Here is a 72,089-nt window from a genome sequence, read left to right on the forward strand (position 1 = left end):
GAGCTGGCCCCTTTTACCTTTAAATCTTACATCATATGTACCTAGATATAATAATAATTCCATACTGCTAGCGTCCCCTAAAAAATAATGATATCAAAATGGTTGCCTGTGTGAAAGCTACTTGAAATATAATTGTTTTCAATTATCGTTAAATATTATTTGTCAATACTACAAGTTAATAAAAAAAAGAAAGCTTACTAATTATTAATAAAAATAACTCAATACATCAGCAGGAGCAGCATAGGCTGTCCCGTTTACGACATCATAAAAAGTGAAACAGCGATAGTTTATCGCGCGATAAAAACTGCGTCGCGCGTCATGGTTGGCTGATGATAAAGCAAGTTGAGGTTAAGGTGGTACGCAAGCTCTAATGCTTCTTTTCACTTTTGCCTTGAGAGTGGAGTTAAGAATCGGATTTCACAAAACAAAAATAAAAATATAATAACAATTTTTGCATGAATTAAATTTTATATGTAGGTTAGGTACTACTCAATATCCGTAAATCCCAAGGATGCTTATTAGGCGTAACAATATTTTTTTCTTTATTAACTTAATTTATTTAGTATTTATTCTGTAATCTATTTATTTTATGACATTGCGCTCAATCTAGTCCATGTAACGTTTCAGGCTTATTTAACACGACTGGTTGCGAATGAGTACTGATGGCTTCGGACAAGTTCGTACTTATACTTTTGCATTTATTACATACATGTATTTCCGTTTATATTCCTTGCGGAGTAAACAGAGCCGACAGTCCTGAAAAGACTGATTTGTCACTGTCAGCTGTTTGGCTTGATGGATGAATTGAGAATCAAATAGTGACAGGTTGCTAGCCCATCGCCTAAAAAAAGATTTTCAGAAATCCAGAATTTCTAAGCCCATCCCTTAGTCGCCTTTTACGATATCCATTGGAAAGAGATGAAGTGGTCCTATTATTTTTGTACTGGTGCCGTGAACTACACGGCACTATCTTTCTATCTTTCTCTAAGCCATTTATACATACTTTTATGATATTTTATTCAGCTGAATAAACCGGGTTTTGAACTTGGCAGTAAGTATGAAACGTTCTGAACGAAAACAAAGTACTTTAGAGTCATATTGAAACTTGGATTCGATTTCATGGAATATTCTGGTTTATTTTCAATCCATTACATGACTGTTATCTGAATAAAATAGGGATTCAGGCTAGCCTTTATATTGCCGTGAGGTTTTCGGCACTTAAGAATAAAGTACAGTAGTAGTAAGAATATGTACTGAGACCAAGGAGGAATTAAATACGCTACAAATTACACAGATTGAGCTAACCTCAATGTAAGTTCCAGACTTGTTTTACGGGATACTAACTAACGATACTGGAAAAGGACATAGGATACGTTTAATCCCGGTAAAAACTATTTATCCCGTGTGGTTTTGCGATAAACCTGTATTTTTTTGTAGATGGCGTGTGGTTACATACATATAATCACGTCTATATCCCTTGCGGGGTAGACAGAGCCAACAGTCTTGCAAAGACTGATAGGCCATGTTTAGCTATTTGGCCTTAAGATAAAATTGAGATTCAAATAGTGACAGGTTGCTAGCCCATCGCCTTAAAAAGAATCGCAAGTTTGTAAGCCTATCCCTTAGTCGCCTTTTACGACGTCCATGGGAAAGAAATGGAGTGGTCCTATTCTTTTTTGTATTGGTGCCGGGAAGCACACGGCACTGCCAGGAACCACACGGCACGGCGTGTGGTTCCCAGCACAAATAGAAAAAGAATAGGACCACTCCATCTCTTTCCCATGGACGTCGTACAAGGCCACTAAGGGATAGGCTTACAACTTGGGATTCTTTTTCAGGCGATGGGCCAGCATCCTGTCACTATTAGAATCTCAGTTCTATCATTAAGCCAAATAGCTGAACGTGGCCATTCAGTCTTATTAAAGACTGTTGGCTCGGTCTACCCCGCAAGGGATATAGACGTGACCATATGTATGTATGTATCTATCGCCTATAAAATGCGACATTTAACTTAAGCTTACTAATAAGTACATAGTAGTAACTACTTAATATATATTAAAAAAACATATATGTTATTTGTTTCAGTAACAGCTGCCTGCACAATGACACAAATTGACAGACAAGATGAAGACTACAAAATCAAATATTATAACAGGTGAGTCTTCTTGTTATATCTAACTTTTTCCTATTCAAATCTCAAATCCATCAGGAAGCTATACAGCTTGTAATAGCCTGTTTAAAATACTGTTGGTTCTGTCTACCCCATCAGGGATAAACGTTATTATATTTTATGTATGCATGTACCAGGTCAGGTCAAGAGTACTTACTCAAAACCGACAACCTTGCATGGAGAGAATTATGAATGTGGATGAAGTGAAAGAAGTAAGCAAAGAAAGACGTAGTCTCTGCCTACTGATAAAGAGGCGTGATTTACTCGTAATGTATGCCTATATGTATGTAACAGGATAAGGAACAGCGTGATAAGGGAATGTTGTGATGTGAAAGAAGATGTAGTTACAGGAATAGAAAAGGGTATGTTGAGATGGTTCGGTCATGTGGAGAAGATGAATGAAAACAGGTTGACTAAGCAGATATACATGGAGGGTGTGGAGGGAAAGGTCGGAGTGGGAAGACCTAGACGAACGTATCTTGATCAAATTAAGGACGTCCTGGTAAAGGGTCAGGTCAAAAGTACCCGAAACCGCCGAGCTTGCATGAAGAGAGTTATGAATGTGGATGAAGCGAAGGAAATATGCAGAGATCGTGGCAAGTGGAAAGAGATATTCTCTGCCTACCCCTCCGGGAAAGAGGCGTGATTTTATGTATGTATGTATGTAACATTGTGGGGATGTCGGTATGACAAGTTCAATTATTTTATGCCTTTGATTGTATGTGAATTATATCGTGTTACATCAATTAAATATTGCATTCAACCAGTGGAAATCCAATACCGCACGGCTCATGGTTTTTCAATTATAAAATTGGAATATAATTATTATATTTACGCGTGGAAATTAATTTCGGTACTGTCTGCATTAATTTCCCGGTGATGTAAATGTTGACAAAAGGAGAGAAGGAAGACGCACTTTCAGAAATAATAGTGGCCCTATTCAAAATACAGGGAACCACACCTTTTAAAATGCATACATACATATAGTCACGTCTATATCCCTTGCGGGGTAGACAGAGCCAACAGTCTTAAAAAGAATGAAAGGCCACGTTCAGCTATATGCGTTAACAATGGATTTGAGTGTATAGTGACAAACAATTTGATGAAACAATGTTAGTTTTTTTACAATTAAACAACAAAATTCTTTAAGTTAAAATGTAGTCAAGTAAGAATGAAAATGTACAGTCAAATAAAAAAGCGCTTATCAACAGTTTCGGAGATGCTACCGTTTATTGCCTTTAAGGTTTTACGTCGCGAAATGTAACGTTAGGCTTGGGACACACTGAGGATTGTATAAATTCCCAATTTGTATTATAAATGCGAAAGTATGGTTATTCGTTTGTTTGTTTTTTTACCACTTCTCGGGTTTTCTACTGAACTAATCTTCTTGAAATTTTGCGTATATGTAATTAAAGAGTCTAAAGAAGGACATATAGGTATTCTTTCGTTTAATTCCCGTGTGTTTTGCAAAAAACCTGTACCAATTCATTTGTAGGTAACATCGTTACTTTTATACTTCGTTTGCTTCATCCATATTTGTCAAATTTTACGTCTTGACTTGACTTTTCACTAAATCGTATTTAAATTGGTCCAGATACGTTTATCTTCTAACGGTCCCATTCATAATCACGTGGCATGTTCGTTTCATTAATTAACAAGAACTGAATTTGAAAACAAAGTATCGATAATTATAATTTTTGTAAAAAAAATATATACATATATTCAATCCAGTGTGTCACAGCCTTATCAGTATTTTACGATTCCAGCCGACAAAGTAAACAGCAAGTGTCAAAACGTTATAGAGCTGTGTTAAAGCCGGACGTTTTGTTTACTGTCGAGTGTCGGAAATTACGTGTAACATTTATTTTATGGACTTAAATTTCTCCGATTTTCGGAAAGGGCAAATTGAAAAAGAAAATTCTCTCGGTATTCTAATGGATTGTTATGAAAATTTTTATGTACTACATCTTCTATATAGGTTTATAATAGCTTTCTGTCACTGAGTGACTGAGAGACAACTTTGATATTTTATGTATGTATATGTATTTTATGTATCTTGTATGCATTATGCATTTTTTTTGTAATGTATGTTTTTTTGAGTATGTATGTGCACTTTACTGCACCATCAACTATAAGTTTTTCTGTTAAGTCAGCTGGTTGACTGGTAGAGAATGCCAAACGGCATTAAGTCCGCCTTTTGTACATTTTTTTTTGTGCAATAAAGTTTTAAATAAATAAACGTATAGCCCATGCCGCTGGCTCTAGAAATTTTAAATTTAACATATTTGTTACTTAGTTTTCCGAATACTATCTCCAAATTAGATACTCTAGTACCAAATTATATAAATTAAAGAAAAAAAAATAATTTGTCCCGACATCACAGCGTCACATGCCATCAGCCAATCACAGCGAAGGTATACAACGCGCTCAGTCAATAGCAGCGAACTGTTTAAATCGCGCAAGCAAAAATTTCACGGATTGGAGCATAAATACAACCTTCGGCTCGACATCGTGTGTGGCGCCCTTCCCCAGGCATCACACCAGCTTGGCAGAAGATTTTCCCTTTGTAGCGGGTTCGAATCAAAGCTTCCCATATATACCTCTTTAACTATGTTTATCTTTAGCTTGATGTGACACTCGAATTTTCAGCCAATCGTTCAGCATTTTTTTTTTGTAAAGAAAGATATTTGGACCATATTTCAATATAATAATAAAATATTTACGGTGGACTTTTTTAGCAGTATTTAGGTACCTACGCTAGTAAATTTCCCAATAAGTTTTCAAAGATTTGTTGACGTAAAAAAAAACAACTCAAAAAAAAAATATGTTTTCAAAAAATTATTCTCAAACAGTACTTTCAAATAATAATATTCAAATTATCCTTAGAGGCATTCAATTTTTTTTTATTTAATACCGTTTGTTCCAGAGATAAGGAGCTTGCTACGTCATCCCGGTCCCGGGGGATTTACGCTGGGGATAAAACGGATTACGGTAAGTACCGCAATATATGTAGATCGAGATATGGGTTGTGTCATCATTTTGTAGGGGAATTTAGGGGGAAGACTAATTTGATATGTTTATTGTTTTTTTTTTTCATTCATTCATTTTATCACGTCTATATGCCTCGCGGGGTAGATATAGCCAGCAGCCTCAAAATACTCTCATATAATAAGGCCACGTTCAGCTTTGTAGCTGGAATTCAAATTCAAATAGTGACTGATTGCTAGCCTCCGTCTACCCCGCATGGGATATAGACGTGATTATTTTTATGTTAATGTATCTATATTATTTCTTACATTCCTAATATTTGATTTAAGTAAAGAGAATAAAGCTCCAACATATTCTTCTTAAAAAAAAACTCTGAAACCAATTGCGAAGTATTCTGCCATCAAAGTTTCTATAAAATTAAAAAAAAAAAGTTTACATATAAAACAAGACTCAGTCTTTGAAACTTTTAGCTTAGTTGCCAGTTGAGGTTTTGTGGTACAAGCATTGGTACACTTAATGACAAAGTAAGTGTACATCTTCTGGAGAAATTATAGAACCAGAGATAAAGAATAACTATCTTTTACCCGCTGCTTCGCCCGCGTGTATACAGCGCCATCTAAAAACTAGGATATTAGCACCACACACTAAGAACAACGAATTAAACGCTACCTACAAAACGCGTTATGAGAGAGAGAGTTATGAATGTGGATGAAGCAAAGGAATTGTGCAGAGATCGTGGCAAGTGGAAAGAGGTAGTCTCTGCCTACCCTCCGGAAATGAGGCGTGATTTTATGTATGTACAAAAAGCGATTTTAGCGACATCTTCTAAAAAGTGATTTTGAAGAAACAAACAAATTTGTACGCCGGCTGAATAATGGATTTGTATATATTTCTGCAAATTCACAAAAAGTAGTTTTTTATATATAAGGTTTGTGTGCTTTTCTAAAATACATTAAAATCCCGATTCCAAAGTCCCTGGAACCACACGGGCACCTTGAAGACGATACAATTTTTTTATTTGTTTAAAGTCTTGTTTAGCCGCATAGTCTTATAATTAAAGTGAAATGTATATATTATATTACTAATATAATAATTGGGACATAAAGACAGACTGCCATTATTACTGGCACATTATAAAAAGTTTTTCGCAAATTCTGAATTCAAATTAAAACTGGAATTGTTCTATCAGAAGTTGTATTTAACTTTGTCTAGCAGTGTACAGTAGTTCATTCCAAACTGGAATTTAAAATTGTCGGGTGATCCGGAAATTTGTTGCGGAAACGCTTGGGATTTCTCGATTTTTCGGGAACATTTTCCCACTAATTGATGCATTGGTCCGATAATTCAGTTAATTATAATATAATTCAAAGTTGCTTAACTTTGTAATTAATTATACCCTTAGGTGCCATGAAAAGGGGATAGATAGTCCCATTAGTATTTACTTTGACACTATTTTGGAATTTTAAAGTTTGTTGCTTTGTTTGCGATTCTATTTAAAGTTTTATCGTTCAAGAGTAATTTATTAATCATTCGGAACTTATACATACATACATACATATAATCACGTCTATATCTCTTGCGGGGTAGATAGAGCCAACAGTCTTGAAAAGACTGATAGGCCATGTTCAGCTGTTTGGCTTTATGCTGGAATTGAGATTCAAATAGTGACAGGTTGCTAGCCCATCGCCTAAAAGAAGAATCCCATGTTTATAAGCCTATCCCTTAGTTGCCTTTTACGACATCCATGGGAGCGAGATGGAGGGGTCCTATTCTTTTTTTTTATTGATGCCGGGAACCACACGGCACTTATGAATGTTGTTATATAACTTGCTATTTTTCTTGAACTACTTTTCGAGTTTTCGAGAATGTTAGCACTTTCAGCTGTTAGGCTTAATGATAGAATTGAGATTTAAATAGTGACAGCTTGCCAGCCCATCGCCTAAAAAAAGAATTCCAAGTTAACAAGCATATCCCTTAGTCGCCTTTAACGAAAGAAATGAAGCGGTCCTATTCTTTTTTGTATTAGTGCTGGGAACCACACGGCACAAATCAATCCAAAATAAAGACATGTTCAAAGTTTGCTTCAACTATTTCGTACATTCTGATAATTCCTGTCTGTAGCTGTCAGGCGCCAGGGTATTGTCAGCATTGGCGGTGGAAGTTGGCGGGAGTTAGCAACTGATAGAAAAGTTGAGCCAACTCCCAACTCGATTGCGGACCGGACCGACTGTTTTACTTCTAGTTCAGCTGTATGAGTGCTTGAGCTGTTTGTTTTGAGATTTTCGTCAATACAAACATACATACATACATAAACTCACGCCTCTTTCCCGGAGGGGTAGGCAGAGACTACCTCTTTCCACTTGCCACGATCCCTGCATACTTCCTTTGCTTCATCCACATTCATAACTCTCTTCATGCAAGCTCGGCGGTTTCGGGCACTTTTGACCTGACCCTTCACCAGGACAAGATATGTTCGTCTAGGTCTTCCCACCCCGACCTTTCCCTCCACACTCTCCTTGTATATCTGCTTAGTCAACCTGTTTTCATTCATCCTCTCCACATGACCGAACCATCTCAACATACCCTTTTCTATTCCTGTAACTACATCTTCTTTCACATCACAACATTCCCTTCTTCTTTAATACATACATATAATCATGTCTATGCCGTGTGGTACCCGGCACCAATACAAAAAAGAATAGGACCACTCCATCTCTTTCTCATGGATGTCTTAAAAGGCGACTAAGGGATAGGCTTACAAACTTGGGATTGTTTTTTAGGCGTTGGGTTAGCAACTTGTCATTATTTGAATCTCAATTCTATCATTAAGCCAAATAGCTGAACGTGGCTATTCAGTCTTTTCAAGACTGTTGGCTCTGTCTACCCCGCAAGGGATATAGACGTGACCATATGTATGTATGCAAACAGGATTAGTGACCGGTTGCTGGCCCATAGCCTAAAATACTCGTATATTATAGATTTATAGGGAAGAGTGTGTAGACATTTTGTTACTTTTAGCAACAGGGAGATTGATGTCAAATGTATTCAAATTTTCAATTAAAATAAAACAAAGTACCAATACTTATATAGGACTTTTCTTTCAAATTCAAAAATTTTATTCATTATTATGGGACACTTTATATCATTTAATAATTTTGGTTTCACAACATTGGTTGACGTCAAATAAATTACTTAAAACTAAGTTTACTGCCGCTTTCAAGGCGTCAGTGCAGAAGAAGCGGTAACAAACTACACTGCAGCATTTTCTTCAGCAACATCAACAAAGAAATGTCGACGAGAGAATACATTGTTCACATTAAATTGATTTATACGTGATTTTATTAATAAAAAACATACGTTTTTTTTTATGAATTGGTTTCTTACAGAATAGAAGTCGCAAACTGAATCTGCAAATAAAGACAAATCTCTCACTTCCAAATCACCGCGTTTTCAATCTCAGAATTGATTAAAACTAAATGTTCCGATGTTATTTACAGTCCAATACAATAACTGTTTGGTACGTGATCTAATTAAATTCCCTGGTGCAATAAAAATCGGGAGTTTCGGGAACACTTGAGAATTCCCGATTTGTTACTTCGACAAGCGTCTTGTGAATTTTAATTTACATTTTGTTCGAGTTTGGATTCGGTATGCCGTGTGGTTTCCGGCATTCTAGAATAGAATCACTATTCTAGAATGCCGGAAACCATACGGCATATATTTCCATTGATGTCATAAAAGGCGACTAAGGGATAGGTTATATGATAGGCTTGTAAACTTGGGATTCCTTCTTGTAGGTAGTAACCTGTCACTATTTGAATCTTAATTCCGAAAATTCTTTCCGCGACTGTTGGTCTGTCTGCCCCGCAAGGCATAAAGACGTTACTATATGTATGTTCAATTCAGTCGTATAAGATGTATTAAAAATGTTTATTGAAATTACATTTTTTAATACGCATGATCACAGGCGCACCCTGGTCTCCTCTCCAGAGATGTGAGGATCCAACCGGAACTAACCCCAGGAATATGAATGAATAATTCACTTAAAAAAGCCAAAAGTTCCTTTTTGTAATATTATTTTGTTTATTTTACTGTACTTATATGGATAAACATCCCAGGCCAAATCAGAGAAAGTTCGTTTCTCATCATGCCCTGGTCGGGATTCGAACCCGGGACCTCCGGTGTCACAGACAAGCGCACTGCTGGCGCTGCGCCACTAAGACCGATAACTATAACTAAATATATATATATAGTACCGTGTGGTTCCCGGCACCAATACAAAAAAGAATAGTACCACTCAGATGGACTTTCCCATGGATGTCGTAAAAGGCGAATAAGGATAGGCTTACAAACTTGGAATTCTTTTTTAGGGGATGGGCTAGCAACCTTTTACTATTTGAACCTCAATTCTATCATTAAGCCAAATAGCTGAACGTGGCCATTCAGTATTTTTAAGACTGTTGGCTTTGTCTACCCCGCAAGGGATATAGACGTGACCATATGCATGCATGTATATATATATATACATATATATATACATGTACACGTGCCAATCTACTTTACATGTTCTCGTTAAACTAAGTACCAAGTATTTAGTTTCTGAAACAGGATCGCTACTATCGTGTTACTTGTCCCGGGCTTAACTTATTTCTATTTTAACCACCGTGGTGGATAAAGGGGGTATTATTGATTTGTTTTTTTTAGTTTCTTACGGAATTAATTTATTTTATTAGGCACAATAGTTCATTTTAAATGAGTTCTTATATAAAATCACGCCTTTCTCCCGAAAGGGTAGGCAGATTAGGAGTGCACAAACCGCAGAGTTTGAATAAAGAGAGTTATGATATGTGGATGAAGCGAAAGAAGTATGCAGAGATCGGGGCATGTGATAAAATGTAGTCTCTGCCTACCCCTCCGGAAAAAGGCATGATTTTATGTACGTATGGGTAGGCAGAAACTACATCTTTACACATGTCACCATTCATATATACTTCTCTCGCTTCATTCATAATTCATGATTTAAATAATTCAATTATTTGCAAAACAGAATTTCTATTTTAAAGACACAGTATTCATTGGCAAAATACTTATTAAAAATCATGATCACTACATAGTATAAAGTCCCCTTATTTTTCTCTGTCTGTGTGTATGAGCTAAACTCGGAAAGTTGTGGATGGATTTTATTCCTGTTTTGTAACGTTGAAAAGAGGGTTTTTCTGGATATGGTTTGTAAGTATATCAATAAATGCTGCCCGCGCTAAGCCGAAGGGGGTCGCTAGTAAAAAATAAAATAAACATTGAACCGACATCAAAAACTACCTTATTACATTTACAGTCTTCATATTGTTTTCAATTTATCTCAACGTTAAAAGCTTTAAAGTCGACTTTTACTTAAAAACTCCCGTCCACTAACGCACATATTTTAACGATACTATTTTACAAAAAAATCGACTTCAGTTTTTAAACCTCAAACAGCTTGTGTTGGATTTTGTTTTGATCAAAGGTTTTTGAGGTCCTTTCACTCACTCTGAATCAAGGAGCGAGCTTAAAAGTTGTCAGTCATGAAAAGCTCCTTTGAAAAAGGATTTCAAAATGTGCCCGGAGGGGGGCAAAAAGAAAAACAGATGATCCCGAAATAATTATACATGTACCGTAACTCTAAAACGTCTAGAAGGATATACACAGTTAAAAAGATAAACTTTTAATAGCACCATAAGAAAATGAATATAATAATGGTTTAAATTTACATACATAAATGCATGTTATCACGTCTATATCCCTTGCGGGGAGGACAGAGCCAATAGTCTTGAAAAGACCGAAAGGCCCCGTTCAGCTGTATGGCTTTAAAATGTAATTGAGATTCAAATAGTAAAAGGTTTCAAGCCCATCACTTACAAGAAGAATCCAAAGTTTATTAGTCTACCCCTGAGTCCTTATCTATCTATTAGAAACGTCATCTATTAGAAAGAGAGTGAGTGGTACTATTGTTTAGTGCCGGGAATCACACGTTTAAAATATACTACATATGTATATCTTCAAAATACATAAAAAGTAACTGACAGACATATTAACGCACAGCCAGAATCACTCTAGTAAATGGTTTTTAAGTTTTCCGAGGTGCATTTAAAGATGCTTTTAGTATTGTACTACTCATTAAGTTACCGATGTGATTTATTATATCAAAAATAATCTTTATTATTACAGAATAAAAATATAAACACCTACTCTTAAAAAATTCAATCTATCTAAAAGGACATAAAAACACTTCACGCTATCATTAGACAAACCAAACTTTATTATAGGGGCGTAAAGTTGAAATTGCAGCGGTCCACGAGTACAGATTAGTCAGGGAGGCAACTTCTCAAAACCGCTATAGAAGTTTGTACTGTCGAGTTTCAGAGTTCTGGAACTAAACCGGTTGGAAATTGAACGTAGTACGTTAATAGTTTTTCAAGTGCTTTTTAAATATTTCCGAAGGAAAAGTTTTAATTCGCCCCGCTTTCACTGCGTTTGATTAAAATTGTTCTCCCCTAGGGTGATCCTTCAAATTTTATAGCGTACTAGCTGTCCCGGTAAACGTTGTTTTGCCATATAAATAATTTTTAAGTAATTTCTAGTTAAAAACAATATGTTAAGGATGGACAACCCCAGGTATTTTACACGGGTGTACTCATACATACATATAATCACGTCTATATCCCTTGCGGGGAAGACAGAGCCAACAGTTTTGAAAATACCGATAGGCCACGTGTAGCTGTTAAGCATAATGATAGAATTGAGATTTAAATAGTGACAGGTGGCTATTCCTATCTCCTAAAAGAAGAACCCCAAAATTTATAAGCCTATCCCTTAGTCGCCTTTTACGAGATCCATGGGAAAAAGAGTCGAATTCTTTTTTCTATCGGTCTTCTCTAGTTGTTTCAATTAATTTATGAAGTTTTTAAGGAATTAACAAAAAAAACTCTTTCTTTATAGGTATTTATGACGGAGATGAAACAAGAAGACACGCATCAAAGTAAGTAAATAACTTTTGAAATAGTTTTTTTTCTCTCATCATCATTCACCTGGCTTATTATAACATACATACATACACATAGTCACGTCTATATCCCTTACGAGGTAGACAGAGCCAATAGTTCCGAAAAAACTAAATGGCCACATTCAGCTGCTCGGCTTAATGATGGAATTGAGATCCAAATAGTGACAGGTTGCTAGCCCATCGCCTAAAAAAAGAATCACAAGTATGTAAGCCTATCCCTTAGTCGCGTTTTACGACATCCATGGGAAAGAAATGGAGTGGTCCTATTCTTTTGTATTGGTGCCGGGAACCACACGGCACGGCTTATTATAAAGTGCTGAGAATCACAAGTCTACTGATAGGAATTATCCTAATCACTTAGGTACCAATTTGAATTCAGGACTTCTAAACAGCGCGTCGTAAGTACTCTCAAGTTAACCCTGCGGCTTCTCTCAGCGTGCAAATTATGCACCAGCACGGAGATTTACCGTGTAGGAGATAGTCAAACAGGGTTAAAGTTGGACGAAGTCATACTAAACGAACGGTTTTGGAGTGATTTAATTCTATCTCTTTCAAACATCGCATTGCATGTAATCTCTGCTTTTGCATTACCTACTAAGTAATTGATAGATAGACAACTTTCTAATTTTGGAGAGACTTAAGTTTCACCTTCATATCATATTTGGTTTGATGTAAATTCGGCTCTGCGCCTTAGATACCACTTCTGACCCAAATACATACATATAGTCACGTCTATATCCCTTGCGGGGTAGACAGAGCCAACAGTCTTGAAAAGACTGATAGGCCACGTTCAGTTTTTAGAATTGATGATAGAATTGAGATTCAAATAGTGACAGGTTGCTAGCCCATCGCCTAAAAGAAGAATCCCAAGTTTATAAGCCTATCTCTTAGTCGCTTTTTAACGACATCCATGGGAAAGAGTGGTCCTATTCTCCCTACTCTTCAGCTTTATAATATTAGTATAGATATAAATTATAATAATAGATGTAAATTCTTTTACACATAATACTGTCCCATAAAGACTTAACTTATTGCCGTGTGGTTCCCGGCACCAATACAAAAAAGAATAGGACCACTCCATTTCTTTCCCATGGATGTCGTAAAAGGCGACTAAGGGATAGGCTTACAAATTTGGGATTCTTTCTAGGCGGTAGGCTAGCGACCTGTCACTATTTGAATCTCAATTCTATCATTAAGCCAAATAGCTGAACGTGGCCATTCAGTCTTTTCAAGACTGTTGGCTATGTCTACCCCGCAAGGGATATAGACGTGACCATATGTATGTATGTATGTAAAGACTTAAATACAGACACCCGAAATATTATAAATTCACAGACATTAAGCAAATTAACACACACACACGCACACATACACACACACACACACACACACACGCACACACACAGTCCATATTACTTCATTCAAATACCACCATTGCTTTACGTGCCACGTCGACCACGCGCATGCCATAAACATATCAGACTATAAATTGAGGCGAACATTATGCGAAGGCAGGTCTGGTAATTTCATTAATACCAGTTTAATTTATGTGGAGTTAACCATCGCTTAACTAAACTATGTCGGAGTTTTGTAGTAGATGGTGCGATGTAGTACCTACTTTCAGTCAGGGTTGAATCGGAATATTATATAAATTATTTATGTAAAACATTACATAACATAAATCAATACAAAAAAGAATAGGACCACTCCATCTCTTTCCCATGGGTGTCGTAAAAGGCGACAAAGGGATAGACTTACAAACTTGAGATTCTTTTTTACGGCGATAGGCGAGGAACCTATCACTATTTAAACTCAATTCTATCATTAAGTTAAATAGCTGTTGGCTCTGTCTATCCCGCAAGGGATATAGATGTGACCATATGTATGTATGTATGTACATAAATCACGTCTATATCATCCTTGCAGGTAAAATGGAGCCAATAGTCTTGAAAAGACTGATAGGCCACGTTCAGCTGTATGACTTTATGATGGAATTGAGATTCAAAAAGTGACAGGTTGCTAGCCCATCGCCTAAAAGAGGAATCCCAAGTACACTCGTATAAGCCTATACGGTAGTCGCCTTTTACGACATCCATGGGAAAGAGAATGAGTGACCCTATTCTTTTTTCTATTGGTGCCGGGAACCGCACGGCATATTTTATATTTATGAACGATGATAGAACGATGATGATAGGCAAATCTAACCCGTTTATATATTATTTATATATATGATCTCATATAAATAAATAAATCTGAACAATGTATTCTCTCGTCCACATTTTTATTCTTAGTTTGGATAGTTGTGAAGTTGACGTTGTTGAAGAAAATGCTGCAGTACAGTTTGTTACCGCTTCTTCTACAGTGACGCCTTGGAAGCGGCAGTAAACTCAGGTTTAAGTAATTTATTTGACGTCAACCAATGTTGTGAAATATTTGACTATTATTATTAAGCGATATGAAGTATCCTATAAAGAGGAAAGAAAACTCTTTACCTCCAACTTTCTAATCCCGTACATTAGTGATGGCACCAACGCGCGCGCAACGTGCTGCCTGCCGGACGAGATTTTTAGACAACTTCTTACATTGTGTATATGAATCATTTAATATTATACTTTTTCTGCATTTATGTCTCTCCTGCCACGCCTTTTTCACTGCCGTACATTAGTGCTGGTACCAACGCGCCTTTATGCGCCACCGACACATTAACTTTTTACTTTAAATGAATTATCTAGTTTTATACCTTCCAAACACATGTTGTTAGTCATAAATTCACTGAAAATTATGCCAAGGCATGCGTTGTGCGGTAATTACATTAATCTCCGTTAAATTTATGCGTAGTTAACCGTTGTTTGACTAAGCCATGTTTGTTTTGGTATGGTATTATTAGTGGGCGAATATTGACCCGTGATTTTACACGACTGCCTATTATCTATACTAGTGTTTGAAAATCCAGTTTTAACTCCATTTCTTTCCCCATGGATTACGTAAAAGGCGGCTAAGGGATAAGTTTATAAAATTGGCATTTTTGTTTTAGAACAAGCTAGCTAGCAACCTGTTACTATTTAAGTCTATCATTAAGCCTAACAGCTGAACGTGGCCTGTCAGTCAAGGTTGCTGACTGTATCTACCCCTCAAGGGATATAGACGTGATTATATGAATTAATGAAAGTTTTAAAGCTTCCATGCCGGTTTGATAGCAAAGAAAAAGATGTATGATGCGCATTTTTTCGTCAGATGGAAAATGCCAATCAAAATAAAGGTTATTATAACTAAGATAATTTTTTTGACAACGGACTAGTCACTATTTAAACCTCAATTCTATCACCAAGCAAAACAGCTAAACGTGCCCTTTCAGTCATTTTGCGACTGTTATTCCTGTATACCCCGTAAGAGATAAAAACGAAATATTTTTATTTAGATATACTTACCCAAAAAAGATTTGAAATGTTAAGAAGTGTCATACTACTCTGTCAAGAAAGTAGCGGGAAAAGATCAATAATACACAAACTGTTTGTTATTCATCCAAATTTATTTTATCACCTTCAAAATATGCTCCTTTAGAAACGATACACTTACGCCAACGAATAATCCAATCATCAAAACATTTTTTAAACGCTGTTTCCGGAATTGAGGTCAGTTCTCGCCGCGAATTCTCTTTTATGTCTTCTACCGATTGAAAACGGGTGCCACGAAGTGGTAATTTGAGTTTAGGAAAAAGAAAAAAGTCGGCTGGAGCCATATCTGGTTAATATGGTGGTTGCTCGATGGTATTTGTTGAGTGTTTGGTTAAAAATTCGTTCACAATGATGGCCTTGTGCGAAGGTGCATTATCATGGTGCAAAATCCAAGAATTTTCTTTCCACAAATCTGGCCTTTTTCGTCGGATTTGCTCTCTTAAACGCCGCATAACACTCAAATAATATTCCTTATTTACAGTTTGACCTTCCGGCAAGAATTCCGAGTGCACAACACCGCGATAGTCAAAGAAAACAGTCAACATGACTTTGACTTTTGAACGACTTTGGCGTGGTTTTTTCGGTTTCGGTTCAGTTGGAAGGCGCCACTCCGAAGCTTGTTGACTAGTTTGCATGTCAAACTCGTAAACCCACGTCTCGTCACCAGTAACAATGCGTTTCATGAATGTTGGGTCGGAATTGACTCGTTCTAGCATGTCCTCAGCGACTCTCATGCGATTGAGTTTTTGAAAAAAATTCAGGTCTTTTGGGACTAGCCGAGCGGCAACATGTTTCATACCCAAATTATTAGTTAAAATGGTACGGATCGACTCGTGAGATACAGAAAGTTCGGTGGCTATCTCTCTCAAAGTTGAATGAGGATTTTCAGTCACTATTTCCTTCACTTTTGCGATGTTAACTTCAGTTGCAGACGTTGATGGCCTACCAGAGCGAGGCAAATCTTCCATCACATCTCGACTGCTTTTGAACGCTTTGTACCACTCATAAGCACGAGTTTTTGATAAAGTCGATTCACCGTAAGCCTTCTGTAACATTTTCAGTGACTCCGAACACGATATTCCATTGGCAATGCAAAATTTAAGACAAACTCTTTGTTCGATGTTTTTATCCATTATGAAATTAGCAATACACACTAGATATGATATAACTAAAAATAGCACTGTATTTAATGTAAACAACAGATGCAACTCAAACTCCGCGCCAAAATGGAAAACAGTTGTGCCAATCTAACAACAACAAAAAAAACAAAAATTTGAATTTGGAACCATAAATAAATAATCCATTCCCGATACTTTTCTGACTGAATGTATGATAGATATTGAACAATTTCAATCTCTTACATTTCACAAAATTTCCAAGTTTTAAACTAGCAGAACATGACTTCAACGTATTTCAGGCACAACTTTTACTGTATTTGAGTAGCTCCCAGCTACATCTACGGCATGCAAGTGATGGTAAACTATCGATAATTATAAATATCGATAATTTTTATGTCGATAGTTATCTGCTTCAAAACCATGATCAATGGAAGCAAATAATAGCAGTTAAACATGAATATATAATACTGCTGTTACAACTATGACAAAAAATGAGAAAATCGAAAGAAGTCTTCGAAAATTATCATTAATTGTGTGTTATTTTTTTATATAATACTGAAGAATTTAGAAATCTTATATCTAATCGGAGGGGGCAGAGACTACCTCTTTTCGCTTGCCACGATATCTGCATACTTCCTACGCTTCATCCACATTCATAGCTCTCTTCATGCAAGCCTCTAGACCTGACCCTTTACCAGGACGTCCATATCTTATCTTTACATATAGAAATCTTATCTTTAGAAATAACTTTCCAACTATATTTTACTAAAAGCTGACTTACATTTTCGTTGTTTGATTTTATAAAAAAAAGATAAATTGGTTCATTGACCCAGCGAACGAAGGGAGTGAGGTCTACATAATCAACTTGCGGTAAAAACATTTTTTTTTTTTATTTTACATAAAAAATACGAAACCGACGAACTGTCATATAAAATGCACTCTCCTTACCGTTGGGTTTTTAATTTGATATTAAATTGAGGTCCAAAGGACAGCATTTTCCAAAATTCCCACGGAAAAGAATTTCTGGTATGTTTAAAATTTACGCGTATGAAATCGAAAACCCTATACTAATTTAACTACATGAGAATATCGATATCGTATTATCGAGCATCACTACGTGCTAGTGCATAATTTGTGAGTTGGAGAATTTGAAGCCGCCGAGGTTTAAAGTTGGGTGCACTCAGGACATGCTCGATTTCGGAAGTTTTGCCTTGAAATCGATTCGTAATAAAATTAGTAATAAAATTGCCTTAAAACAGCTAATTTTAGTCCTAATGGATGAATAAATGAAAGATTTATTTACGTTCATAAGCTCCTCAAACACATAACATAAAAATAAATAAAATAAAACTTAAGACTAAGCAGGTGTGAACTGCAGCAATTCAAAAAGGTCATAAGCTCACAGGATTTCTTTGCTCGAGATGATCAAAGCGCTGGTTTTCAGCTATAACCCGGTTGACCGACTCGGTATTTCCACGGAACTACTAAGTACTACTACTCAGTTACATGTAAATAATCATATTTGTCCATATTTAACGTAATATAAATGAACAGTAAAATCACATTTATTATAGAGATATATACTTTATATATCATACATACTAATAATAAACTTACTAATGGGTAGACTGTCACAGAATGCTAACCCATCGCCTAAAATAAGTCCCAAGTTTAGAAGCTTTTCCTTAATTGACTTGACTACGCGAGAAAAGAACTTGCATTCTTCTTTAGCACCAGTCACATAAATAACTCTTATCTATGCAATCTTATTTATGCAAGTCGTGCCGTGTGGTTCCCGGCACCGATACAGTGCCGTGTGGTTCCCGGCACCAATACAAAAAAGAATAGGACCACTTAATTTCTTTCCCTTGGATGTCGTAAAAGGCGACTAGGATAGGCTTACAAATATGGGATTCTTTTTAGGCGATAGTCCAGCAACCTGTCACTATTTGAATCTCAATTCTATCTTAAAGCCAAATAGCTAAACGTGGCCTATCAGTCTTTACAAAAACTGTTGGCTCTGTCTACCCCGTAGTATATATAGACGTGATTATATGTATGTATTATGCAAGTTACTCCGAGTCGGTCAACTTTAGTAGATCCCATGATGCCTTTATAATGGGAGGAAGGCAGCGCCGGAGGGGTTTTGGTTCGGTAGGCTGGCATATTAGGTGCTACGAGTCCCATACTTCCCCCGGTTGAAGACTTAGGAGTCATCCGTAAAAACGATCTCGCCTCCGTTACAAAAAAAAAACAGTTACTCAAATTGCTAATTCAGGGTTCTCTCCCTTCTAGAATAAGCAAACTCATTCTTCTTTCTCCAAAGTCCGGTTCCTCTTAATAACTTTTCCATGACTTAATTTTTTTTTCCAGATTCAACTTGCATAGAAAAACACGCCGGAGAAACGAAGCGAAGCGCCATGTTGGTAAGTAATTTGGATTTTAAAACGTTTCTCTTGTTTCTTTGTGGTCGAATTTATAGCGACAATCAAGCAAAGTGACGGTAGAAGATTAGGGGGTGAATCAAAGAAAAGTCAAACTTTTCGTCTTAATGGTAAAGTACAGAAGTATTTCTTAAATGAGTTGATTTTGGGCAGGCAGCAGACGTTAAGTCTTTGCCTGTTTGGATATTTGTGAAGTTGACGTTGTTAAAGAAAATGCTGCAGTGCAGTTTGTTACCGCTTCTTCTGCACTGACGCCTTGGAAGCGGCAGTAAACTTAGTTTTTAAGTAATTTATTTGACGTCAACCAATTTTGTGAAACTAAAAGTTTTGACAATTATGAAGCGATATGAAGTAGGTACCTATCCTATAATAAAATTAATAAAAAATTTGAATTTTTTTTTCAGTTCTTATCATTTGTAAGCTGTCAATGCAGACTTGACCAAATTTGAAGGTGAATTAGTCATTATAGGTCTTTTATTTTGACATTTGTTATAGACATGAACATACAAAGGAAGAAGAGGGATTTGGATCCCAGCAACATAATGATAACTTATCATTTCACTGAAGAAATAGTATCGCCGGGTAAAGATGTAAGTATGTAGTATTTGTTTAGAAATAAAAATTAATTTTAGGTATACTTTTAACTATTTTTACGTAGGTATATTAATTAACTATTTATACAGAGAACAATAAACTTAGGATTATTCTTGTAGGTGATCTGCAAGAAACCTGTCATTTTTTGAATCACAATTCCAATACAAAGTTTAACAGCTAAACGTGGCCTTCGGTTTTTTCAAGACTGTTGGCTCTCTCTACCCCGTAAAAGTTCAAGACGCGATTAAATGTATGTATGTTAACTCACACATACAATATGGGCACTTTGTGGCACACCGCAATGTACAGTCGGAGTGATGAATGAGAATGTAAAATCCATCGATCAACTAGGATTACCAAACAACGCCGAATTAATAGCATTTTGAGCGAAAAAATACTTTTTTTTACCGATTTATTTATTTATAGTATAGGTACAGTTGCCGCCGCATTAAATGAAAAATCTGGTTAGTTTTTGGTTCCGTGAATTAACAGGAATCATATATTAATGCTGTTATACATTTTAATAATTATAAATGATTTACTTTAAGTGATATGGTCGCCTTTTGCTGCTATGCTTTTATACTACACATGATTTATAATATTTATTGTGGCGTAATAAATAAATTATTGTATTTTATTGTTTCATGATTTCAACTTTTTATACCCAACAATTGCCTAAAACAATTTTTAATTTATTAGCCTATCCCTTGATTGACTTTTACTAGACTACACGGGAAGAGAAGCAGCTAGCACACACTCATACACGTACATGGCCGAGGCAGGATTTGAACTTGGGCCTCCTTTTATTAGACCACCTTAACATTTTCTCCACTGACGCTGCTAATCCCAGTTGATCGACGGCTTTTACGTTCCCATTTATCACACTGACCGAACAATACAGTGTGCGGAATGCTCTAGTCATATTGTATATGTATATGCTATCATTCATTCATTCATGTTTTTAATGTAGGCAATGTTCATTTGTCCACGATTTAGATTTAGGAGATCTATATTTGTAAATTGACGTCCGGTGAAAATACTGCAGTGTAGTTTGTTCCGCCGCTTCTTCTATACATACGCTTTGAAATCAATTTTGAAAATAAATCTATTCTATCACATATTTTTAAAAGATAAATATAAATGGTACCGTGCCGTGTGGTTCCCGGCACCAATAAAAAAAAGAATAGGACCACTCCATCTCGTTCCCGTGGATGTCGTAAAAGGCGACTAAGGGATAGGCTTATAAACGTGGGATTTTTCTTTTAGGCGATGGGCTAGCAACCCGTGGTCTATCAGTCTTTTCAAGACTGTTGGTTCTGTCTACCCCGTAAGGGATAAAGACGTGATCAGATGTATGTAAGTATGTATAAATGATACATTACATAATCACACATTTTGAGCAAAGATTGATGAATGTTAGAAATAAAAGTAGTTGGTCCCATAGAAAAAGTTGTTCAGTTTGACGTACCTATTCACGTGTTAAAATTAAAGCAATAAATTTAATATCATACATACATACATAGAATCACGTCTATATCCCTTGCAGGGTAGACAGAGCCAACAGTCTAGAAAAGACTGATAGGTCAGGTTCAGCTATTTGGCTTTAAGATAGAATTGAGATTCAAATAGTGACAGGTTGCTAGCCCATCGCCTAAAAGGAGAATCCCAAGTTTATAAGCCTATTCCTTAATCGCAATTTACGACATCCATAGGAAAGTGATGGAGTAGTCCCTATTCTTTTTTCTATTGGTGCCGGGAACCACACGGCAAAATTTAAAATCAACTTGTATAGAAAAAATATTTGTATTCACAGATAAGTTTGCAGTGCACAGCGACCGCCGCCCGACCACCAAGATTCGTGTGGGAAAGAGATGGAATCGTTATCTCTCTCAATTCCGATGCAAGGTAAAATTATTCTATAATTTTTTTATGAATGCCAAAACAGTACTGTATTCGGTAACTGTAACGGTACTGCTGCAGTGTAGTTTGTTCCACTGCTTCTTCTACACATGCACTTTGGAAGCGTTAGTAGTTATAATTAGATTTAAGTGATGTGACGTCAATAAGTGATACTTTGTATCCAATTTTGAAAATAAATCTATTCTATTCTATTCCCGAATAGTCCTCATAGAAAAAGCAAAGCTCGTTATTTCCCTTTCTTCTTCTTTGTCATTACCTTTTCCCTCTTTCTACACGGGGTCGGCACAGAATGTTAGTTTTTTTCCAATTACTTCTGTCAATTGCCATCTCACTGGTTACTCCCTTTCTCCTCATACTATCCTTTACGCCGTCCATTCATCTTTTTTTCGGTCTTCCCCTTATTCTCGTTATAACCTTTTGTTAATTAAATAAATAAAATAATAATAAATATATGTATACGGGACAAATTACACAGATTGAGTTAGCCTTGAAGTAAATTTATTAAGTAAATTTAGATACTATATTTTATAATAAATACTTATATAGATAAACATCCAAGACCCAGGTCAATCAGAAAAAGTTCATTTCTCATCATGCCCTGGCCGGTATTCGAACCCGGGACCTCCGGTGTCACAGACAAGCGTACTACCGCTGCGCCTCAAAGGCCGTTTATTTTTAATTTAGAACATCCTGAAATTCAACGAGCTTTCTCAATTAACGCGAATGGAGTCACGAGCGTCAGCCAATTTTTGTCCAAATTCCTGTCGTGTGGTTCCCGGCACCAATACAAAAAAGAATAGGACCACTCCATCTCTTTCCCATGAAAGTCGTAAAAGGCGACTAAGGGATAGGCCTATAAACTTGGGATTCTTTTTTAGGTGATGGGCTAGCAACCTGTCACTATCAGAATCTCAATTCTATCATTAAGCCAAACAGCTGAACGTGGCCATTCAGTCTATTCGAGACTGTTGGCTCTGTCTACCCCGCAAGGGATATAGACGTGACCATATGTATGTATGTAAATTCCTGTCACAGATACACAGTTGGGCAGGTAATGTCGCCTTCTGGATCAGGCGTGGTGTCCCATTTAAACATAACCAGGATAAGAGTGGATGATGGGGGGCTGTATTCCTGTGTGGCCGTGGAGGGAGAGTCACGGGTTGGCCATTCAGCCAGGATTGATGTCTATGGTAAGAATAATCTCATCACGCATAATATTATAAAGAAAGTAAGTTTATTTGTGTTTTTGTTATCTTTTCATGCATATATGTAGGATATATCTTATACTAATGTTATAAATGCGGAAGTATGTCAGGATGTAAGTAAGGATGTTTGTTACTCTTTCACGCAAAAACTACTGAACCGATTACGAAGAAATTTGGTATGTAGGTAGCTGAAGACCCAGACTAATATATAGGCTACTTTTTATCCCGGAGTTCCCGCGGGATTGATATGGTCGGCCTCTAGTAATATATAATTTAATTAAGAGTCTGGAGAAGGACATAAGGTCCTTATTATTTAGTGCCGGGAATCACACGGCAATAGTTAAATCTTCTTTTTAAATGTTTCAGGTCCACCATACATAAGAAATTTACCACCGACAAAAGTGCAGAGTGGTGAATCTCTTAAACTGAGATGTCCGTATTATGGGTATCCAATCAGGTAAATAATGTTTTATTGGTATCTTCAATAGATGTTATAAAATGTTTTCTTATTTAATAAGAACGTCACACAAGTTCATCATCTTTACCCGACTACAAAATGGGTTTTGTTTTTATTGTATTTTTTTTAACTAGAAATTACTTCAAAATTATTTATATGGCAAAACAATGTTTGCCGGGACAGCTAGTAATTTTGTAAGAATATAGTTGATTTCTAGAGATCAGAGGGAAAATAGAGTAAACCACAATAAAGTAATCAACAAATAGATTATCTATAATAATAATAACGATGATAGATGTACAAAAGGAAAAAAGAAAATTATTAATACGATTTCATTTGTTCTAAAAATAGGCATTAATGTTATTAAGTAACAATCTTCATCTCCCTTAATCATCTTTGTAGTCTGTCGCTATTCATGACAAGAAAAGAGCAAAATCAGAAGTTGATTTAATTCCCGTTTCTATTAGATCAGAGAGTACCTAGAACTTACCAAAGCAATCTCAGTAATGAATGGCCACGTAGGAATTGATTGAATACAGTCGTTAGCTGAAATTGTCTGTTATTACCGTTGACATCAAATAGACATGCTAGACTAAATTATGTCATTAAATATAAATAAATAAATATATACCGGACAAATAACACAGATTGAGTTAGCCTCGAAATAAGTTCGAGACTTGGAGATATTAACTCAACGATACTATCCTACTACTATTATCCTACTACTATTATAAAGGCGAAAGTTTGTATGGATGTTTGTTACTCTTTCACGCACAAACTACTGAACCGATTATCATGAAATTTGGTATGTAGGTAGCTGAAGACCCAAAATAACACATAGGCTACTTTTTATCCCAGAGTTCCCGCGGGATTGATAGGGTTTCCATGCGGACGAAGTCGCGGGCGGCCTCTAGTATTTTATAATAAATACTTATATAGATAACATCCAAGACCCAGGCCAATCATAAAAAGTTCTTTTCTCATCATGCCCTGACCGGGATTCGAAGCCGGGACCTCCGGTGTTACAGACATACGTACTACCGCTGCGCCACAGAGGCCGACAAAACATAAGATTATTTATTTATTCAAAACTTTATTGAGTGCAATTAATACGTGTTTGATGTAAATTGGTTTTGTTCCTTCCAATTAAATTAACTACCTTAACACAAAAATTTCTTAAAAGCCAGATAACATAATATGTAACTCTCCTCTTAGTTATTCAAAGGTTGACTGGAACTGGAACCGGAAGGTTAACTGGACTTTGTATTTGTCTTACCTATTAACAGTATTTTTTGGTGTTAATTCGTATGTACAATTAAAATATTACAAACAAAGAAATATTAAACGTATAATTCTTTCTTCTTCAGCAAACTAGAATGGGAGCACAAAGGCAAGAAGATAATAAGTTCTTCTCTCCAACACGGCAGATACAAAAGAACTTACTTCAGTTTAAGGAAACGCAAGAAAAGACAACTATATGATAGCGAAGATGGTGTTCTCAACATACCCAGCGTTGTGAAAGAGGAAACCGGCGATTTATACACTTGTATTGTATACAGCCCTTCGGGTGAAATGGCTAGGAGGTGAGTCGGTAGAACCTTAGATAGTGCGTAGTACCCCATTTCTATTCTAAGTTTAGATAACTGTGAAGTTGACGTTATTGACGATAATGCTCCAGTACAGTTTGATACCGCTTCTTCTGCACTGATGCTTTAGAAGCGGCAGTTGACTTCAATATCAATATTGTGTAACCAAAAGAAATAACAATTATTAAGTGATGTTTAAAATTACTCATAATAAAGAATAAAAATATTGAATTTGAATAATAAGAAGGTGGAAGGTGTAGCCTACCTTGGATTCGCACGTGTCAAATCCAAATGCCCAAACTATCATGGAATTCGAGAAAAGATGTTTAGGTATTTCTTTGTGACTCTGATTCATCTTATGAACTATTAACGCGAATTGGGATCCAAAAGAATTTTTGTTCTACTGTCGTGTTTTTTGTACTGTCTTCTGTATCTTTTTTCTGTTATATGTTGAAGATTTGAGAACCTTTTAACAGCTTATGTATATGACATATAAAAGTCCAATATTTTTGTTTTTGTCTTAAAATATTTACTTTACATATTTCCAGATCATTTGAAATCCAAGTAGTAGAAGCGCCTGAGCTTGATGAGCTACGAGTGGGTTCCGGACTCAAAGAGGGTCAAATAGTCCAAATTACCTGCAACATTATTAGTGGGGACCCGCCTATATACTTCTCATGGCTCAAAGACGGAAAGAAGATACCTGCTAGTTTAAAGGTAAGATATTAAATCTGTCTTAACTGTACATATTTACAGTTGCATCTTATTTTATCATGCGTCAGGCCCAAACTCCCGAAATAACTAATCAAGTTGTTGTTGTTTTGTTCAATCTTTTCTGTTGTTTATTGTCAATATAAAAAGCAATAAACAAAACTCTCTTCATATAAATAAGTAAGTTTAAAAAAAATCGATGGACCAAATACTAACCCCTGTGGTGCTCCAACAGATAACAGAGCGAAGTGCCGAACTATTCAGCGTTTTGATCATAAAACGCGTGTCATTAGAGCATTGTGGCAAATACACATGCATAGCCACAAACCACGTTGGCAAAGTGAACCAAACCGCAAATCTATACATTAACGGTAAGTATCGATGACCTAATTAAAATTGTTTATATAGTTATTACTGATAGAGATTTTACAAGTAGCAATTTTTGGTTGAAATTACTTCTTCCTCCTGGCTTTGGGCCTGTTTGCATTTTCACCACTCTGGAGTGGAGCCCGGGGTTCGCCTGTTACCATGGATCCTGGAGTGAGTCAGGTTTTTACACGATACGACTCCCGTCTGACCACCGCAACCTTTACAGGAGAACCTAACTAGTATTGGATCGATCTGGTTACACATACAGTTGCTTAAATATGTAGGCTTCCTCACGATGTTTTCCCTCACCATAAGCGCATCGGTAAATATTCAAACATGTGTACTTAAATTTGAAAATAGTCATTGGCACATGCCCGTGTTGGGACTCGTACCTATGCTTTTGTGCGTATCGCGTATTTTAACTATTACCGATTCGACCACCGACGTTATATGGTTTTGCGTGGTTTGATTGGAATTACTAAAATCAGGTAAAACAGAATTAAAGAAAAATATTTAAATAAATGTGTAAAAATACTTACCAGTACCCGATACCAGTAATCAATCACAATGTTTTCCCGGTTTTCAATGTTTGATCAATAAAGATATTTAAGACTTTCACATTTATTCCAAAATTTATGCCCAAGGTACAATAATCCATTTTTTTGTTTCACAATATCATTCTCACTTCAAAATGTCTAAGACAATTTTAAAAGGTGAGAATTTCTATTAAGGGTAACATAATTTGTTACAGTCGTGTTTGTTCATTGTTCTTTACTGATGTTTTCTTTAATGCCTATATTTTTTCTTTTCTCTTCTTTCCCCAGTGGCTCCCAAATGGATAGAAGAACCCACAAACATCTCCCTACTTTTAGGGCAGCGTGGAGTAGTATACTGCAATGCAAATGGTTACCCAACTCCACAAATACATTGGATGAAAAGAGATGGTACGTGTTCGACTCAGTCTGATATTTTATTTCAAACCCCCTTCGGAAAACATAAATTATGTATGTTATGAAATTGACCATCTTCGGTTTTGCTATTACTATGCTGAATTATTATAGTTACCAGATCTTCATAAATATAAACATTTGACTTTAAAACTGACTTCGATATACTTATGCCCGTTTTACCAACGATTCCCTAACTAAGTATAACCTAAGCTAGCTCCTAAAATCAGATAATTACCTAACTTTATTTTAACCACGCTACGTGTTTACTGTTGGGGACTCCCTAGTTTAGTGACGTTTTGTAAAGAGCTTTATCTTTCAAAATGCCAGTAATGTTCAAAACAGAGTTTAAGGACAAATATAAGGATTCACCTTTGTTGGTAGGTGATACTTAAGCAGTGGCGATAACGAATTTTACTAGTACAAAACTAAGGAACAACCTAAATGCTGCTTAGGTGACATTTACAACATGGTAATCGTTGGAGAATACGGGCATTATTCTCTGTATTATATAACAAATAATCTGGGTTAGATTAACAAAAATTAGTAAAGTGATATTAACTCAAATAAATGGAAACAGAGTCCAACAAAGAATACGATATTCAAAGCATATTTTAACCTACTATCCTGACTATAACATTAACAATACTCTTTCAGCAGCTTTAGGAATCTGGAGGCCAGTACTCGACTTAGCAGGTGGTGGGGTGATGAGCTATCCAAATGGAACTCTCATCATTGAAGTGGTATCTCTATCTGATGAAGGAATGTACGCGTGCAACGTCGAGAATGGAGTGGGGGATCCTCTCAATAAGAATTTATGGATCAATATCAATAGTAAGTGTAACAGAATTCAATCAGATTATGATGGTACAGATCATTTCGTTTAATTCAGAAAGAAAAACTCTACCTTTTTTTTCTAAGTGACGTCTTAGATAATAAGCTCTTCATCCTATGGCAATTTCCATTCTTTCATACGCATTCATTACGCATTCCCCATTGGAATAGGCAGAGACTATGAATTGCCACTTGCTACAATCCTTACAGGCCTCTTCCGCCTCTTCCGCACTCGTTACTCTTTTCATGCATATCCGAAGATCACGGGTACTCCTCGCATCTCCCTTTTTAAGACATTTGAAATTTATATCCCACTTTTACAGTCAACTCTGCCTTATAAATTCATTTCGTTAGTTTGTCGTCATCCATTCTCTCGACATGACTAAACCATTTCAAAATACCCTTAGTTCTTTCATATTATAAATATTAACTTCTTTTTTGATTTTTGTCATGGACGGACCCCGGTTTTTTTTTCGACTGGAAGAAGGTACTAAGGCAGAAGCTAAAAGGATGATGATTGACTTCAAAAATCATGAGATTAAAGAATAGGACCACTCCGTCTCTCTCCCATAGATGTTGTAAAAGGCGAATAAGGGATATGCTTATATACTTGTGAATCCTCTTTTAGGCGTTGGGCTAGCAACCTGTCACTATATGCATCTCTATTCTACCATTAAGCCAAACAGCTGAATGTGGCCTTTCAGTCTTTAGATGACTGTTGGCTCTGTCTACCTCAGAAGGGACATAGACGTATATGTTATGTTATTGGTTGTGGAATTTCCTAACTTTAGAATTATCTCTAGAGCCGGTGCACTTCGAGTCGGTGGGTTCGAACCTGACTACCAAGACGGGATTGCCGATCACACTAACATGTAAGCCATTGGGGGACAGTCCTATCAGAGTCAAATGGACTTTGGCTGGTAAACCTGTCGATTTTAGTTCTTCAAGGTATGTTTTTTTATCAGAATATATTTTTTTAAAGTAAGAAAGAGTGTAAAAACTAAAGGTTAAGCTTAGGATTCTTCTTTTAGGCGATGGACTGGCAACCTGATACTATTTGAATCTCAATTCTATCATTAAGCCAAACAGCTGAACATCGCCTGTCAGTCTTCTCAAGACTGTTGGCTATGTCTATTTCGAGGGATATGGACGAAATTATATGTCTATGTATCTATAAAAAAGAAAATTCTGATCTGTGTTTGACTATATAAAAATTAAGGATTGTTTAAGCACCTACCCTACATATTTTTTCCATTGCGAGTAATAGAACTTGTAAGGCTGTTGAATGTCAGCTAACGCCATCTATCTTTTGTTTCTACAAATACTTAATACTACTCTCGTTAAATACTTACCGTACTTTCAAAGAAGGAACCCTGTTTTATGGAATCACATTTCCGAAATGTTCATCTTTGCTAGCTACGGTTCCGAATGCTTTTAATAGATGGCTTTCAATTGATAGTTAATACTTTTAAATATTTATAACTTATTTATAGTTATAACTTTATAAAACTTTTCTGTCAAAAATTGTAGCACAATCGAAACAGAAAATGTAAAATACATGTGTATGTTGTGACAGTTTAAATTTAAATTTTATTTAAATATTTTTGAAAAAATAGTTTATTCAAGTTTCATTGCTAAGGAAATCTCCTTATGCTTCTTAATTAACCAATTAATAAATATGCAATAATGTTTTAATTTCGTTTAAATTCGGCGAGGAAAAACATCGTGAGGAAACCTGCACATTCAGACAACTGGATGTGTAACGATCGATCCAATACGGGTTAGGTTTCCCTGCAGAGGTCGGACGGGAGTCGCTTCGTGTAAAAACCTGACTCACCAAATCCAGGGTCCATGGTCACAGGCATACCCCGGGCTCCTCTCAAGAGGCGTGAGAATGCAACCGGGACTAAAGCCAGGAGGAAGAATGACAAAGTGACTTAAGTACATATATGTTTTAATTTCAGGATAACCGTATCAGAAAGCACGACACACGGTGGCATTAAATCCGTGATAAGTATTAGCTACGTTGAGCCAAGAGATGGCGGTAGCTACGAATGTAGGGCGAGCAATCCTTACGGAGTGGCTACCTATAATCTACACTTGGATATACTTGGTGAGTTCTAGTAAAGTAAAAAGTATTTCTTTCTTCATTAATATTTTGTCGTTAAGAACCATTTAAATGTAACATTTGTGTAAAAATCACTCAAAACAAAGAATATAAGAATGAAAAAACAGCTCTGGTGATAAGAGTATCTTCTACCTTTTAAAAAAAAAGATAGAAGATATCACCAGATAACACCAATTCGAGAGAGTGAAGAAAGTATTCTATTTGCCGAATTATGCAATTTTTTTTATCGGAAGCACGATTTTTCTAACTTTTTTGCCCTCTCTATCTGTGTAATCCTTGATTTTCAAGCCTTGATGATGTTTTGGTATATTTTTATTGAAACTTTTCAATTTCTTATAGTACTTTTAGAGTTCCTATTCTGACTTCTGTATTTCAATACATTTTAGAGCCACCAACACCACCTTTAGACCTCCAAGTAGACTCCGTGTCAAGTAACACAGTGAAACTATCGTGGAGAGACACTATTAGTACCCACGTGCAGTACTATACCATGCAGTATACTACTACGGATTTCATGATGTGGGATAGCGCTAAGAGTATTAACATTACCAGGTAAATATAAATATATACGGGACAAATATGGGCAGTGCCGTGTGGTTCCCGACACCAATACAAAATAGAATAGGACCACTCCATCTCTTTCCCATGGATGTCGTTAAAGATAGATAGATAAAACTCTTTATTGCACCATAAGAGTAAAACATACAAAACTAATAACTAATAAACTAAAGAGTAAAACATAAAAAAGGCGACTAAGGGATAGGCTTACAAACTTTGGATTCTTTTTTAGGCGATGGGCTAGCAACCTGTCACTATTTGAATCTCAATTCTATCATTACTCCAAATAGATGAACGTGGCCATTCAGTCTTTTCAAGACTGTTGGCTCTGTCTACCCCGCAAGTGATATGGACGTAACCATATGTATGTATGTAGGTACGGGACAAGTCACAGTTCGAAACTTGTTTTACGAGATACTTACTCAAGGATACTATATTTCATAATAAATACTTATATAGATAAACATCCAAGACCCAGGACAAACAGATAAATATATTATCTATAAATGTACTAAATATTTAAAAAAAAATGAATGGGAGTAATTAAGGTTGAATTTAGTAAATATATGTCTACCTACATGATGAGTCCGATTGAGCCCTTTGTAATTGGATATCAACCTTATAATACTAACTATATTATTAGTTGTAAAGAAGAAACTTAGACCCGGGATAAACATAATTAAAAAACTAGTATCCATCTTGATCTTACGAGAGTCAAGTTACAAAATTGATTTTTGTCGATATCCATAGGAAATATATGGAGTGCTCTTATCCTTGAATAGAGTTCTGGGAACCACACGGCACTAAACCCAAATAGATAAGTCTTACCAATATTAATTCGATGTTAAATGAATAAATCAGACTAAAATTAAACTACATGTTTCCAAAATTTACCTACAGCATTAGCACCTAATAAATCTAGTTGTACAAATGAATTTTACAAATCTACCCCGCAAGGGATATAGAGTAAAGTACCTGAAACCGCTGAGCTTACATGAAGAGAGTTATGAATGTGGATGAAGCGAAGGAAGTATGCAGAGATCGTAGCAAGTGGAAAGAGGTAGTCTCTGCCTACCTCTACGGGAAAGAGGCGTGATTTTATGTATGTATGTATGTAAACCAGACTAAAATTTAACTACATCTTTCCAAAATTTACCTACAGCATTAGCACCTAATAAATCTAGTTGTACAAATGAATTTTACAAATCTACCCCGCAAGGGATATAGACGTGACCATATGTATGTATGTATGTATTTCTCACTTTCCGACTTCAACCCATTACCATCGTATCATTAATCCTGTTTGCTATAGCAATACAATAGCAGGATATATATCTCCTGCTATTGAACTAATTCAGAAATATTGAAGGTATTGAACGAAGCGCTGATAATTTGCTTTTTTTTGGGTAAAACCTTTAAGTAATCGTAAAACATTTTCAGACAAGACAGTGAATCTAGACAGAGCATAGAGCTGAGAGATCTCCAGCCCGCAGTAGACTATAGAGCGAGAGTAGCCTCCGGTAACCAAGTGGACCTCAGTCCGTACACACAGCCTGTTCATTTCACGACCCAGCACGAGGGTAAATTATTTTCTTCTAAATGTCTTTAAAAGAAAATTCCACACCATTTTTTACTTACCGTGCCGTGTGGTTCTAAGCACCAATACAAAAAAAATAGAACTAAACCATCTCTTTCACATGGATGTCGTAAAAGGCGACTAAGGGATAGGTTTACAAATTTGGGATTCTTTTTTTAGGGCGATGGGTTAGTAACCCTGTCACTATTTCAATCTCAATTCTATCATTAAGCCGAATAGCTGAACGTGGCCATTCAGTCTTTTCAACACTGTTGGCTCTGTCTACCCCGCAAGGGATATAGACGTAACCATATGTATGTAGATAAAACTTTTGTGTATTGTTTATTTCTCACTCTTTAATTGACACCGGATTGTTTATCTGTTCGATATTTCCTAAAGGTCGACTGGTATTGAATTCTATTAGCATTTAGTCCACCTATTGTCCGTTTGAGGCTTAGTAAATTTTTTAATCACAACCCCTTATTTATTATTTATTTATTTATTTATTTATTACACAATATTCATAATGAACTTAAAACAATATTCCGCAAAACTGTTTTCACAATTTGACTGCGGTCAGTCTCATTAAAGTTACTAATTTAACACAATAAACAAAACTATACATACATATATCTATAACGTGTAGGTAACAATTTAGTTTTAAGCTTACATACTCCTATAGAATTTGAGAAGTAATTTTTTTAGAGTTTTTTTTAATTGATGCACAGATCTAATGTCTGTTCAGTACCTAAGTAGGGCAAGCGTTTTTTTAATGTTCTATCGCCATTCTTCTCCAGCCCCGTCATCAACCCCCCTGACAGTCCAAGTTCAGGCGACGGACAATCCTGGGGAGCTGCTGGTGTGGTGGCTTCCTCCACCCAGGGAGACCCACAACGGGCAGCTTCAGGGTTATCATGTGAAGGCGGTGCCGAGGATTAGCGGGGAACCAGGTAATACATATTATAGCCTAAAGCCTTCTTAGATAAATTGCCTATTCAACAAAAAAATCGAATTGAAAAATTCAATTCGAATCAGTAGTTCTTGAGATATAAGAATAGGACACATTGAAACATTTATTATTATATATTTAAGATCTATGTAAAACATGTGTACCACAATAGAGATGATTTGATTTGATTTGATTAGCCCGTTCAAACAAACAAACTCTTTAGCTTTATAATATTAGTATGAGTTGAACAAATAAGTAACCCCAATCCCTAAAATTAAAGGTAAAAAAATGGTCTACATTAATTTTGCAGGTAACATTTAGAAACAATTAAAATTTTTATTTTCAGGACCAAACGATACACAAACAAAGATCGTAAAAGTATTATACAGGAAAGGAAAACAAGAAACCACATTGAGTGGACTTTTGAAAAATACGAGGTGAGTTTTAACCTTTTTTGCTATTTGTTTTAACTTACATACATACATATGGACACATCTATATCCCTTGCGGGGTAGACAGAGCAACCAGTAGTAACAAACCTGATAGTCCACGTTCAACTGTTTGGCTTGATGATAGAATTGAGATTCAAATAGTGACAGGTTGCTAGCCCATCGGCTAAAAAGAATCGCAAGTTTATAAGCCTAACCCTTAGTCGCCTTTTACGAAATCCATGGGAAAGCGAGGGAGTGATTATTTATTATTTATTTATTATATACTTTAAACACACTAGCAGCTCATTAAGCTGATGCGTGTGAATTTTGATGGTTGGAGATTTCTAAAGTTTGTCTAGCCGATTCTTAAAACAATTGATTGTAGGAGCAGTTATGACACTCGTAGGAAGCTTGTTCCAGTCTGTTACAACACGATTAGGGATCCTATTCTTTTTTTTTCAATTTATATTTATTTATTTATAATTGTCTTATCTTTCCAGATACGCTGTTTCAGTCAACGCTTTCAACTCAGCTGGGAATGGTCCTTTTTCCTTGCCCGTATACCAGTCCACAAGAGAAGGGGGTATGTAAACTTAATATATAAATATATTTAATATCATGTTACATACATACATACATATATAAAATCACACCTCTTTCCCGGAGGGGTAGGCAGAGACTACCTCTTTCCATTTGCCACGATCTCTGCATACTTCCTTTGCTTCATCCACATTCATAACTCTCTTCATGCAAGCTCGGCGGTTTCGGGTACTTTTGACCTGACCCTTTACCAGGACGTCCTTAATTTGATCAAGATACGTTCGTCTAAGTCTTCCCACTCCGACCTTTCCCTCCACACTCTCCTTGTATATCTGCTTAGCAGGTTGACTGCTTTCATTCATCCTCTCCACATGACCGAACCATCTTAACATACCATAACATACATCATGTTCCTCGATAGATTTATTAAAAATTTCCATCCTGTGAGTTCTTTGTCTCCTTAGTTTCCTCGTGTATTTTTCATTTTCTTAGTTTTCTTTACATACACACATTTAGTCACGTTTATATCCTTGCGGGGTGGACAGAACGAACAATCTTAAAAAGACTGAAAGACCATATTCAGCTTTTTGATGGAATTCTGATTAAAATAGTGACAGGTTGCTAATTCATCGGATTCTCTTTCAGGCGATGGGTTAGCAACCTGTCACTATTTGAATCTCAATTCTATCACTAAGCCAAATAGCTGAACGTGGCCATTGAGTCTTTTCAAGACCGTTGGCTCTGTCTAACCCGCAAGAGATATAGACGTGACCATATCTATGTATGTATGTATTTAAATTTCAGCCATGCGCAATCGCATAGGTACATGGTACCTATCTGATAAACAAACTAGGACATACTGAAATGTTTCTAACTATTCCAGCGCCGGAGCATCCGCCGTCGGGCGTAGAATGTAGAGGCGTGTCATCGTCATCGCTGAGAGTGTCGTGGCAGCCAATCACAGCGCAGGGCACTTCGCTCCTTGGTTATTCTGTTCTCTATGGCACTGAAGGTAAGTTTAGGTTTAGGTTTAAAGATATTTATTCTCAAAAAAGACAAAAAATCACTTACATGAGAACATATTTAAAGAGTAAAAAGTATTACACTCGCCTCGTTCGCACACACACTGTTTGCACCCTAGCAATGCATTCACTGTTTTTATTTTAGCCACTTTATGTACGTACTTCCTCTAAAACATTTAAGCTAATAATGTTTCATAATATATTCTGCAAGTTTAACCTTGAATGCATTAGTTATTATTAGAAGTTTTAGTCATTCAAATACTCTTCATCCACCTGGCTTTAGTCCCGGTAGCAATCTCATTTCTTTGAAGAGGAGCCCGGGGTATACCTACCTTTGACCATGGATCCTGGATTAGGTGAGTCAGGTTTTTACACGAAGCGACTCCCATCTGACCTCCGCAACCTTTGCAGGGGAATATTCCGTATTAATGTTATACTAGGTTCCCGTTCTTCTAAAATTTCCTTCGTTTAGAAGAACGGGAATTATTCATTTGAATATCTTAACTTACATTTTTTTAATCTTGTCGGTCGGTTACCTATCTGAATTACGTACATGTATAAAGACACGTCTCTGTCTCTTGCGGGGTAGGAGGAGCCAACAGTCTTGAAAAGACTGATATACCACATTCAGCTGTATGGCTTTATGATGAAATTGAGATTCAAATAGTGACAGGTTGCTAACTCATCGCCTACAAGAGGAATCTTTACTTTATTAGCTAACCCCTTAGCTAACGCCTTTTACGACATCCATGTGAAAGATATGGACTGGTTCTATTCTAAAGTGCCGGAAACCACACGGCACTGTTCCATTGCCACCCATATCAATTACTTCAGTTCGCGTTATGATTTTTTTTGCATACTAACTAGTTCCTTCATCCGCCTTTGAAAATATGCAATACATACATACATACATACATATGTTCACGTCTATATCCCTTGTGTGGTAGACACAACAGTCTTGAAAATACTGTTAGGCCACGCTCAGCTATTTGGCTTATTGATAGAATTGAGATTGAAATAGTGACAGGTTGACAGCCCATCGCCTCAAAAAAAAAAAAATAATAATCTCAAGTTTGCAAAATATGCAAAGAAAGATAATAAAAGAGTTTCGATTAGACTCCTCTCGATACCACACGGCGGCATGCAGAATGTAACTGATAATTCCATATTTAAAAATGTATTATGTGATACCTTCTTTCAGATGGAGTTTGGCAGAATATAACATCACCCCATACAGAATTATATCTACAAGCTTTGCTTAAATATACTAACTATACAATTAAAGTTGCTGGCTTCTCAAATTATGGTCTTGGGCCGTTTTCTTATCCCATCGTTTGCACTACTCTTCAAGATGGTAAGAGACTTTATTACCTATATACATACATACACACATATATATATATTCATACATAGATACTATACATTCATATATATAATCACACGTATATCCCAAGCGGGGTATATAGAACGACAGGCCACGTTCAGCTGTATAGCTTTATGATGGAATTGAGATTCAAATAGCGACAGGTTGCTAGCCCATCGCCTAAAAGGAGAATCCCAAGATTATAAACCAACCCCTTAGTCGCCTTTTACGATATCCGCGGGAAAGAGATGGAGTAGTCCTATTCTTTTTTCTATTAATGCCGGGAACCACACGGCAAAACTACGTTTGCCGGGACATCTAGTTTATTTATATTATACTTTATAGTGCCCGGAGCTCCGGCGCAGATCAAAGTGCTGGTTTCTTCAGCATCCTCTCTTCTGGTCAGTTGGAAAAGACCGGAGCAGCCGAACGGGGAAATCACTCATTACACTGTTTATGTGAAGCCTGTCTCCAGGTTAGTCATACACACACACAGTCACGTCCGTGTCCATCGTGGGGTAGCCAGAGCCAACAGCCTTGATAAGTCTGAGAGGCCACTTTCAACTGTATGGCTTACATACAGGTTAGTTCTATCTTGTCTTCAATTTATTTAATCGTTCTTGCCACCGTTATGCTCAAATCCGTGTAATCATTGTAATCGCGATTTAGAATCTTCGCTGTCATTGGCTGATAGTGTCGCGTGATAAACTGTTGTGACTTGTAGCGTAGAGATGGCGCCACAGCGTTAAAATGGTAAAACAAATGATAAGTCTTGAATTCTTACAACCGGTAGCTCGCCTAGCGTCAAACCTCATTGAAAATGCTGTTTTTTTATATTACATGAAAGTGTTATTTACTAAATCTGCTCTTTAGATAAAATAATAAAGTGCTGGTAACCACACAGCAACAGCACTTTATCTTATACATATATAAAATTCTCGTGTCACAATGTTCGTTCCTCCGAAACGACTCGACCGATCCTCATGAAATTTTATGAACATATTGAGTAGGTCTGAGAATCGGCCAACATCTATTTTTCATACCCATAGTTAGTCATAAGGGTTATCCACCCTTAACTAGAAATTACTTAGAAAAATATTTATTTGGCAAAACAACGTTTTACAGGGACAGCTAGTAACTAAATAAAGATCTATCCTGTCTCGAGTCCGCTGAAAGAGATTTCTTTTGAAATAAGCAGAACTAGCTATAGATCTGTTTGAATTGAATAAGTTTAATTAAGTTCAAAGTATCTACTTTCAAACCTTTATTTAGCCTAAGTTTGTAAACAGTTTATTTAGTAGTAATAATAATTGCTATGTTATGAAAGAGCGGTGCTTCCTGGCACAAGCAAATTTTGCTTAAAAGGAGACTCCCATAACTTGTGTTATCTACTTACCTTTACCTAAATATTTTTTTTTTATTTTATCTATCCTATATCAGGTCTGCTAGAAGATACTTCATTTTAAATAAGCAGAACCTTTGTAATTTTGTTTCTTTTGTTTATCATTCTCGATGTGTACCGTGTACATAAATAAGTAAATAAATAAATAAATACAGGAAATTCTCGTTCTTCTTTCAGCACGAGCCCACCACAAAGTTACAGAGTGGAGACATCTCAGGAGTCTCTTCGACAGTTGACTTTTCCACTATCAGGCCTATCCACTGGCAAACAGTATGAAGTATTCGTTAGGGCTCATACCACGGCTGGGGAAGGTGCTCCGAGTAATAGAGTACATGCTGAGATGTCTTCTAAAGGTAAGTTTGTACATACATATAGTCACGACTTCATTCCTTGTGGGGTAGACAGAGCCAACAATCTTGTAAAGACTGATAGGCTACATAGTGAGAGGTTGCCTGCCCATCGCCTCAAAGAGGAATACTAAGTTTATAAGCGTATCCCTTAGTCGCCTTAAAAGACATTTGTGGGAACGAGATGGTATTATTAAAGTAAAATCAACGAACACTCAAGTTTCGGAAGATGAAGATATCACAATTTTAATAACATTAATTTAATAAATAAGTCTTTTGATGACTGTTGGCCCTGTCTACCCCGCAAGGAATATAGACGTGTTTATATGTTAAGTTATTTTAATAATGTAGTTCCGTTATACCATTGCATCTAAGAAGGGAAATACATTTAATTCTAGAATGTTTATAGTAATATAAGTTATTAAGTTACTTGAGATCGTGGCAAGTGGAAACATGTTAGTCTCTGCCTACCCCTTACGGGAAAAAGGTGTGATTTTTAGTAGTAGGTAGGTAGGTATGTATTTTTCACGGATGCAAAAAAAATATTTTTTGTTCCATTCCAGTGGTAGCAGGAGTGGCATCTTTAGGTGGTCCTGTCTCGGTAGGAGTTGGTAGTTCCCTACTCCTGGTCTGCCAGTGTGTGGGCTCCCCACCGCCCAGGACCGTGTGGTACCACAAGCACAACATCATCACTCATCATCCGAGGTTCACGAGGAATCACGACGATAGTTTGCTTATAAACAGTAAGTATATTAGAAATACCCGTAGTTATCATTTGGCATTAGTTTATCACAAATAATGCTCCCAACGTACTTAATAATAATTTAATCTGGAACAAAACTTATGCCAATTTGCAGCGAAATTCGTTGACTTCTGTTGCTTAAATACTATGTGAAGACACACCGCTGTTTTTTATATATATGTACATATATTTAATCACGTGTATATCTCCTGCGGGGTAGACGGAGAGAACTGTCTTGAAAGTACTTATAGGCCATGTTCAGCTGTTTGACTTAATGATGGAGTTGAGATCCAAATAGTTACCATAAGTTGCTAAGAGATTATCGCCTAAAAGAATAATCTCAAGCTTATCCTTTAGTCGCCGTCGTTTATATATATATATATTATATACAGTAGGATATTTAGAAAATCTCAAGACAATTATCAACCAAAAAAGCCAGCAGCATATATATATATGCTGCTGGCTTTTTTTAAAAAATCTAAAGACAATTATCAACAATTAGATTCAAGACATGCCCGTAAGACAAGATTTTTTTCCAGGTTTTCAATCCCATAATACGAGTACGTAAGACCTTCCAAAGATCCTTCCGTTTCATCAGACGAGATGTTTTCAGTATTGCCAACTACTTGTTGCCAAATATTAGTAAAATATGTTCAGATTAATTTTAATTTAACTTTCGGTTACTTCTTTGTTTATTTACATCGATTTAGTTACAAATTTAACAAGTTTTCTTTTTCAGATATCGACCAGTCACTAAGTGGCAACTATACCTGTTTAGCAAAGAACCTTTATGGATCAGACTCGGTCTCGTACGAGGTCTCGGTGCTGCCTACCCCGGAACCTCCTAGTTTACGAGTGACGTCACACAAGAATTCTTTGCATTTGCAATGGGACTTCCCTAGAAGGCTGGCTGGGAAGTCCCAGAAAATAAGTAAGTATTTTTGAAGGAAATATAGTTATTAAATTTGTAGCGGGTATTAGGTTAAGTTTAAAATTTGTTTTATAATTAATATTAATGACTTTTATTATTTGTAAATTATATCGTTTTTAAGTTTCTGCTGAGTCCGTCCCCTAAAATACGGTCCTGTCTCTTAGTAGAATACCTAGCGCCCGGCAATTTGAAATCACGGAATCTTCTATGAATTTCGTTGCGTTTTTGTTTTTTGTTTCTTTTCACAATTTTTCCATCGATTATATTTTAAGTGAGTGTATTGTATAAATAGCATTAAATAAGCATATAATCCGCAAGTTGCTATAAGTTATTTATTCATACAGAAGATGGAAGGAGAAAAAAGGAGAAAATAATCAGTTTAAATGTCTATATTATTCAACGTAAAAATTAAGTATATTTGAAAATAAAAAAATTTTTTGACATATCTCTAACAAACAAAATCATGGCAATCGTTGCTATGGCGTATACCAAGAAGGTTGCCTACAATTTTCGTGATTTTTTTTCTCTTATTACTACATATTTGCAATTGTTTTATTTGATAGCCTCTGTGGCGCAGCGGTAGTGCGCTTGTCTGTGACACCGTAGGTCCTAGCTTCGAATCCCGGACATGTTAAGAAACGAACTTTTTCTAATTGGCATGGGTCTTGGATGCACATTTATTTCTTTATTTAAATTTTATACGTAAAATGTACAACAGGTGGACTTAATGCCACAAGGCATTGTCTGCCAGTCGAACCTTTGGACCAAACTGAAATATACGAGTATATACGGGTGGTGCGATAACTGTAATAGAAATAATAATATAAATATGAATAAAAGGTTACCTAATACACTTACACATTCCGTAACAATTATGAAAATATATTCTTGTTCGTGGTATACCCTGTACTTATCTATTTCCAGTCATGCAGGGTATTTTGTAATGGCGCCGCGTCTTACATATAAACAAATATCTATACATATAATAAATCTGTAGAAAGGTCAATTCTGTACAATGAAAATATTGAAAAAATAAATAGCAGGGGGTGTTACTGGATCGATACCAAACACAAAAATGTGATTAAAAAAATTTTTGTCTGTCTGTCTGTATGTTCAGGCATCACGTGAAAACTAACGGTTCGATTTTGATGAAACTTGGTATAATTATACCTTATTATCCTGGGCGTAAAATAGGATACTTTTTATCCCGAAAAAATACGAAGAAAAAAAAATCTTAATTTTTCAGTTTATCCATAGACGTTGTTCTGTAGAACCGCGAACACACGTTGCGTTAACCGCAGTGGATTTAGCGCCGTAACCTGTAGCGCCTAAAGTCGGCTTTGGCTTGAACCGTTTGCTGCACAAGCGGGCCGCTACTAATTACTATGAAAAAAATACTACATAGCTACATTAATTCCCATCAAGCTGAAAATGAGTATAATTATTTAAAACACAATCAAAAGCATTATTTCAAAATTCCCCATGATTCCGGTTTAAGGAAAAAAATTTACTCACGGTCAAAGGTAAAAAATGGGTGTATCGCAATTTTCTTTAAAACGGTAGGTAAGTTTTTCAAATCGGAAAATTACCTCAGACATAAATTGTATATCATAAAGTTATCTATAAAAAAGGTATCAATAATTTTTTTCAACAAAGCTACCGTTTCTGTGATATAACGATGCAAAAAGTTGCAAGCGTCATAATATGCATCCGTTTCCTTGCCACCTCTGAGGTAGTGTACTATTAGCGCGTTTTATTTTTTACATTTTTATTATTAAACTTGAAAAAGTCTGAAATAGGTTAGAATAAACACGTGTTTTCACTACGCAGTGGCACTCAAGACTAACTTTCGTATTTATTATAAAAAAAAAAAAATAGAATAACCCTAAGTGAAGAAAATCATCTTAGGACAATAATAGAGGTTACAATTATCAAATTCAATGCAATAATCAAATTAAAACTAAAGCTACTTATAAAAAGAAAGAAAAAAGATGACTACAAACTAAAATTTAATTTATAAATTGTACAGTCCTTGTATAGCATCAACATGCGGGAATGTGCCCAGAAGACTGGCAGCATTGCCAATTCGAATGGCAATGCTGATTCTCTGAGCCAGATAATTTCCAGCCCTCCGGTCAAGATATACCTCAATTAGCTTTTTCGACAATTGTCGGAAAAGGTGATGGGCAGATAGGCCCCCCGGTCCCAGAGTTTCTACCCCAAAAGGTTCAAAAGTATAGATATTACCGATAACTACATACATACATACATAAAATCACGCCTCTTTCCCGGAGGGGTAGGCAGAGACTACCTCTTTCCACTTGCCACGATCCCTGCATACTTCCTTTGCTTCATCTACATTCATAACTCTCTTCATGCAAGCTCGGCGGTTTCAGGTACTTTTGACCTGACCCTTTACCAGGACGTCCTTAATTTGATCAAGATATGTTCGTCTAGGTCTTCCCACCCCGACCTTTCCCTCCACACTCTCCATGTATATCTGCTTAGTCAACCTGTTTTCATTCATCCTCTCCACATGACCGAACCATCTCAACATACCCTTTTCTATTCCTGTAACTACATCTTCTTTCACATCACAACATTCCCTTATCACACTGTTCCTTATCCGGTCACTCAATTTCACACCCAACATACTCCTTAACGCTCTCATTTCCACTGCATTTATTCTGCTTTCGTGCTTCTTTTGCCATACCCAACTTTCACTCCCATACATTAATGTCGGGACCAACACGCCCCTGTGCACAGCCAGTCGAGCCTTTTTGGATAATTTCTGACTGCTCATAAAGGCATGCAAAGCTCCATTCACCATGTTCCCCGCGTTCACTGTCCTTTCAATATCACTATCACACTTGCCATCTGATGTAAACTTTGATCCCGATAACTACATATTTGCGCCTTTTGAGGTTTTTTGCCTCATTTGAAGCAAAACGGCCTTAGATTTTGTAACCTGAAGATGAGACGGCGCAAGTGTGTCGACACAAGTAGCATCCCACACCAAAGGCCGCCCCAATCTCCAGGGTACCAAAGTCATACCATCCGGTCTCTTGGCATCATCCCGAGCCAGACCGTTTGGTTCTAGGAGGATTATATCATTTAGGGCGGCATGGCGCCCTAAACGGCCGGCACTCCTAGGGCATGAGAGGCCGTGGTGTCCATAGCCGACAACGGTTTCCCCGCAAGGACAACTATTATTAAAGACTAACGGTATTTCATGTGTTGAGCATTCTGAGATAAAGCAGCTATACGACCCTAGCCACGTACACAATTAAACAGAGAGACAGATGTTGTCTCAAGGTTTCACTACAGTATAAATGAAGGGACTGGGTTTCATTATAGGTACTTACCTATGTATATTTTATATTTTGAATTCAAGTTAAAATTACCGACAGAACAATATTTTTACTTATATTACTGCTACATAGAGTATATACGAGACGTGCTTATGCATATTATGACGCTTGCAACTTTTTGCATCGTAATATCTCAGAAACGGTAGCTTTATTGAAAAAAAATATTGATACCTTTTTTATAGATAACTTTATGATCTACAATTTATATCTGAGGTAATTTTCCGATTTGAAAAACTTACCTACCGTTTTAAAGAAAATTGCGATACACCCATTTTTTACCTTTGACCGTGAGTAAATTTTTTTCCTTAAACCGGAATCATGGGGAATTTTGAAATAATGCTTTTGATTGTGTTTTAAACAATTATACTCATTTTCAGCTTGCTGGGAATTAATGTAACTTCATTCCTATTTTTTGGTCTAAATTGACCGGACTGAAAATAAAATGGAGAAATAAACCATCTACGCGAAGACCGACATCCGCGCGGACGGAGTCGCGGGGGAAAGCTAGTACAAAATAAAGCTGATTCTATTTTTGAATTATAAAATTTTCAGATTACAACTTAACATGGAAAGAAGCGAACGGTTCTTGGCAAGACGCGTGGACCAATAAGGGGACGTCATTGCAAAACATTCAAGAGTATACTATTGAGGGATTGAAATGTGGTACCAAGTACTCTTTGAGGATGACTGCGGCCAACAGCGTTGGGTCTTCGCAACCGACTTATATTGATTGTACTACTTTGGGAGGGGGTTAGTTTTCATTTTTTAATTCGAGTCTCTTTTAAGACTTTTTAGCGGTGGTAATAAAATTATTAAAGCGAAAGCAATCAAACTTCAAAAAATATCGATAACAAAAGCAAACAATATAAATATCGATGATAATAAACAATATAATACCCGAAACCGACGAGCTTGCATGAATATGCACCGAGCTTGCATGAAGAGAGTTATGAATGTGGATGAAGCGAAGGAAGTATGCAGAGATCGTGGCAAGTGGAAAGATGTAGTCTCTGCCTACCCCTTCGGGAAAGAGGCGTGATTGTATGTATGTATGTATGCATAAATAATATAAAGAATCTACGTTTACAAATTTTCAGTGCCCATATCGCCATCCAGTACAGAATGGTTTTGGAGTAACGCTAGCCATATATACATACAACTAAGCGGATGGGACGACAATGGCTGTGAGATCACACGATTTGACGTGGATTATAGAGAATTCGGAAGCAAAATTTGGAAGAAAGCTGAGAATAGATTGGTAAGATTCTTATATTTGTTCTATATAAGTAGTATCTGTGTTTAATAAAAACGAGACGGTTTAAGACAAGGGATGGCATATGACAACATGGTAAACGCTGCAGTACAGTTTGTTATTGCTTCTTCTGCACTGTCGTCTTGGAAGTGGCAGTGAACTTAGTTTTAAGTAATTTATTTGACGTCAACCAATGTTGTGAAACCAAAAGACTTGTTGACAGTGGTAGTGCGCTTGACTGTGACACCGGAGATCGAATCCCGGCCAGGGTGTGATGAGAAACGAACTGTTTCTGGCTTGGGTCTTGGATGTTTATCTATATAATTACTAATTACAAAATATAGTATCGTTGTAACAAGTCTTGAACTTACTTCGAGGCTAACTCAATCTGTGTAATTTATCCCGTATATATTATTAAGTATTTATACATACATACATATATATAATCACGTCTATATCCCTTGCGGGGTAGACAGAGCCAGTCAGTCAACAGTCTTGAAAAGACTGATAGGCCACGTTCAGCTGTTTGGCTTTATGATGGAATTGAGATTCAAATAGTGACAGGTTGCTAGCCCATCGCCTAAAACAAGAATTCCATGTTAATAAACCTATCCCTTAGTCGCCTTTTACAACATCCATGGGAACGAGATGGAGTGGTCCTATTCTTTTTTTTTTATTGGTGCCGGGAACCAACGGCTAGGATAAGTATTTATTTATAACATATCTCCTTTCAGTCTCAACTTGACCAACAATGGAACCTTTACGTGCCATCATCAATACTGAACCAACCGAACTCATTCGTGATATCAGACCTGGCACCAGCTCAGTGGTACCAGGTCAGAGTTACAGCTGAAAATTCAGCTGGAATCAGCGTTTCTTTGTATAGTTATGCTACTACTACGGTACAAGGAGGTAGGTACTCGTAATATGCTACATACATCTAGTTACGTCTTTATCGCTTGCGGAGTAGACAGAGCCAACAGTCCTGAAAGGACTGATAGGCCACGTTCAGCTGTTCGGCTTAATGATAGAATTGAGATTCAAATTGTGACAGGTTGCTAGTCAATCGCCTTAAAGAAGAATCCCAAATTAATAAGCCTATCACCTTAGTCGCCCTTTTCGACATCCATGAGAACGAACGAACGTAGTCCTATTAGTTTTAATTTTAATGGTGCCGGGAACCACACGGCAAAAAATATAATACTGAAACATTTCAATTCAACACTTCATCAGTATAATATAAAGTATTTCCATTTGCGTATTTCCAGAATCCATCGGCCCACCTTCGGAATTCTTCGACATCAACATGCTGGTCATTATCTGCAGTTCCATACTCCTCATGATTTGCTCCCTCACCTGCGTCTATATTCTTGTGAAGAGACATAAGTGAGTTTCGGTTATTTCTTGTTTGTTTGTAAACTCTTACATACATACATACATACATATAATCACGTCTATATCCCTTGCGGGGTAGACAGAGCCAACAGTCCTGAGCGGACTGATAGGCCACGTTCAGCTATTTGGCTTTAAGATAGAATTGAGATTCGAATAGTGACAAGTTGCTAGCCTATCGCCTAAAAAAAGAATCTCAAGTTTGTAAACTCTTTGTTGCACATAAAAAGATATTATGTGACAAAAAATTGAAAACTGTCATTTGATTTAGAAGAATATGTACAATGGTGGACTTCTGCCAATCGGGATTTCTTTCAGTCAACCAATATATAAAGGAAAATCTAGGATAAAACACATTAAAAGCTTTCTTCTTCTTCTTTCTAGCTTTAGTCCCAGTTGCACCCTTACCACTCTAGATAGCCCGGGGAATGCCTGTGACCATAGGGTCACAGGCCTTACAGGACCTTGGATTGGGTGAGTCAGGTTTTAACACGAAGCGACTCCCGTCTGACCTCCGCCACTTTTGCAGGGGTACCTAACCCTATTGGATAACAGTTAAACATTAATAACTTTATGTTTATTAGAACATTTTTAAGGTCAGAAGATAGTAAGGTCAAAAAAAACAGTCCGTGGAATATTGTCAGATTTAACATGTGATATTTAAAAGAAAATATTGCCCGAAAATCGTGATTTTTGACATGATTTGACCTAACTGTTACTTTTACGTAGCCTTGAAATAAATATTAATATTTTATTCAGAAAATAGGCCTTCGCATCGTAAGCACTGTTGCACGTCATTTTACATTTTAATAAATTAAATTAAAATTATATGTAATATATTATTATTTGCGAAACAGCTACAAACTACCCGATCATATTTGTGTGATTTGAACTTGACTGTGCTATGAAACTACACGAGGTTATCTATCAAATAAAGAGTATAGTTTTTTTTTTTTTTCAGTCACCACCGTCTAACGGAATACAGAAACTCACTCACGGCCGAATGTAAATCTGAAAGAAGCAATGCAACGGTGAACACTCCGCAAAGTGTACCTACTGATATTGGTAATAGAGTCTATAGTACTCCGGTACATTTGACAGCTGATACTAAACATGGTAAGTTTTTAGGCTGTGTTTTGGGAGGACTGATTTCGGTTACATACGTTCATACATATAGTCTATATCCGTTACGGGGTAGATAGAGGCAATAGTCTTGAAAAGACTGATAGGCCACGTTCAGCTGTTCAGTTTAGTGACAGTATTGACATTCAAATGATGAAAAACGAAAGAACAAAATTTAATAATCTATTATATGCAACACTCGACAAAAATCATGATTTTACAAGCCCTATTTCTTACATAACTAATATTAAAAATATATACAATATTGAAATAACATATTGGAATAATGAAATCATCGCTTGACATCGCGAAAGATGTAAAGTTGACGTTGTTGAAGAAAATGCTACAGTGCAACTTGTTACCGCTTCTTCTGCACTGATGCCTTGGAAGTAGCAGTAAACTTAGTTTTAAGTAATTTATTTGACGTTCTGGTAAAGGGTCAGGTCAAAAGTACCCGAAACCGCAGAGCATGCATGAAGAGAGTTATGAATGTGGATGAAATGGAAAGAGATAGTCTCTGCCTAACCCTCCGGGAAAGAGGCGTGATTTTATGTATGTATGTATGAATAAAAATTTAGATTTTTTTAATATTGATGATATGCTTCTCTCTGGTCATAGATTTATAGGGGATGGGCAAGCAACCTGTCACTATTTGAATCACAATTATATCAAAAAAGCATACAGCTGAGCGTGGCCTTTACAATCGAATTGAGATTTAAATAGTAACAGCTAGTAAGTCCATCGCCTATTTCTTGGTCGTTGTAAAATGATCTTTTCTTTTGCCTATTTTTCAGAACTTTACGAAATAAGCCCATACGCCCAATTCGCTATAGGCTTCAGAACATTTGGGCACGTGGAAAACCAAGAAGTGCCGAGTAGGATGCATTTGCCAGGCAACAGCAAGTCAAGATATGATAGCGGTGAGTTCTAAATTGAAAGCCTTTATATTACAACATACATACATACATAAACTCACGCCTCTTTCCCGGAGGGGTAGGCAGAGACTACCTCTTTCCACTTGCCACGATCCCTGCATACTTCCTTTGCTTCATCCACATTCATAACTCTCTTCATGCAAGCTCGGTGGTTTCGGGCACTTTTGACCTGACCCTTCACCAGGACGTCCTTAATTTGATCAAGATATGTATGTTTATATTACAAACAAGCTTTTATCTGCAATTTTGCCAACACGAGGCACGTTATAGTATAAAATTGATTAATATAATATTAAAAATATATGTATACAGAGCCAATAGTCTTGAAAAGACTAAATGGCCACGTTCAACTATTTGGCTTAATGATGGAATTGAGATTCAAATATTGACAGGTTGCTAGCCCATCGCCTAAAAAAGAATCCCAAGTTTGTAAGCCTATCCCTTAGTCACCTTTTACGACATCCATGGGAAAGAGATGGAGTGAGATCCTATTCTTTTTTGTATTGGTGCCGGAAACCACAAGTCACAAAATTGATTAATATAATAATAATCATACATGTATACGGAACAAATTACACAGATTGAATAAGCCTCGAAGTAAGTTTGAAACTTGTGTTACGAGATACTAACTCAACGATATTTTATAATAAATACTTATATAGATAAACATCCAAGACTCCGGCCAATCAGAGAAAGTTCGTTTCTCATCATGCCCTGGCCGGGATTCGAACCCGGGACCTCCGGTGTCACAGACAAGCGCACTATCGCGGCGCCACAGACGCTGTAGAACATTAATGCATTTCTTAAATATATTTTTTTTCTTCAATATTTTCTTCCGATTTTTATGTGAACATGTAGCAGACTTATCCTACTACTATTATAAAGGCGAAAGTTTGTATGGATGTTTGTTACTCTTTCACGCAAAAACTACTGAACCGATTACCATGAAATTTGGTATGTAGGTAGCTGAAGACCCAGAATAACACATAGGCTACTTTTTATCCCAGAGTTCCCGCGGGATTGATAGGGTTTCCATGCGGACGAAGTCGCGGGGGGCCTCTAGTTTCTATATAAATGATATATCTATCCGTCTTATCATTAGATTGTTTAAAAAAATTGTTTTCAGAGACAAGTTTTCAAATGAGATCTGAGTCTGAAGAGAGTGACTGTGTGTCACGGACCACAACATTAAAAAGCGCGCCAAGAAGTAAGCATTCCCTTTTCCTTGGCACTAATTACAAAAAAGAGAAAAAAAAAACATGGAGTTTTTTTTTTCTCTTCTTTGTAACTAGCTTTCATATTTCTATCATAGCATTATCTTATCCAGAACTGTTATTTTTTTCAAACTCCCTTAAATTTAAGGTTTTTTTAATCACAAACGATTAGATTTGAGAGTTACTAAGCCAAAATAAATTATAATAAACATACATACATAAAATCACGCCTCTTTCCCGGAGGGGTAGGCAGAGACTACCTCTTTCCACTTGCCACGATCTCTGCATACTTCCTTCGCTTCATCCACATTCATAACTCTCTTCATGCAAGCTCGGCGGTTTCGGGTACTTTTGACCTGACCCTTTATCAGGACGTCCTTAATTTGATCAAGATACGTAATTACAATAAAGGATAAATTAATTCCATTTTTTTTCAGAGGGTTGCAGAGTACAACACCATAGGTAGCTTAAAGAGTTTATTCAAAATTAGATTAAATTTTAATGGTTGTGTTCATAACATGTAAATTATTTTAGGTTAAATTTCATTATAAATTTTCATTCTAATAGTTAATGAACTATAAGAAAATCTCTCATATTGCCATAGTATATAAATTATAAGAAATATAGTCATTAATATTTTTGATTTGATACTATTATTTTTTAAGCTATTCCGACTTGAAATACATAATGTCTAGTTATTGTAATTACCTATATAATGATTTTTATAACTCAAATTTGATAAAACATTTTCTTTTTATATTTGTAATTACAATACTTACAATAACAACATAATCAAAATTAGAAACTAAAGTTAGTTTTGTAAATAGCTATAATTAATTAAAAAGTAATTATTTAACAAATTTTAAATGTAGATAACCAGTTCACACCAAATTATATTTTAGATAACTTAGTAAATAAACTTTATAATCAAACATGACTTCAAATTGAATTTAATTCAATTTTATAGAAAAGCAATTTATGTTTCATATGAGGAAAGGTAAAAGCCTTTCAATAATGCATTACGGAATTTCACTGAAATGTCAAAACTTAGATTTCATAATAACTTTAAAACTAACTTTTTGACATATCAATCTGATTATTCTCACGAAATCCAAGCGCTGGGAAAAGTCTAAGAATAAATTTATATTGAAATTTTTATAGGTATTATGAACACAAGGAAAATTTAAATATTCGATTAGCCTCAAAGGAAGTTGGCTTAAGAATTTCATTTTATTATTTCCGTTACGTTAATATAGTTGAATATAGAGTTAAATTGTAAAGTGTCAAACAATTTAATAACTTCCCTTTTAGTTACATTATAAACTATCTTACCAATCTTATTATAGAAAAAATAATTTGACCAAAAATTCTATGTAGACACCGAAATACAAAGACAGTTTGAACGTAATGACGTTATGTATGATGACATCTTGACGTAAAAACCATTTGTTAATAAAAAATTACGCATTCAAATAAAAAATTAATGGAAATTTTTGTATATTCTTTATTTATTTGAATCAATGTATCTTTGAAAAGACTGATTGTTTAATTTTTTGTTTATATATAAATGAATTTTGTAAATTAATAATTTATAAATAGAAATAAAATTTCGACGGAATAAAATAAATGTTAGATAATAAATAATAAATTGTACAATGTAGTTTTATTTCGGTGTGATACGAACCCAGCATGCTTCTTACGCCTCATTCACATTCATCATTCTCTTCATGCAAGACAATTAAGATTAGATTCTGGATTTGACTTCCTTCAAGACACTAGACTTCAATTTTCCAACGTTCTCAACATTTCATCCTCTTTACACGACCAATAAGTCATCAAGGCTATGAGTCCTACTAATATTAAACATGCGAAAGGATGTTGTGAATGTATGTTTGTTCCTTTAACACAAATCTACAAAACTGATTTCGATGGAATTTGGTTCACGGGTAGAATATAACTTGGAATAACATAAGTATTTTTCAACCTGAAATTTATAAGGGAGCAAAACCCCGGGGCGCAGCTAGTGTCTAATAAAAAATCCCCGTAAAATAAAAGTAAATACAATATGGAGGCTAGTTTGTGAGTAGTTCGACGGACCTTTTTCTCATCAAGATTTCCATCAGACAGGCATGCATAACCTTTTCAGAATTAGAACATCGATTTAAAGACAGCGAATCCAATTTTACGCTTCGTTTGGCTAATCCATTGTTTCTCAAACTGTCACATATTCGAATAAAATTTAATAGAAACGACTTGTTAAAAAAATCTAAATAGTAATTTTTTTTAATAAACATCGTGAGAAAATCTGCACATTCAGGCAAGTGGATGTGTAACCATGATCAATCCTATACGGAATAGTTTTCCTTGCAAACCTAAAAAATAATTATGAGATGGTATTTTCAAGTATTTTTTGGCAGGACTGGTCTCAAAGCTCAAAAAAAAATCTTTATTTTTCTCTATAATCTATAAATACATTAACAAAGTAAACAATATGTTGCAAATTACATTAAAGATTGTGAGAGACTAGTGCCTAAACTAAGCAGAGCTTGTATCTCAGAACACTAGCCTCTCCCCACTTGGTGTACATAGTGTCATATTGTTATTAAAAAGTAAAAGTATAAAGAAAGACAATAAAACTTCGAGAAGCAATCTTTAAACCAATAGGGTATATAACACAAGAAGAAAAGTTTTTTACATGATTTTTGTAATTTCTCAAATTAAGCAATAGGCTGTAACAAATTTTCTGTACAATTATAATAAAAACCTAATAAGTATTCTTTGAAAGCTACGATGGTGAAGAAAAAAAGAAACAATTAATGAGTGAATAACTTTTTCCTTGACAAAAACCGCAACTCATTTTATCCATCGCCATCAATGTTATATTGCAGATGGCTAAAAATTTTATCATGTATAAATTAAAATATAATATTATGGAATGCCCCCATAGTTCCCAGTAGAATGTAAAGCCCACTTTGAGAAACCCTGATTTAATCCCAAGCGACGTGAAAAAATCCCGGTCCTTATACAAGTTTTGTGCGGGTTGACAAACATGCAAATTATATGTTTCTGTACCAAACTCTTGTTTTAAGATAAGGGTTTCTTGTTGAAAATAAATGTATGTAAGTTTGCATTTACAAGTTACGTAATGGCAGAAATTTGTAAGAAATTTTTTCTAATGAACTTGACTCAGCTTTAGATTATAAAACGATCGATTATTACATGATCGAAATATAAAACAATAAATTTTAACACGAGCCTACGATTCCGAGGGAGTAAGAAATAAGCGTATTTCTTCCTAAAGTAAAATAATCTCTGTGCCTTTAAAATATAGTGTTTTTTGAGTTTACAAATAAAACCACCCAATGTGGTTCCCGGCACCAAAAGAAAAATAATAGGACCACTCCATCTCTTTCCCATAGATGTCGTAAAAAGCGACTAAGGGATAGGGCCTATAAACTTGGTAATCTTATTTTAGGCGACGAACTAGCAACCTGTCACTATTTGAATCTCAACTCTATCATTAAGCCAAACAGCTGAACGTGGCCTATCAGTCTTTTCAATACTATTGACTCTGTCTACCCCGCAGGAGATATAGACGTGATTATATGTATGTATGTACAAATTAAAATACAAAAATAACAATATTCGTTTAGTAGTATGAAAAGAAAGCAAATCCAGAGTTCAATAGTTCACACGACAAAGTGCTAGTCAGTAAATCATTGCTCAGCTTTATTCAGGCACATTGGAAGAGATCTGGGCAAAGTCAACGATGCAATTTTCCGGGCGAACACTTTCCGAAGAAAATGGTAGTTTAGAACGGTTTTATAGGAAAACTTCGGTTGCAATATAGGCTATATTATTACCTGACTCAACTGTACATACATAAAATCAAGTTTATATTATCTGACTCACCCAATCCAGGATCCATGGTCAAAGGCATACCCCGTGCCCCCCTCCAGAGTGGTTTAAATGCAATAGGGACTGAAGTCTCAATTCTGTCATTAAGCCAAATAGCTGAACGTGGCTATTCAGTCTTTTGAAGACTGTTAAAGGATAAAAGAAGACAAAAGATAAAGACGAGATTCTTCCTCCTTGCTTCAGTCCCTACATACATACATATGGTCACGTCTATATCCCTTGCGGGATAGACAGACCCGACACTTTTCAAAAGACTGAAAGGCCAAGTTCAGCTGTTCGGCTTAATGATAGAATTGAGATTCAAATTGTAACAGGTGGCTAGCCTGACGTCTAAATGAAGAATCCCAAGTTTATAAGCCTATCCCTTAGTCGCCTTTTACGACGTCCATGGAAAATAGATGGAGTGGTCCTATTTTTTTTTCTATTAGTGCCGGGAACAACACGGCAGAAAAATAAAGAATAAGAAACATAGCAATAAGATAATCATATTTTATATATTTTCTTTCCTATTGGTGCCGGGAACCACACGGCACTTAACACACATACATTCCACTTGATTTAATTAAGCAACAACTCCAATTTGCGATTGTGTTATCAACCATCAAAAGTTTGTCTTAATTCAGCGCAGATGTTGGAACTAGGATACACTTTCGCGAGGCGACCGCGACAACTTGCAAACTCCAATAATGTAAAGTTTGGCATTGTTTACTAATGTATATGATGAGATACTCAGTTTCGTTTATTCATAAATTTAAACTTTAAGACTTTATTAAATATATAAAATATGCTTCTTTCCTGAAACCCTTCAGGCAGAGACTACATTTTTCTACTTGCCATGATCCATGCATGCTGTTTCCGCTTATTCCATATTATTCCATACATACATTAAATCACGCCTTTTTCCTGGAGGGGTAGACAAAGGCTAAATCTTTCCACTTGCCACGATCACTGCGTACTTCCTTCTCTTCATCCACATTCATAACTCTCTTCATGCAAGCTCGTCGGTTTTGGACCCTTTGCCAGAACGTCTCCTATTCGATCCCATTTGGACAAATTTTGACTTATCATAAAGGCATGCAAAGCATTCACCTTCGGCTTCTTCTTTCAATAGGTATCACCATCATACTTAAAGCTACGACATAAATCTTAAGATACTTACATTATTTGTCTTATTTAGGTTAGCATTGATACTTCTACGCTTAGTATTAACACGAACATATTGTTTTTTTTTTTTTGATCGACCGGGTCACGGCACCAACTGTAACCTGGTGCCTCGTTGTTATAGAATGACGTTTGCATACATTATTAATCATGCAACGCGATAATTCAAAAGTATTAAAAGCTTGATAAGTATTCCGTTTTTGGCAACCTAGTCACTATCTGAATCTCAATTTCATCATAAGGCCATTCAGTTGAACATGAACTTGGAGTCTTATCAAGAATACTGAAGTCCACCTCGTGTCTCGTGTAATAAAATATTGATTGATTCATTTGCATTCAATTTTTGTTTTAAGTTTTAATCTAAACTTCGATTTGTAGATTAAATTCAAATCAGAGTTTCAAGTAAAACTAATTCTAAAACAAGCGAGATACGAGTGAGAACCTGTGGTTACTACCACTCCATTCCCGTTCAGTTTGTTTGGCAAACAAATAATTAATCTGCTCTGGTATAGTTTAATTGCTTGTTTGAGTTTGTACTTGCAGAAATTCTAGTCAAGTCTCACCGCGGCCGTTGATTTGTTGGTTGAGGTTTATTGTGTGCTAGCTGCTGCTACTGAGTCTGTTCCCGCGGGAATTTGAAGGATTATTTCGGCGGTTGGAACTAAGCGCATCCCATAATACCTACTTCCAATAATAGCGAGTGTGAGTTTAGTAATATAAGATTTTTTGTACCGTGTGGTTGCCGACACCGATTTAAAAAAGAATTGGACCACTCCATCTCTTTCCCATGGATGTCGTAAAAGGTGACTAAGGCTTATTAACTTGGCATTCTTCTTTTAGGCGATGGGCTAGCAACCTGTCACTATTTGAATCTCAATTCTATCATTAAGCCTAACAGCTGAACGTGGCGCGTCAGTCTTTCAAGACAGCTGGCTCCGTCTACTCCACGAGGGATGTAGACGTGGTTATATGAATGAATGGATGCTTGTTGCCGATGTAGTAAGTTAAGATTGGAACATATCTATCAATATAGCGCGTGTGAGGTGTATAAAATATTGATATTTAGTATAAGGGATATGAAGCTTTCACTAATACTCTTCAAATTAATATTATATACACAATAAAGAATAAAAGACGTAGGATATATTCATGACATAAAATGAAAAAAAATCACGTGGGATAAACTACTACTATGAGAACAAACAGATAAAAAAAACGATATAAAAATGAAAATGAAAAATATACTTACATATATTTAGTGAGTTTTGTTACAATTGATATTGTTGCAATGGTTTTTAGACACTTTAAATAACTTTTTCAAACTTCTAATCCATTTTGTAAATTATTTTTAATGAACGCCCTTATTATTCTTTGCACACACTTATCACGCGAACGAAGTCACCAGTAAAAGCACACTTTTCAAGATGGCCGTGATTGAAAACTTGTCAATTTTGAATATATCCCATAATAATGGCGTGTTACGGGATTATAAAATATTTATTATGTTTTGCTCTCATGTTTTTATTAGTCTCGGCGGTTTTTTTGAGTGAACGTATAAAATATCATTTTTTACGAGCCACGACGGCAGCACCCTAGTTTATTATTTATGATCGTGTAAAAAATTATAAATAATTTGAAGTGAATAAATAAATATTTATTAAAATAAAATTTCAAGGCGGCCAAGACTTCAATATAATTATTTTAACAATGGATTATGGGTGAGTTTGAAAATTTTATGATTTATAATAAAACGGGTTAGATTTTCGGGTAAAGGTTGCGGAGGTCGGATCATTGCATGTAAAAACATGAGTTAAGCACCCAATCCAGGTTCGTTGTCAAAATCGCACCCCGGGTCCCACTCGATAAAGACGAGAATGAAAGATGAGTAGGTGGCAGGTGGAAGAGAAGATACCAGAATGAGAGATTTCTCTAAAAGATTTCTATAAAATAAATATGCCCCAGTCTGATTAGAATCCAGATTTCCAAAAAAAAAAAAACAACAATAAAAAAGTACCTTTTAATCTGCATCTATAATGGTTCAATTGCTGGTCAGATCATATTTTTTTAAGTGCCGTGTGGTTTCCGGCACCAATAAAAAAAAGAATAGGACCTCTCCATCTCCTTCCCATGGATGTCGCCGACTAAGGGATCGGCTTGGGATTGCTCTCGTAGCAACCTGTCTTTATTTGAATCTCAGTTCCATCATAAAGCCATTCGGCCGAGTCTTTTCAAGACTGTTACCTCTGTCTACCCCGCAAGGGATATAGACTTTGTGTATGTATGTAGATAAATTAAATAAATCGAACTTATTTTTGGTCGTGCTGAATGTAAATGTCATATTTAATTCCCGTTCAAGGGACGACATGCTCTTGCGCCGCTCGCTGTGAAGAAAAACCGTCATGTTTCTCCGACTTAAAATACAAATTACAATATACAGCACATAACAGAAGAATCAACAGGCAATGTCCGTGCATTTACAGAAGACCTAAATGTTTGAGAAGACGTCGTAAAAGTCGCAATCCTGTAAGGAAATGTTTGATTTTTGTATACATCAAAAATATGTTATCACGATCCCTTTCAGGGTAGACAGAGCCAACAGTCTTGAAAATACTGATAGGCCACGTTCAGCTGTTTGGCTTAGTGATAGAATGGTTGTTAGACCGTCGCTTAAAAAAGGGAATCTCAAGTTTATTAGCCTATCCCTTAGCCGCCTTTTACAACATCCATGGGAAAGATATGAAGTGGTTCTATTCCTTAGTGTCACTCCTCCATTCCCATTTGACCTCCCTCATCTTTTGAAGGGGAACTTTACCCGTATTGGATCGATCATAGTTACACATCCAGTTACCTGAATGTGTAGGTTTCCTCACGATGTTTTTCCTCACCTAGCATTAGCATCGGTTAGTATTCAAACTAATGTACATTACTTCGAAAATAGGCAATGATACATGGCCGGGGTGGGATTCGAACCTGTGCCTTTTTGCAGCACACGCATTTTAACCGGGCACCTTACCGATTCAACCACTGACGCTCCGTGAAATATATAATGATGTATACATACATACATATGGTCACGTCTATATCCCTTGCAGGATAGACAGAGCCAATATTCTTGAAAAGACTGAATAGCCACGTTGAGCTATTTGGCTTAATGATAGAATTGAGATTCAAATAGTGTCAGGTTGATAGCCCATCGCCTAAAAAGGAATCCCAAGTTGGTAAGCCTATTCCTTAGTCGCCTTTTACGACATCCATGGGAAAGAGATGGAGTGGTCCTATTCTTTTTTATATTGGTGCCGGGAACCACACGGCACTATATAATGATGATAATTATGTTTTAATACTATTTCTTTTTCAGTTCTGTGATTGCGAGGAGGAGAAATTACCACCAGTAAATTCTGTAAGATACCCTTTTTTCTTCATTTTACTCCATAATATCTAGTCAGGTTTTTACAGAAAGCGACTAAAGTCCGACCTCCACAACCGTTACAGGGGAATCTGACCAATATTGGGTCATAGTTATTAGGGTGGGTCAAAAAACTTTTTTTTGTTTTTTCGATTTTCTATAGCGATAATTTGATGTCAAATAGAACTTATATTACGTGTATTAAATATTGTTGCGATCACAATAGTTTTTCTGTCTCCGGATCAGGTTGAAAGTTTACAATAAAGTCAAAAATTTACACATTTTCAAATAAATCCAAATAATAAATTTACCTCTATTTACATAACAAACTGCTTATTTTTACATTGCTAACATATTGACCATTATATGAGATACCAAAAACGTTAACAAAACTCTTGTGGGTAAGCGTAAATATTATTTTAAAAGTACGACCGCAACGCGATTTTGCCAGTAATTTAGTTGAACTGTATTTGACTAGAACAACGAAGTTTTGCAGTGATATCAAATATGAATCGTACCCGTGAAGCTTGGAAATGTGTTTATTTAGAAATACGAGTGATTTAAAAGAGAATGTGCTTCCAACATACGAAGACGTGATAAAGTGCTACGAGTGGACGAGGTTTAATATAAAAGTGATGAACAATACGAAAAATATCCAAGTTTTCAAGAAGTTTCAGATATTGTTACCGTAAAAATAGCAAATATATGGAAGAAAGCATCACTTCTAATTGTATCTCACTTAAGAGTTAATCAAATGTTAAAAACTTATCATCTTAAATTTAAAAATATATTGAAATCACATCCTAAAATTCCTAAAAAACGTTTAGAAGACTTTCTAGCTTCAAGTCATGTTTCATTTGATATTTCTAGTTGCAAGTGCTTAGAATTTTCAGAATGTCCTTGCCCAAGGGAAAAAAAGCCCCATCAAGTGAGCAACGTTTTCTTATCGACCAAAGATTTGGAAGAAATATGATGATAGGAAACACAGATGTTACTGCAACGAGAAAAAATTAAATTCGTTTTTAGAGGAAACTAAAAGTCGATAAATCAAAAAGTTATCACTCACAAATAATTCCCATTACTTCTACAAGCTCAGACTAGCTAGTAGTCCAAAGCTCCTCATCTTCTTCACCTGACACATCTGGTGACAGTGACAATTTCCAACCAGAAACAGTGAAACGACGTAAGATGAAGAATTCTGATGGTATGAACTATTCTTTACTGATGATTTAGAAAAATGTGAAGAAAAAGCTATCGTAAAATGTTGTATTATTCCCGGACTACTGCCACTAATTGACACAAAAGATCTAAGTTCTGACCAACTCTATTTATATAGAATAGTTCTAGCTGTCACTTCTGGTGAATGTCCTGAAGACTTACCTGATAAGTCTCCAGGAAAAATGTCTCATGCCAGATGGCTAACGCGTGCCAATAGAATCCTTCGTTTTTATATTGCAACATTAAATCCATCTAATGAACTTGTTACTTTAGCTACTTATATAATAAAAGTATATGCCCCAATATGGTTTAATATTAAAAGCCACCCAAGTTGCAAAGATGGTGCGAGACATTTATGGCAATTAATCTCTAAATCTCGCTACTTATCAACAGAGCTAAAGGCTGTAGTCGATCCGGTAATAGAACGCAACAGTTATTTCGCCCATCCCGAAAATCTATTGCTTGCGATGTTGACAGACTCTCAAAAACATATAAGAGAATTGGCGTTGCGTCGTATATTAACCTTTAAGTACCGACGTGCTATTTTAGTTACTTAAGTACCGACGTGAGGTCTGCTAGACCACCAGAGCTTTAATAAAGAAATCTTTTATGTTTATTAATATTATATGTAAATAAATATTTCTAAGAATTCTATATGTATTTAGTTATTGAATAAATGAAAAAAAAATAGTAGTACAACCATTAATTATTAATAATTTAACTACTAAATTACAGTCTCAAATTCTTTGGACGAAAAACGTTACTTTCGTCTAACTAATTATTATTAATCAAAAAAATATAAAATGATTTTAAATATCCTTTTTTCTTAAAGATAAATAATCACATAAGCAAAATAATATATAATTTTATATGTTAAAGATAATTTTCTTGTAAATCACAAGGCACCAAATGGTAGGAACTATCAAAGTTTACAAACACTCTTTGCAAACAGGTTTGCTGCATTGTTGGCACACATGTTTCTTACAAGAGTCACATTTGTAAGGTTGTGACAGAGTTTTCTGGTGTGACTACCCTCTTCTTCATTTTCTGTTACATTGTCTGGTGTTGCTGACCCAAGAACCCTTTTCATGGACAAACGTAACTCTCTTGGTAGATGTTTATTTAGACAGCGGCGCTGCATTTTTGGAACGACTAGAGATCTTGCGAGTAGTTTCAAGAAGACAGATCTGTCTTCTATTTTTTTATGCGAGTTGAAATTGTACAAAATACCTGCATTTATGGCGCTTAGGTCTAACATTCGAAAAAATATTGCCTTGACCAACGCCGTGTTCGCCGACTAGTATTATAAATGGAAATAACCCCACCCTTTGTGGAATTATAGTTAGATATAATTTCCGGTTTATAGTTTTCTTCATTTAATTGTTCGTTGTGATGCATAGATGAAAGGGTTTTCGGGTCAATTTCATCACAGTCGGATTCTGAACTCTCATTTAGCCATTCCGTTAAAATTTCTTCATGGTCTTTATTTTGAGGCCTTGTTTGGTAAGTTTTCTTCATGGGAGGAGCACTTTTATTTTCGATAGTGGTTGCTCATTTTATGCCCGAAGTACCTGGCTTATCCATTTTTATAAGCAACTGTATAGAAAAGAAAAAAACTATATTATCTGACAAAAGTCATATTCAAAAAAAGTTACACAAGTACAGACGAGTGGTCTGACAGACCACTCGCGATCTTATAAAGCCATTAACTCACCGGAACCGCTAGCGCCGACAGTGGCTACACTGTCCATGAACGCTGCCGGGCGACTGACCGAGGGGTAGAGAGAAGCGCGGGGAGATACGTATTCGCTAACCTATGTAACTAGACTTCCTGACCTACGAAAGTGTCTGTCAGACCACACGTCGGTACTTAAAGGTTAAAAGCGCGAGGCGAAGATTCACACAGGTTAAGATTATTTAAGGTTCCAGATGTTAACATGAATGCAAATGTGTATTATGATATGATTTACTGGAAGAATCGAATTACAGATCCTCCTATCTTAAAACACATTAAAAACTAAGAACTTGAACAAATTATTGCCAGAGGAGAAGATAATAAAATAGATTTTCTTCGATTGCCTTGCCACACACAAGCTGTAGAGAGGTCTGTTAAGATGGTGACAGAGGCATCATCTAGCTTGTGCACTAAATCTTCACGAGAAGGTTACATAAAGAGTAAGATTGAGTCGCGCAAGTTCATGCCAAAATTTGACAGTAAGAAAGATATTTGTGTTCAATCTACTACCTCATAATTGTAATTAAAACCTTGTTATAACTTAGTTTTATTTTTTATTAATAAATTTAGCCTTTAAATACTTAGTTTTTTATATTAAACCTGTCCTGTACATCATAATAAATAAATAGTTTTTTTATTTTTAAAAGAGTAAAAATTGACATTTCTTTTTATTTCAAGGTCAATCCGGAGACAGTAGGTATAATGCAATTTTCATGAAATTTATTCTGTAACTTCATATAGCCCTATGACATAGTTTTTTTGCTATTTGAAGTTTAAATAATGAAAAAAAAAATTTTTCATACAAGAGTGACCCACCCTAATAGTTATCCAATTGCCCGAATATCCAAGGTTTCTCATATGTTTTTCTGTGGTGTGGTTCCCGGCAGTGCCGTGTGGTTCCCGGCACCAATACAGAAAAGAATAGGACCACTCCATCTCTTTCCCATGGATGTCGTAAAAGACGACTAAGGGATGGACTTATAAACTTTGGATTCTTCGTTTAGGCGTTGGGCAATCAACCTGTCCCTATTTGAATCTCAATTCTATCATTAAGCCAAACATCTGAACGTGACCTATCAGTCTTTCACAACTACTGGCTCTGTCTACCGCGCAAGGGATATTGACATGATTATATAAATGAATAGTTAACGTACAGACTTCACTACAGTGTCTAGAGATTTGAAATTAAACAAAAGGGAATGCATAGATGGTTTAGTCATTATAGTCATGTCGAGAGGATGAAAGCAGGTTGACTAAGCAAATATACCAAGGGAATGTGAATGGGACTGTTGGAGTGGGAAGGCCTAGACGAACGCACCTTGATCAAATCGGAGACGTTTTGGCAAAAGGTCAGGTCAAGAGTACCCGAAACTGACGACCGCCTGCAAGAAATATGCAGGGATCAAGGCAAGTGGACAGATGTGGTTTCTGCCTACCCTTCCGGGAAAGAAGCGTGATTTTGTATATGTATTTCACATTCACATATAATCACGTCTATATGCCTTGCGGGGTAGACAGAGCCAACAGTCTTGAAAAGACTGATAGGCCACGTTCAGCTATTTGTGTTAATGATAAAATTTAGGTTCAAATAGTGATATGGGTTGCTTGCCCATCGTCTAAAAGAAGAATTCAAAGTTTATAAGCTTACCCCTTAGTCGCCTTTTACGACATCCATGGGAGAGAGATGGAGTGGTCCTATTCTTTTTTCTGTTGGTGCCGGGAACCACACGGCACTGTATATGTATTTATTTATTTCTTTAAGGATTGTGGGTGCTCCGTTCAATCATCAGGTGTCAAGACTCCACCTCCTGTACCAAAGACAATTTTGAGATGTCGTTCAAGGTCTCAGTCACCCGCTCCAAATGTAAGTGTATGGGTTTCCATTGCTTTGATAACTAAACATTTTATACAATTCTAATTATATGTACAATATTATACTACTAATATTATAAATGCGAAAGTTTGTGAGTATGTCAGTATGGATGTTTGTCACTTTTTTACGCAAAAACTATTTAACCGATGACGATGAAATTTGGTATGTAGGTAGCTGAAGACCCGGAATAACATATAGGCTACTTTTTATCCCGGCGTTCCTGCGGGATTGATAGGGTTTCAGGGATAGGCTTATAAACTTGGGATTCTTTTTTTTTTGGCGATTTGCTAGCAGCCTGTTAATATTTCAATCCCAATTCTATCATTATGCCAAACAGATGAATGTGGCCTATCAGTCTTTTCAAGACTGCTAGCTTTATTTACCCCGCAAGGAATATAGACGTGACTATATGTTTGTATGTATAAAACCAATGGTAGACGCCAATATGATTTCGCTTTACATTCAAAATATTATAATCTTCCTGTGGTTACTGTGGTTCATTTTTAGCACAGATATAAATAATATTGTAAATACTAAGTACTATTAGATATTTTGTTGTGTACAAAAAAATATTTACAAACAATATTTTCTGTACCTTTAGTGACATAGGCGAAGTTTACGTTTAATTAAATTTTTTTTTTTTACGGAATTATATAACTTCCGTAAAAAAAATAAAAAAAAATAATACACTTTTGTTTTTCTCTAGTTGTTTCCATGTTCCCAACAAAAATCTAATTTGCGGTACACTACACCAGGGTGTCAAGGTAGACCTCCTACACCAGCAACGAAAGACGTAATGTATTCCTCAATTTATTCTTCTTATCAGATAATTGTCTCTGTGAAAGTGGATGAAGCGAAAGGAGTATGCAGGTATCGTGGAAAGTGGAAGTCTCTGCCTACCACTAGGGAAATGTCTATCATTTAGTCGCCTTTTACGACGAAAAATATTTAGGAAAGATATGGAGTGGTTATATTCTAAAGTGGCATAGAACCATACGGCAATACACACAAAAAACGTATATACATATTACTTGATAGGCTTATGAACTTAGGATTCGTCTTTAGGGCGATGGGTGCACCTGTCAGTATTAGAATCTCGATTCTAACTGTATGTCTGTTTTCTGTCAGTATTTTCAAGACTCTGTCTACTCCACAAGGGATATAGACGTAATTATATGTATGTATGTTAAAAGGACATATACCTTGTTTATTGACATTTATTTTCTCCGTGATCCTAGATTGGGTGAGTCAGGTTTTTACACAAAGCGACTCCCGTCTGACCTCCGCCACCTTTGCAGGGGAACCTAACCCGTTTCTGATCGATCATGGTTACACATCAAGTTGCTTGAATGTGCAGGTTTCCTCACGATGTTTTCCCTCACCGTAAGAACAAGTTTTCAAACTAAAGAACATAACTACGAAAATAGTCATTGGTACATAGCCGGGGTGGGATTCGAACCTGTGCCTTTTTGCAGTGCACGCATTTCAACCGGGCATTTTACCGATTCGACCACGGACGCTTAACGTCGCAGAACATAGTTAAGGGCATTACCACTTTTACCAGTGTTACCATTGTGGTAAAATCTATACGCCACAAGTCACAAGAATAAAATATAAAATTACGCGACGCTATCAGTCATAAACAGCGAAAAACCTAAATCGCGCAAGCAAAGATTTCATGGATTGGAGCTCTATATATTCAACCTCCGACACAACATCGTCGGAGCCGCGGTTCCCCAGACATAACACCTAACCTGGCGGAAGATCTTCCCTTTGGTGGCGGTCGAGCCGAATCATCGCTCCCGCTACACCATTAATAAAACAGGGTTAGAGGTATAATTAAAAATTCTTTTTAGCAGGCTTGCACTTATACGAATACAGAGGATGCTCCACCATCAGAACCTTCATCCCCTCGGCTAAATAGATGTCCCAGGTCCAAACCTCCAACGCCACTGTGTCCAAGGAAAGTAAGTTATTTTGTTTCCTCTTTTTTACCAGAAAGAAAATACAACAAAGTGCCGTGTGGTTCCCGGCGCCAATGCAAAAAGTGCCGTATGGTTTCCGGCACCAATACAAAAAAGAATAGGACCACATCATCTTTTCCCATGGATGTCGTAAAAGGCGACTAAGGGATGGGCTTATAAAGTTGCGATTCTTTTTTATAGGCAACGGGCTAGCAACATATCACTATTTGGATCTCAATTCCATCATTAAGCCGAGCAGCTGAACGTGCCCATTCAGCCTTTTCGGGAGTATTGGCTCTGTCTACCCCGTAAGGGATAAAGACGTGACTATATATGTATGTAAGATAATACACAAAATATATTTAATTGACATACATACCTAACGTGCTGTATTTATGTCATTCGGTTAGGATTGAGATTCAAATAGATCAAGACTGCTTGCCCATCGCCTAGTTGCGATCATCGCCTTTAGTCGTCTTTTATAACATCCTTATGTATAATTTTTTTTAACTTTTACTGTCTAACATAGTTCTTAGAGACAATTCGCTCTTTAGTATGACAACGTTTTGTTTCATTATTAAATTTATGTCCTTAGAAATAAAATTGCTTAGAAAGAAACCTTTGCCATAGGACCACTCCATCTCTTTCCCATGGAAGTTGTAAAGGGCGACTAAGGGATAGGCTTACAAACTTGGGATTCTTTTTTGGGCGATGGGCTAGCAACCTGCCACTATTTGAATCTCAATTCTTTCATTAAGCCAAATAGCTGAACGTGGCCATTCAGTCTTTTTAAGACTATTGGCTCTGTGTACCCCGCAAGGGTTATACACGTGACCATATGTATATATGTATGTAGAAACCTTTATAACTATTTTCTATAAACAGGCACAATGCATAGCTGTACCCGAAACATACGACTCGCCGTCTTTTGGTCCCAAAACATGTACCAGATCTAAGGCGTCGGTGTACCCAAAAAAAGTAAGAAGATTTTACAAGATTATCTTTTGTAGATCACAGTCAAAATAGCGAGTGTAGAATTTTTTTTATTCTAAAATTTTCTTATTATTAAACTTAGACTTGACAAGAGTGTACGAAGGAAAAAGCGAAACATGATGGCGGTTTTACTGCAATAGGAATAAGTCAATTGGGTAAATAATTCAACAGATACAGGGCCGTGTGGTTCCCGATACCAATAAAAAAAGAATAGGAATACTCCATCTCTTTCCCATGGATGTCGTAAAGGCGACTAAGGGATAGGCTTGTTAACTTGGGATTCTTCTTTTAGGCGATGGGCTAGCAACCTGTCACTTTTTTAATCTCAATTCTTTCAAACAAAACAAACAAACAAACAGCTGATAATGGCCTATCAGTCTTTTCATGACTGTTGGCTCTGTTTACCCCGCAAGGGATTTAGACGTGATTATATGAATGTATGTATACAACTTTTTTGTATTCTTTCTAGATTAGCACAAAATCCGCCTGCATTCAAGCAGAAAGACTAGACAGGCCAACAAGATCCAGATCACCTGGAGACTATTCTAGATCCCCATCACCGACCTGCAAAAAAGAAGTATGTTGTTTTTGTGAAAGATATAAACAATAAATTGTTTTGAAATCTCAGTTACTGCTTTTTTTTCGTCAGTCACTCTTTCTAATAGTGTAACAGTCGGCCGCCATTACGTCATAGATGCGTCGTAGATTATCTCACGAATGCAAGTTTTCTGCCACTCACATGCGTACAACGCCGCCATTACGATGCTTCACTTTTTATAAGCCACAACTCTGTCCGCCTTTTTTTCTTTTTCTATGGTCAATAATTAAAGATCTTTTTCTTCTTAAATTTAACAGCTAACTATTCTCGACGGAGTTAAGTGGAGCATTCATTCTCTGTTATTTTTTTTTATTTATATTTTTTATGTGTTTGTATAATAATAATTATAGATAGAGAATATAATTATTTCATTTCAGACCTGCCGCTTCTACGGTCTACAAACAAGAAATGAATCTTCAGGAAATACAAAAACAATATGCATTCATACAAAAAATCTACAAGCTGATAGTGACGTCGACACAGCCGACAAAAACGTAAAAAACATTTGTAGATTTACTGTAGACGCTTATATTGTATAGATTTTTAACTCTCGGCTAAAAAAGGAGGTTTTCAATGGTCTACGCAAATGTGACATTGCACATACCTGTGAGAAACAATGCAATAAAAAAAAAACAATGAATTTTTTTAACAAATAAATAGTGCTTTATTGATTTCTGTATTACAGTGCGAGTCGATGATCTGTTTAATCTGTACATACACACACATAGTCACGTCTATATCCCTTGCAGGGTAGACAGAACAATATGATTGAAATACCCCCGGCAGAAAAAAGATAATATGACTAGACTTACAGACTCACAATAACTCACACACTGGGAGACTGAAAGTATTCAGATTCATAAATTTTACACTTACAGATTTAACTAAGAGATAGGTTTATATACTTGAGATTCCTCTTGCAGGCGATGATCTAGCATCCAGTCACTATTTGAATCACAATTCCATCCTAAAGACATGCAGCTTAACGTAGCCTTTCAGTATTTTCAGGACTGTTGGCTCTGTCTACCCCGTAAAGGGTTATATGTATACCTACGGTATGTTTGTAAAATTTACAAGTTCAAAATTTGTTAAGTAAACCGTAAGTATCTCCAAGCATTTAGTCTTTAATAAACTGCGTAAGAATTTAACTCGGTCTTACCGAATGAATTATGGTCCGTTAATAATAGGCGGGTAGGTGTAATTAAAATTAATTAAATCTTTAATGTTATTTAATATGGTTGAGGCGAGTTTCGCCTTAATTGCTTCCGAGATCGGCATTTTGGGTGGAACAATTGGTTTAATTTGCCTGGTCTAAGATTATTTGTATCTTACATACATACATATGGTCACGTCTATATCCCTTGCAGGGTAGACAGGGCCAATAGTCTTGAAAAGACTGATAGGCCACGTTCAGCTATTTGGATTACTGATAGAATTGAGATTCAAATAGTGACAGGTTGCTGGCCCATCGCCTAAAAAACGATCCCAAGTTTGTTAGCCTATACTTTAGTCGCCTTTTACGCCATCCATGGGAAAGAGATGGAGTGGTCCTATTCTTTTTTGTATTGGTGCCGGGAACCACACGGCACTTGCTATGAACATTAATTATATCTACATATGTATTGCAGGAGGGGTAGGCAGAGGCCACATCTTGCCACGATCTCTTCATTTTCGCTTCATCCACATTCATAACTCTCTTCATGCAAGCCTTACAAAAAAGAATAGGACCACTCCATCTCTTTCCCATTGATGTCGTAAAAGGCGACTAAGGGATAGGCTTACAAACTTGGGATTCTTTTTGAGGCGGTGGGCTAGCAACCTGTCACTATTTGAAGCTCAATTTTATCATTTAGCCAAATAGCTTAACGTGGCCATTCAGTCTTTTCGAGACTGTTGGCTCCGACTACCCCGCAAGGGATATAGACGTGACCATATATATGTATGTATGTTTATGTATGTTTATAGTTATAATTGATTTTAATTAGTTTTCAAGGAAATCTCATCGCAAATAAAGTTTTAACGGTTAAATAGAAACGCAGTTAGCGTGAAGGATGTTTTCCGAGTAATTACCGACCTGTACAAACAGACCGGCTAATCTAAGTTGGATTGCTTGTAGATAAGACTCTGTGCACCCTGTACACTAGGATAGATTTATTTTCAAAATTGGATACAAGCTATTACTTATTGACGTCACATAACTTAAATCTAATTATAACTACTACCGCTTCCAAAGCGCATGTGTAGAAGAAGCGGCGGAACAAACTACACTGTAGCATTTTCATCGGACGTCAATTTACAAATATAGATCTCTTAAATCTAAATCGAATCTAAATAAAATGTAGACTGTAAGTAGTCTTTGATACTAAAGATATTTTATTTATTTATTTAGGCTGTATTTACAATGTCGAAATTCCAGAGTTGACGTTTGAGGTCATACATACATATCGTCACGTCACGACTATATCCCTTGTGGGGTAGACAGATTACAATTATGGGTGTAAGTCTTTATAACTTACTAGGTAGATATAGCCAACGGTCACACGAAGATTTCGTATGAATTAAGTCCATCGCCTAAATGAAGAATCCCAAGTTTGTAAGCCTATCCCTTAGTCTCATTTTACGACATTCATTGGAGAGCGATGGAATATTTCTATTATCTTTCTATTGGTGCCGGAAACCACACGGTGAAGAAGCGGTGGAACAAACTACACTGCAGCATTCTCACCGGACGTCAATTTACATTAATCATGGACGAATGCACATTATTTACATTCAAAGATGTGAATGAATATAAAACTAATGATTTCAATATGAATAAGTATTGTATCAGTAGTATTGAATCATAGTCATATATTCAGTTACCTAAATGTCAAGTTTCCTAACGATGTTATTTTATATTAATTATTAGCATATGGTACAGTATTCAAACTAATGTGAATAACTTAGAAAATAGTCATCGCTACATACTTGAGGTGGGATTTAAACCTGTGCCTTAATACGCACCACGCTTTTTAACCGAACACCTCATAGTTATTGTATACTTACTCAAAGATACAACTTATATCTTATAATGCAAATACAAGAACAAATATATAGATAAAGCATAATTTATTCTATTTCAGTTTAAGTTCCTGAGAACTGAAATTCAACCGTCCATCTTGACTTTATATTGACTTAGAGCTGTGTTCACAATGTCGATATTCCAGAGTTGACTTTTGAGGTCATACATACATACATTATGGTCACGTCTATATCTCTTGTGGGTAGACAGAGCTAACAGCCTCCGAAAGACTGATAGGCCACGCTCAGCCATTTGGCTTAATGATAGAATTGAGATTCAAATAGTGACAGGTTGCTAGCACATCGCCTAAAAAAAGAATCCCAAGTTTGTTAGCCTATCCCTTGGTCGCTTTTTACGCCATCCATGGGAAAAAGATGGAGTGGTCCTATTCTTTTTTTTAATTGGTGCCGAGAACTACACGGCATATAATTTTTATATGCAAAACATTATGCCAAACAATGCTAATGCCAAAAATCGTTACACGAATGAAATGATTGTGGTGGTGTAAATTTATGTGAAATTAATTAAATTAATTAATTACAAAATTAATGAATACTAAATTAATTATTAATTAATAAATCAATTAATTCATGTGGTGTGGTGGCAACTTTAATGGTAAACAATATCGACCCGTTTTTCCTATTAACAGTCCAGTGTGAACTCGCCTTTATATACCGAGAATCCCGGGGCATTGGCTCTAGTTTTGATAACTCTGATGAGAAAACTATTGATGCGAACCACTATAAGTATTACTAGACGTCATGTCATACCAATTCTAACTAATACAATAAATGCGAAAGTGAGATTGTTTTTTGTTCCTTCACGCTTTATCTATTGAACTCATCTTCTTAAAAGGCGTAAGTATATATGAGTCTGTAGATGGACATAGGGACATATACTTTTCATCCTGGTAATAACTAATGTTCCCGTGGGATTTGCGAAAAACTTTTGTATATATATTCTTTGAACCGTGTGAGGTCACGGCAGCAATAAAAAAAAATCGCTCCATCTTTTTCCCCGTGGATGTCGTAAAAAGCGACTAAGAGATAGGCTTAAAAACTTGGGATTCTTTTATAGGCGGTGGGCTAGCAACCTGTCACTATTTGAATCTTAATTCTATCGCTAAGACAGGCAGCTAAACGTGGCCTATCAGTCTTTTTAAGACTGTTGGCTCTGTCTACCCCGCAAGGGATATAAATGTGATTATATGTATGTATGTATGGAATGATGAGAATGAGATGGAAGGCGAAATTGAAATGTTCGAAATTGTGGAAGCACTTAAGAGTATGAAAGCGGGAAAGGCTGCTGGGTGTGATAGAGTGTCGGTCGAGATGCTTAAAGCAGGAAAAGGCGTAGTAGCTAGTCAGTTGTACTGCCTTTTCAATTTGTGTTGGAGAAGCGGCCGAGTACCAAAAGATTGGTGTAAGGCTGTTATCGTGCCACTTTACAAAGGAAAAGGGTCACAGCTGGACTGCAAAAATTATCGTGGTATAAGCCTGCTTAGCGTCGTCGGCAAATTGTATGCTAAGGTATTGATTAATAGAGTCAGGAATGAAACTGATGACAAAATATGGGATGCTCAAGCGGGATTTCGAAAGGGAATGGGATGTACTGATCAGGTCTTTTCCTTGCGGTGCATAGCCGAAAAGTTTTTGGCCAAGACTCAAAAAGTCTATTGCACATTCGTAGATCTGGAAAAGGCCTATGACAGAGTTGAGAGGAATGAATTGTGGTCAGCACTTTCTATGCATGGGGTGAGCAGTCTCTTAATACGAGCACTGAAATCCTTATATGAGGATTTGAGTGCTTGTGTCAGGATAAACGGAGCGCACACTGAGTGGTTTAAGATTGAGAAAGGCGTTAGGCAAGGATGTGTTGCGTCACCGTGGCTGTTCAACCTATTTATGGATAGCTGTTTGACAGATTTGAAAGAGTCTAAAAGTGGATTAAGGATGAATGAGTTACTCGTCAAATGTCTGCTCTATGCCGACGATCAGGTTATACTGGCGTCATCAGCGGAGGAGTTACAGGAGATGGTAAACTGTATGCATGAAGCTTTAAAAGAGAAAGGAATGAAAGTGAACGTAAGTAAAACTAAAACACTGGTTTTTGAAATGGAGAAAGAAATGACAGCATGTAATATTTTGATTGGAGGAGAAAAAGTGGAGCAAGTGAAAGAGTTTGTATATCTAGGATCAAAGTTTACATCAGATGGCAAGTATGATAGTGATATTGAAAGGAGAGTGAACGCGGGGAACATGGTGAATGGAGCTTTGCATGCCTTTATGAGCAGTCAGAAACTATCCAAAAAGGCTCGACTGGCTGTGCACAGGGGCGTGTTGGTCCCGACATTAATGTATGGGAGTGAAAGTTGGGTATGGCAAAAGAAACATGAAAGCAGAATAAATGCAGTGGAAATGAGAGCGTTAAGGAGTATGATGGGTGTGAAATTGAGTGACAGGATAAGGAACAGCGTGATAAGGGAATGTTGTGATGTGAAAGAAGATGTAGTTACAGGAATAGAAAAGGGTATGTTAAGATGGTTCGGTCATGTGGAGAGGATGAATGAAAGCAGGTTGACTAAGCAGATATACAAGGAGAGTGTGGAGGGAAAGGTCGGAGTGGGAAGACCTAGACGAACGTATCTTGATCAAATTAAGGACGTCCTGGTAAAGGGTCAGGTCAAAAGTACCCGAAACCGCCGAGCTTGTATGAAGAGAGTTATGAATGTGGACGAAGCGAAAGAAGTATGCAGAGATCGTGGCAAGTGGAAAGAGGTAGTCTCTGCCTACCCCTCCGGGAAAGAGGCGTGATTTTATGTATGTATGTATGTATGTATGGAATTCAACGGTGAAAGGTTGCTATTCCATCGTCTAAAAGGAGAATCACAAGTTTACAAGTATTTCCCTTGATTGGCTTTTACAATCTCTTCAGGAAGAGAAGCAGTTGGCAAATACCATGTTCTTTCCAGCATGGAATCTTACCTTAGTAGTCTTTCACGTATCATGATTTATCTTCATCCAATAAGTAGAACTAACATCAAACAATCT

At 36.3% G+C, this 72,089-nt stretch overlaps 1 protein-coding gene across 1 annotated transcript; it reads left to right on the forward strand.

The window, feature by feature from the left end:
* The first annotated feature begins 19,711 nt into the window (after nucleotides 1-19,711).
* Nucleotides 19,712-49,651, forward strand: LOC106131934 (cell adhesion molecule Dscam2). Its single transcript, XM_060951731.1, has 30 exons — nucleotides 19,712-19,804; nucleotides 21,622-21,713; nucleotides 22,764-22,918; nucleotides 23,300-23,390; nucleotides 24,758-24,973; nucleotides 25,525-25,693; nucleotides 25,923-26,058; nucleotides 26,881-27,000; nucleotides 27,661-27,837; nucleotides 28,641-28,785; nucleotides 29,802-29,950; nucleotides 30,352-30,517; nucleotides 31,964-32,103; nucleotides 32,897-33,049; nucleotides 33,395-33,485; nucleotides 33,980-34,062; nucleotides 34,903-35,031; nucleotides 36,243-36,395; nucleotides 36,750-36,879; nucleotides 37,984-38,159; nucleotides 38,717-38,896; nucleotides 39,635-39,826; nucleotides 43,750-43,947; nucleotides 44,295-44,455; nucleotides 45,184-45,361; nucleotides 45,718-45,835; nucleotides 46,803-46,957; nucleotides 47,758-47,883; nucleotides 49,025-49,105; nucleotides 49,647-49,651. The coding sequence occupies exons 1-30, from the start codon at nucleotides 19,712-19,714 to the stop codon at nucleotides 49,649-49,651; spliced, it is 4,158 nt and encodes a 1,385-aa protein (XP_060807714.1).
* Nucleotides 49,652-72,089: the final 22,438 nt, after the last annotated feature.

This window comes from Amyelois transitella, chromosome 26 (assembly GCF_032362555.1).
Source record: "Amyelois transitella isolate CPQ chromosome 26, ilAmyTran1.1, whole genome shotgun sequence".
NCBI classification, from domain to species: domain Eukaryota; kingdom Metazoa; phylum Arthropoda; class Insecta; order Lepidoptera; family Pyralidae; genus Amyelois; species Amyelois transitella.

Bases quoted from the DNA above. Each gene is read 5' to 3' on its own strand.
- LOC106131934 (XM_060951731.1), top strand. From the start codon at position 19,712: ATGAACATACAAAGGAAGAAGAGGGATTTGGATCCCAGCAACATAATG. The intron at 23,391-24,757 runs GTAAATAATGTT...TTTCTTCTTCAG, and splicing joins TATTATGGGTATCCAATCAG to CAAACTAGAATGGGAGCACA. The intron at 32,104-32,896 runs GTAAATTATTTT...ATTCTTCTCCAG, and splicing joins TTTCACGACCCAGCACGAGG to CCCCGTCATCAACCCCCCTG.